This window comes from Chiloscyllium punctatum, chromosome 8 (assembly GCF_047496795.1).
Source record: "Chiloscyllium punctatum isolate Juve2018m chromosome 8, sChiPun1.3, whole genome shotgun sequence".
Taxonomy (NCBI): Eukaryota; Metazoa; Chordata; class Chondrichthyes; order Orectolobiformes; family Hemiscylliidae; genus Chiloscyllium; species Chiloscyllium punctatum.
In genome coordinates this window covers 40,024,176-40,096,264 of record NC_092746.1, presented here as the reverse complement: position 1 = coordinate 40,096,264, position 72,089 = coordinate 40,024,176, and positions in this window count along the sequence as shown.

Genomic DNA, 72,089 nt, shown 5'->3' with positions numbered 1-72,089 from the left:
AATTCCTTAGCCTCATCTTGTAAGATAGCAACTTTTACATTTAGCTGCTCTTTTCTGATTCATATACTTGTAGAAGCTGTTACTATATCCTTGTGTATCTTGTTAGTTTACTCTCATTGTAATTTCTGCCTCAATATTAATTTTCATACAGCCATGGAATGTAGTGCAGAAGGAGGCCATTTGACGTGTGTGTGTATGTGTGTGTGTGTGTGTGTGTGTGTTGGCTCTCTGAAGGAGCAATTCACCAAATGTCTTTTTCTCAATGCTCTGATTTTTTTTTTCCTTTGCAGCTAATGATCTAAACTTTCTTCATTAGCCTCAATTAATCCAGTCTCCACCACAGATTCTGGCTATGGGTACTAACTACACACTGCACAAAAAACATTTTTTTTCATGTTTCCATTGCTTCCTTTCCTTAAATCTGCATAAATCTTAAATCTGCTTTTCTTCATCTACTCTATTCTGTGTCCTTATGTCTTTTGACTCATCAATTAAATCTTTTCTCAATCTTCTCTAAGGGGAACTATCCTCCCATCTTTTCTGCATAACAGAAGTTCCTTGTCCTTGAAATCACTCTTGTGAACCTTTTCTGCATCCTGTAATGTGTTCATATTCTTTGAATTCACCGACTCCCTAAATTTCCAAGTTAAGCACTTCATTAAATGTGTAGTCAATTTGGCCTCAGTGCTTCTTATTCCAATAAAGTCTGAAAAGTCCATGAGTAATTCGGTGTGTAATAATGGTAAGCATCTTTCACTTGAGGCTGACTAGAAAATCCAGGTTAATGTGTGACTTAGCTGCAAATATTAAATGAAAAAACCAAACATTCTTACAGTGTTACTACTATACACGTCAGCTCTGCTAAAACATTCACATGGAACTGGAATATTTTTATGATTGAGAGTAGAAGGTTGTTGATTTGTAGCAGGCTAGGGATGAAAGATCATCAGTGCTAGATGTAAATATTTATAAACAATGAGGCAGGTCAAAAAAGCTAAATTACCTTCCCTCATTGAACAACTTCTAATTTTCTTAACTGCATGGAAGTGTTCTAATTAATCATAAAAAAAGAGCACTTCCTTGAATCTGCATAGAAAGTTTATATATTTGCTCATGAAAAGAATGATACTACTCTCCCTTGTTTTGATAAAACATGAAAAATTATCTTCCTATTTCATTAACATGTGGCACGCCATTAATCATCAAAATATGTTTTAATTATTCAACAGGCACACCAACGAAGTTGTAAAAAATTATTTTCAAAATCAGTCTTATTTTATAGCCATGAAGAAATTAATAATGATAATTTGCACGTGCATTATCTTTATGTGTCTGTCGTCTATTGTGAAGATGAATGTACAACATTTAAAACCAGCTCATTATCGCAAGTGATTGGATTTTAATTTCTTGAAGCTGTGGTCGGTTGAGCCTTTTGCTATTAGGTAAATTTGTTGCATGCTGAGAATAATTTACGTAAAGCAAGAAAAACAGAAGACAAATGATTATTGATATGCAATATTGAAGAATGTGTCAGCATGTGCTGGAAATCACACACTTCATTGATTTTTTAAAGTGCACCTTCTCTCTGCAACACTTTACAGAAATATCTCTATACTGCTGTGAGTAATATGTTATGAGGGAGTTCAACTAATAGGCAAAACCATATTGCAAAATGAATCTACTCATTTGGACGAGTATGTTTTATTTAGTTTGTTTAGTTTTGCAAATGGCACTAAACAAAAGGCTCCTTATTGACAATGCGTCATAAAGTCAGAAATCTGTCATTCTCAATGTATGATTACTATATTCCAAAATAAACATGTAGCGGTCCCAAAAGATTCTAATGAATATCACAATAATGCTTGCCCACTCAATGTGTCAGTGACAAGAATGGCATTTAGTGTTTGATAATCTAATTTAACATGCAACACTCTTAAATTCAGGAAACAAAAAAAAAACACAGCAAAAGAGAAAAATGAAAATATGTTAGATAAACAAGTCTGCTCTGAGGAGAGCAGGGTACAACTGTCATGTTAAAAACATCAAGTTGATTTATTGCTGCCTTGGCTATTGAATTAGGGTAAGGTGGAATCTATAAGTCATCACTGCAATATTGCTCCAGTTATTCTACTGTGTGTGTGTAAAATCATTTAATAGGACAAATGAAACCCTGGATGCACACTGCAACTCACATTTACCACTTAACCCCATTTATAAGACTGGAGTTCTGACAAACTAGCTCATGATCAGCATTTTAGCCAGAGGGAATCAATCTGCAGGTTACTTCCCACATGCAACCACATTGGAAATAAAATCAAAAGACATAACTGGAATTTTACTTTGCTAAAAACATTCTTTGTATTCCTTTCACTCCATTTTGAAAAGTGGATCTAATACGTACAGTTCATGCTCCTATTGGAGATGATATTATGTGTTGCAGTTTGATAAGAAATGTATTGTTTCTCCAATCAAAGGTCAATGTAATTAATGAGGCTTTACTGTTAAAGCCAGAAAGTTGGCTGCAGAATGAGACAATAGTCTCTCTTATGGAATCACTCCCATGGAGAGTATGGCACCTCCTAGTGAGATCTGCAGAACACCCACTGAACGGAGCTACCTTAGAATTTAGAATTCATCAATGTTGAAGTCGCATCCATTATCATAAGGATGGCTAGAAAAGGTTCAAGAAACCAAGCAACTAACTTTACTTAGCAGTATGATAGTATAGGAACAGACATTTCTAGCAAAGGAGACAGGGGCGTGAAAGTTCACGATATGACAATGAATGAGTAAACCCATTTTTGACACCTTCGACTTAGATGAGCAAAAATGGGAACTGCACGCAGGGAATTACTTGGGTGGGAGAGCATAATGCTTTTGTTGGGGACATTATTAACAAATTCAGATAATAGAAGTGATTCAGACAATATAGGAAATTTCTTTGAGCCATTAATGTCCTTGGAATCAAGCACATGCTCACTCAGTTGCCTGACCTGCAATGTTCTATCAAAAATTCTTGGTTCTTTTTAAAATTTCGAGTACCTGCAGAGAACTGCTTTTTAGTTCAAGCAAAATAAGATGGTGCACATGTTTAAAAAGACATTAATCAAATACCAAATATGCACACATACTTTAAGAAAAGGAAACATTGAACACTGTAATGTTTATACTCACATCTTTATTACGTAAAGTTAGCTTAAAATGTTCTTGCTATAACAAAACCAAACAATGGAACATTACATTTGGTCCTAACATGTAATAAACACTCTCAGTTGAACTTCATTAAAATCTTAGCGATCTTTGAGAAGAAAGTCTTGTAGGAGCTGAGTGTAGTAGCCATTCAGTTTTACTGACAGTGTCAGTCAATGATGTCCAGTGACATTAAGTATGATTCAATGAACTATCCTTGGTATATATGACTCCACCAATGGATACAATAAATCACATGTATAACCTTGTCATGATTCAGGTGGTCAAGGCATCAAGAGTACTCATGCAACATAAGCAGAAGAAAATCCTAAAAAGACCTGAAATCCAAGGCCATAACTTTTCTGGGCTATAATCTCTTCGTTGCTGATCCATTTCCAAAGTTTTAACATTGACTGATTAGATGCAACTGGTTTACTGTAGACTTCACAGCAGGACTTTTAATCTCCTGCTTTGCTCTTGAAATCTGGCAGCTCTCTCTGATTTTGTGTGTTCTTATTTATTTTCTGCTGACCTGTAGCTATACATGTTTCATTTGCTTATTTCAGATGAGTGCTATAAAAAGTCCTATGTTTTCAGCACTTTATTAGAGTTAATAACATAAATTTAACTCTCAAATAAAAATTGACCTTTGCCTGTTTTGACCTGTGTTCCTGTATTCTGCTAATATTTTGCATAATGGTGTGGCAGCATATAAAATATTATTCATTTCATTTGCTGAAGCATGCCCAGTGAGCCAGGTAGTATTTTTGATGCTTCAGAATTTGTTTTTGTAAGATGTGGTGACACTGTTGCAGCAGAAACCCAAATGTGAAATTACAATTTTAGTGCCATTATTCATAAATATAAAAATGTAATCTGGTCCCATAATGAGAGACATTGCAATTATACCTGCATGCAATATCAAACTAGTGCTGCTCACATCAGAAGGTTAATAACTGGATGTTAACTATTCAAGTAACTTCACAAAATGATTAGTGTCCATGATGGACATTTGAGAACAGGTCACTCCCCAGGAGCGAGTATGACATTTTAGACAAGAATGGTAGATAAAAGACTGAGTTGTTCTAACATAAAACATATTCTGAAATAAGACTGAAAGCAAACATCTGGCACATGATGCTACTTGTCTAAATAGTTGAGCACTCAAGTGCTGTGTGTCAAAATGGTAGCATCATGTAGTTTTGTTATTTGATTTTAATCTCCTTACAAATCACTACTCCACAGTTCAAATCCAGACAAAACACTCCTTGAATCCAAATTTACAGAAAATCTAAAGAATTAAAAATTGACCTTTGCCTGTTTTGACCTGTGTTCCTGTATTCAGGAAACAAAGCAAGCTAATCTTGAAGTCTTCATGAATTTGCAGTATTGAGATTTTTTCCTTTGTTGTACACATGGTGAGATTTTGAACTATTTGGTTTGTAAGTAGAAGAGTGAAATCGAGAGAGATGAACAGAACATGATTTGTCTTTTCTACCTCTAGCCCAGAGCATATGTTGCATTTGTCTGTATACATGTTGTTTGTTGCTGTTATTACAATGTTTAGCTCTGGCCTTTATGTTATCAAAAGAATATCGAGGCATTAGAGAGAGGAGATGATTTCAGTACAGTCAAAGTACGAGTCCAAGTTGGAAGAGTTACAATGAGTAACCAAAGCCTCATTCAATGGAATGAAAAATAGTGGCTGGGATTTTTTCATTTTGTGTTGAGAAAGCATTTTTTTGGGGAAGTTGTTCCTGAGATTGGGAGTCATTTGGAGAGAGATATCAAATAAATGTATATTGATAGCAATTGTTTGTGCCCCTCAGGGATAATTTTAAGCTCCAAAATAGCTGTGTTTGGTTCAAGTGATGAGTTAAAACTTGTAAAATTTCAAACAATTATCTCAACTGCCGATACCCTCAACTCCAAATCCACAGACCCGAAGATATTGATGTCCTTACCTCATAAAAATTTTAAAGCATTTTTTTCTTATTATTTACAATGAGAGTTAAGCCAAGAGTTAAGGCTGTTATGATGTTAAAATCAGAATGAATGGTGGAAAAACAGAATAATCTCGGATAGGTGTGAACGATCCATCCAGAAGGGGGAAATTACTAAGGTGGGTGAAGTATGGAGAGATGAGAAAAATAAGGATGAAAATTTTAAGAGTAAGTTCACAATGACACATGATCCAAAATAACTTGAAAAATAAGACAGTGTAGAAGATTGCATGATTGAAGACATTGACATAAGGAATTCAGTGTGGAGTTGAAGGAGTGAATAGGGATGGAAGGAGGAGCTTGTGTTAAGATGCATACTAAGGCCTCATTTCTTGGACTGGGCATGATTTGACAATCAGACAAGTAATGGATTTGAAGTTAGAGGCACCCAGCTGCAGACAGGAGCCAAACAGGACTCCAATACAGACTGAGCAATTAACAGGTTGAAGCATCCTTTGCTCGTTCTTTTTATTAAGTGCACTTTCATCTTGGATAGTGTCCAGATCTTGCCTTTTACTCACTTCTGCATTCATTTGTTTTGAAATTACTTGAGCTATTTTTCCATCATTAAAGTGATTTTATTTTGCAGGTGCAAATAGAATTTATTATGCATTAAGGGCATCACATTTCTATCTGTGCAGTTTCTCTTCCTGAAGTTTATTTCATCATTGAAGACTTTCCATTTTAGTCTGGCCAAACGTAGCTGGCACATGTTGGTTTTAAATGCTATTTTCATGATTATTGAAACGACTGCTGTATGGACACGAGCCATTTTAGACACCTGCATTTTTCATCAATTTAACTAAAATTCCGGTGAAATTCTTTTAAATATTGCCTTCTAGGAAACTTAAAGGACAGAATGTTGTGATATAAACCATAAAGTGTAATTTTAGAATGCAACATGTTTTCTGTCTTATGATCGACCTTGGCTAAATGATCACAATGATTTTCTGAAAATAGCAAAATTCAGATTGAGCTAGCCCATGGCATTGACTCATTTATACTTATAGCTGGGCTGAATTTTCTAATGGAAGTTTCTTAATGTAATTTGAACTGCTTGTCCACATAGGACTTTTGCTGAAAAATTGCAATGTTAGTTTTGAGTTGAAAGCTCTTTTCATCACTACGGGTTGATACTAATTTAATACTATACAGTTTATTATGTTACTGTCATTTACTTCATGGGACTAAAATTGAGCCTTGTTGTACTTATTTCATCGGCATAAATGAGAGCAGCAAGAGCCAATTTGGAGAACCAATGCCAGTTGGTCCAGGAGCACCTTAAATTGGATTCTTCCATTTCTCCATGTCCCGAGTTTTACCTTAAACTGGCATTAAATTCCTTCCATATGTAAATAAGAGGGCTGATGTATAGTTTCAGGCCTGTAACAGAAATTGATTTGTCATGAGTGGCAAAGGTACTTGTCCAAAATGTTGCTGTAGAGGGAAGAGGAATGGAATGTCTTCCAACACCACCAATATTAGTGGTTGTTCCCCTACTATTGTCCCACCCAACATTCAGATCTTACGTTATAGCATCTTCCATAAGTCAATTAGCAAAATATTCATGCATGCAACTGGGTAGAGTGCATGTGGAGATTTGCCAGCTCCCTAAATTAAGCAACTGAGATCTAAGGCTTAATGTTGATGCCCTTCAGCAAATGGAAGGGGCACCCAATCTTACAGGCTGCGACTTATTGCTTCTAAGATGGAGTATGAGAAATTTCTACCCCATATTTTTCTGTGAATAAATGGAAGCAAATAGGAAAACAGGAACAAGAATTAACCATTCAGCTCTCTCTACTTTGTAACTCCCAATGAATTCAACTATACCCATATCACAGTTATATCTCCAATTCTATGTACATCTTTGTGATCAATTTATTTTTGTCAAATATTTTGGTTACAGGCAACATTCATGGACACTTCCTTATCCATCATAATGGGGATAGCCTCACAACAATTCAACCAAATTAGTCCATCATGAACTATGCTTTTTAAAAATATTGGACTACATAGAACCAAATCAATTATTAATCGCGTATTAATTACATGAACAGCTTAAGCACTATTATTAAATTAAATATTTGAGCATATTTACTAATGAAAACTATTAAAGGTGCTCATTATCTTTACGCAGATGAACACTGAAAGTGTATGATTCAGGTATTGGACAGCAAATCTACACCTACCAGATTGAGGGCACAGCCAGATTTGATGCATCCAACACAATCTGATTGATTGTTGCATTGCCTAAGTGACTCCCAAACTGCTATTCTCCTCTAACTCCTAATATTGCAGGTAGCATTTGTACTCTCCACAGGATAGGAAGGATAGAGCAGACAGCATATTATATTGACAAACAAGCCTTCCTTCCCCATTAAAGGAAACTGTACTGCTGAAGTGAAGTTGCTGGTCAATCAAAAGAGAAGATTGCAGGATGTAAAAAGATGCAATATATGAGTGTATGTCAAGGAGAAATGGCACCATTCAAGGTCTAGGAGGGGGCTAATAAGATGGATTTTTGTGGAGTTTGGAAGATTCCATTGACATTTAAAGATAGCAGGTAAGACCAGAATGTGACAGTCCCACTATTATTTCTGACTGATCTTAGGGCCTAGTGGGGGAGTGCAGAGTCTGAAACACAGAAGAGAATAACCCAGGAGGGCCATTTCAACATCATGCTGAGTTAAAAAAAAACTTTTTGATTGTTGTAAGAGCTTTCACCAGCAGTTGACAGTGTTGATATAATTAATAGTGAAAGGTTGGTGGTGGACTTCTGATCAACTGTTATAATCTTTAACTTTAACTCTTTAACTTTCAAGAAGAAAACTTTCAGCTGTCAGTCATTTTTTTTTATAAAACACATCTGCTAGACTGCATTATTGACATGTCATGTGATGTAGCATTCTGTGCAAGGGCTTTCATTAAAGTTATTTGTTTTCATAATGATTTCTAATATGAATGTTTGAGTGAGTTTCAAAAGCTAAAATTATCTAAACCAGGGTTCTAACTTTATGGTTTAATAGACATTTTAAGTGGACTATGAAAGTGGACAGAAGATTGTTTTTATCAATTTTTTTTTAAATTGATGTTTTTCTGAATCTGAGGTTTTTGAAAATTGCTAAGTCTGTACAGTGAGAACTATGTCAGATTTTTAGGCATTTTTCCAACACCACATGTTTGTTGTGATCAGCCATGATCGATACTGGGTGAATTAACATGGCTGGAAAAAAGGGCTGTTGATAATGGATATGGCCATGAATTGAGATACTTTGGCCATGAATTGAAATGCTTTGGAATGGGCACAGGAAGTCAATGGAGTGACGGAAGTTGTGATGGGTGAGGGCTGGGGGCCTAATACCTTCTACAACAAACAGGATCACGTCTCAAGACTTTTGTGCTGAACCTTCTAACTAGCCTGTCTTGGCACTCACTTGTCCATGCTTCCTCCCAACAGTTGCTTTCAGAACTGGTGGGTTCAACTTCATTCTTTATCCATTCCCTGTCCCATCCCTAAAATGGATTGAAAAACACATGACTCAAAGCACTTGTTACTGAGGCAGGTGCAGGGATTCAGCAAGCTCCATTTGCTTCCAGAGGTCAACTGTGCATTGGGCAAGTTGAAAAGCTTCTTGCACCAACTTAAGGTGGGAATAATAGCATGTCCCAGACAGAAAGATGGAAAGACCTATGATGTGACAGAAATCCTGAAAAAAATAGAATGACCTCACAAGGGTGCTCAAGGTGAGGGAAAGCATCCTCCCAGTACATCTTGTACCCACCACAACACCAACTTCTCATGCTGCTCAATGCACTCCATATTACTCACTTACTGAAAATCATTCACTGGCACTCAGGGTCTCATCTAACATTCAAATACTGCACTTTACTCACACTTGCTTTTCAAGGCTACCAGCTTTGTTTCAGCCACAGACTTCCAGATATTCATTTGTGTTCGACTCATCTCAACAGGCTTTCCTCTCTATTATAGGGGAAACTTGCACACAATCGTCATAAAATGTGACGCTGGAAAAGCACACCATGTCGGGCAGCATCCAAGGAGTAGGAGAATTGATGTTTTTGACTATGATCTCTAGCATCTATGGTCCTCACTTTCTCTCAAGCTTGCACACAATACAGAAGAGCATCAGAGAACCTGCACAACATGAAGAGGTGGTGCTCTTGATCACAAGTCTGCAAGTGGCACAGTGTGTTATCGTGCCAATGTAGAGACTATCCAAGATCACAGTAAATGATTGCCATCATTATTAAAATCCAAAGAACACTGATAGACAAATGTTCTGGACTTTTGATCTTTAGTATTTTATTTTCCTTTATATATATTTCCTTTGTATGTAAAACCTCAGTCTTTTATTTGTCTCATTCATACATGAATGTGTGTATATTTGGTGTTTTATCCCATCATAACAGATTAAGAATCCTTTCTTTTGAATCTGTCATTTGTTAAAGAGTAAGCATTTTTCCAATAAAGAGAATTATTTTCCTGTGAATAACGAAGACCAACGTAAATTGCTTTTGTCCTCAATAGCAGTCAGTCAGACAAATTGATCATCATTTTTCTCAGGGTGATTAGGTAACAAAATTCTTTCTTTCACACAAGAAAACGTCATCATTAGTTCCTTCGTTTTGATCTCGTTAACAATATCTTTATTCGCATGTGAAATGGCTGCACAATAAATAAAAAGATTTGTTGTGGCCGGATTGAGATTGATTAAAGCAAAAGGAGCTCATTCCCTGGCTCTCCTGGCCATGACATTAGATTAGATTAGATTAGATTACTTACAGCGTGGAAACATGCCCTTCGGCCCGACAAGTCCACACCGACCCGCCGAAGCGCAACCCACCCAGACCCATTCCCCTGCATTTACCCCCTTCACCTAACACTATGGGCAATTTAACATGGCCAATTCACCTAACCTGCACGTTTTTGGACTGTGGGAGGAAACCGGAGCACCCGGAGAAAACCTGCACAGACACGGGTGAAAATTGATAGCTAGAATATATTGGAACAGTAAATTATGCTTACAGCAGATGAGTCACCTAGCCTAGATGGCTTGCATCCTTGTTTATTAAGGGAAGTGGTGGTGAAAATACTTGAACGGCATGCCATCATCTTCCAATCTTCTCTCGGTCACAGAGTCATGAAGTCATAGAGTCATTAAACACCAAAACAGACCCTCTGGTCCAACTTATCTATGCTAACTAAGTTTTCCAAGCTAAACTAGTCCCATTTTCCTGCATTTGGCCCATATCCCTCTAAACCTTTCCTATTCATGTATCCATCTAAATGTATTTTTAATGTTGTCACTGTACCTGCATCCATCACTTCCTGTGACTGTTCATTCCATATATGAACCATTCTCTATGTGAAAAGGTTGCTCCTTGGGTCCTTTTTAAATCTTTCATCTCTCACCTTAAAATTATGTCCTCCAGTTTTGAACTCCCTGACCCCATAGATAAGACCTTTGCTATTCACCTTATCAGTGCCCCTCATGATTTTATAAACCTCTATAAGGTTACCTTTCAAGTTCCTATGCTCCAGTGAAAATAGTCTTTATAAGCCTCTTTTTATAACTCAAACCCTCCAATCCCAATAACATTCTTGCAAGTCTTTTCTGAACTCTCTCTAATTTAATTGTATCCCTTCAACAGCAGCATGACCAGATATGTACACAGTACACCAAAAGTGACCTTACCAATATCCTGTATGGGCAGTTACATTCCAGCAAAACCACGCTTAATAGAAAATTGCTTCATAGTAATAATGGAGCCTGTGGGAAGAGTGGAATTAGGGCCAGACCAGCAAAAAATATTACTCACAATTGCTCAAAAATCACCCAAAAGATTAGCGCAAAGTATAGCACAGCCTGAATGAAATTTGAAATCATATTTATTAATGAAATAAAAGTAAATTTAGCACGGTATATATTAAAAACATAAGAAAGCTGCTGTCTGTACGTGACCTCTCACAGAAAGCTGCTCTGTCGGCAGCTGACATTGGCCCATGCACAGAACCACTCGGACATCAGTGTGTGCACAGAATGGTGTGGAGGTTTCAGCACAGACATCGGCATACGCGCTGAACGGTGTGGATATTTCAGCGTAGACATCGGTGTATACGCAGAACAGTGTAGAGATTTCAGCAGAAACATCAAGGAATGCGCAGAACAGGGTAGAGATTTCAGCACAGATATCGACGTATATGCAGAACGGTGTGGAGATTTCAGCACAGACATCGGCCTATACGCAGAACAGTGTGGAGATTTTAGTGCAGACATCAGCGTATGTGCAGGACGGTGTGGAGGTTTCAGTGCAGACATTGGCGTATACGCAGAACGGTGTGGAGGTTTCAGTGCAGACATCGGCGTATACGCAGAACGGTGTGGAGATTTTAGTGCAGACATCAGCGTATGTGCAGAACGGTGTGGAGGTTTCAGTCCAGACATTGGCGTATACGCAGAACGGTGTGGAGGTTTCAGTGCAGACATCGGCATATACGCAGAACGGTGTGGAGATTTCAGTGCAGACATCGGCGTATACGTAGAATAGTGTGGAGATTTCAGCACAGACATCGGCGTATGTGCAGAACTGTGTGGAGATTTCAGCGCAGATATCGACATATGTGCAGAATGGTGTGGAGATTTCAGCACAGACATTGGCGTATATGCAGAACGGTGTGGTGATTTCAGCGCAGATATCGGCATATGTGTAGAACGGTGTGGAGGTTTCAGCGCAGACAGTGGCGTATGTGCAGAACGGTGTGGAGATTTCAGTGCAGACATCGGCGTATACGCAGAACGGTGTGGCGTTTCAGTGCAGACATCGGCATATGTGTAGAACAGTGTGGAGGTTTCAGCGCAGACATCGGCATATGTGCAGAACGGTGTGGAGGTTTCAGCACGGACTTCGGTGTTTGTGCAGAATGGTGTGGAGACTTCAGTGCAGACATCGGCATATACGCAGAACGGTGTGGAGGTTTCAGCACGGACATTGGCGTATACGCAGAACTGTGTGGAGATTTCAGTGCAGACATCAGCATATGTGCAGAATGGTGTGGAGGTTTCAGCGCAGACATTGGCATATACACAGAACGGTGTGGAGATTTCAGCGCAGACATCGACGTATACGCAGAACGGTGTGGAGATTTCAGCGCAGACATCGACGTATACGCAGAACGGTGTGGAGGTTTCAGCGCAGACATCAGCGGTTGTGCAGAACAGTGTGGAAATTTCAGCACAGACATCGGGGTATACTCAGAACAGTGTAGAGATTTCAGCGCAGACATCGGCATACATGCAGAACAATGTAGAGATTTCAGGGCAGACATTGGCGTAGCACAGAACGGTGTCAAGATTTCAGCACAGACATTGGCCATGTGCAGAATGGTGTGGAGGTTTCAGCGCAGACATTGGCGTATACGCAGAACTGTGTGGAGGTTTCAGCGCAGACATTAGCGTATACGCAGAACGGTGTGGAGAGTTCAGTGCAGACATCGACGTATACGCAGAACGGTGTGGAGATTTCGGCACAGACATCGGCGTATACGCAGAATGGTGTGGAGATTTTAGTGCAGACATCAACGTATATGCAGAACAGTGTGGAGGTTTCAGCACAGACATCAGTGTTTGTGCAGGACAGTATGGAGATTTCAGCGCAGACATCGGCATATGTGCAGAATGGTGTGGAAATTTCGGCACAGACATCGGCATATACACAGAACGGTGTGGATGTTTCAGCGCAGACATCAGCGTTTGTGCAGAACGGTGTGGAGATTTCAGTGCAGACATCGGCATATCGGCGTATGTACAGAACGGTGTGGAGATTTCAGCTCAGACATCGGCGTATGTGCAGAACGGTGTGGAGGTTTTGGTGCAGACATCGGTGCATACGCAGCATAAAATGCGCAAACTGATCCCCACTGGAATCACACTATTGCCCAATAGAGATAATCGTTCTCCAAAATACTATTCCCTAATTCTTAAGCCACATTATAGCTAAATCGCGCTGATGAATCATGTGTTATCCCAGAAATACCTGTACAATAAAAATATGACATCCCAACTCCTGTACCCAATGTTATTTCGGAGATAGTGGAGGATAGAAAAGAGACATTCTTGGTCAAGAATGGATCTAAGGAATTCCCTAACAATTATGGGCCATACCATTTAGCATCATTGGTCAGATTTTAAATACATTAAGAAGAGAAAAAATCAGCAGATATTTGGAGAGAACTGGAAATAACAAATGCTGGAGTTCACAAGCAGGTGAGACAATATTCATGGAGCGAGAACAAGCTAACGTTTCGATGCAGCTGTGATGAAGAATCATCTAGACTTGAAGTATTAGCTTGCTGTCTCTCCATGGATGATTTCCAGCATTTTCTGTTTTCAGTACAGATTCTAGCGTCTGCAGTGATTTGCTCCTACATGATATTTTGAGAGGTTTGAATTAATTAAAAAGAGTAGCATGGATTTGTAAAAGACAGATCGCATTTGATTAATCTAATTGCATGTTTTGATAAAATAAATGGGTCAGGATTTGGCTGACTCTGGTAGCCTTTATAAATGGCAAGTGAGACTAATTTATAGGATTTCCAACCCTATTCCTAATGCAGCAATTTTCGTCAGAATAGGATTTTTATTGAAACCATTGCCAAATGAATTCTGTATGGTGGCTTGGCTGAATTGTGTGATGAATAATGTATCATTTGGTTAACATGGGTTGGAGTACTAACTTTCATTATATGATATCCTTTATGAAGTTGTAATACGTTATCCTTTCTTTTCTTTGGTATGGATATTTATTGGGCAAGACTAAGAGGTGTGAAGTGGGGCATAACTTTGATTGTTGCATCAACTTTAAAAGGCAATGTCTGATTGTGACTTTCAAAAGACCGAAAGAATAGTAATTTTCCAATGTGGATTCCTGAATGAATGTTTTTAATGAGGATTACAAGGTTGGCATTGTTATTGTATGGATCACTGGTTCCACAAAGCATGGGCAAGTGATCATTGAATACCCAGGTGCGTGAGATATATGAGGAGACATGAAGGAGCATGTAGGGTGCTTGAAAAGTGAGTGGAACTTATTTGGGGTGAGAACTGGAGTGCCTAACAGCCTTTAATACAATTGGGCCAAAATCCCAGAGAATAAAGGTAGACCTAATAACTAACATCACTATACAGTACTCACACACCTTCCTGCCACCTCCAAATTGCTTCTGCTAGCCATGGATGCTCCTCACTCCCTTCCCACCTCCCTGGAACAAAAAGGTAAACTAACAAGAGATTGGTCTGCTCAGAGAAGATTGGTGAAGGGGAAATTCTGGCTATTGTTTATTTAAATTTTAAGCAAATGTTTGACAATGTACTATAAAAATGCATGTTGACAAAACTGAGATGCATGGAATAGGAAGATCAGGGACAGCTTGAATAAAAATGGCTTAAGGATAGAAAGTAGCAATCCTAATAGTGACTATTATTTCAACTACAAGGTGATAAACTGTGATCCAGCATTAGTGCAAGGACCACTGGTGTTTTGGTACATATAAATGACCTGGATATTGAAATGCACAGTAGAATTTCAAAACTTGTTAATGATATCATGCTCAAAGGTGTGGAAAACAGTGAAAATGCTGGTTCTGATCAAGAGAGGAATGTGAAGGCCCACAGGAGAGGATTTAACAGAGAGTGCAGGGACGAGAGAATTCAAATACATGATTGAGTCTAAAAAGCTGGAAGAATCTACAAGACAACTGTGAGATTATTGTTGTATTCTGTAGAAGCTTGGACAACATTTAGAAGAGAGAAACAACAACTGAATACAAATGAGATCCGGATGCTGAAATGTTAGTGTGCAGTGATAAGAAAGGACAAGATGAGGAGACACTACAATAAGTAGTCAGTGAAGATTGTGGTTACACCAAAGAAAGAAGCTCAGCTGAGATTGAAATGGTGTGGCCTTCTGTTTTAGAGTGAATGAGAACGTGGAGTGATACCATTGATGCAAATGGGACTGCCAAGAAGAAAGAACAGAGTGTGGCTTAAGATTAGAGCGAAAACAAAATGGAAGTAACCAAAAGGAGAATAATTTGGATTAAAGAGCTACAATTGTTTGCTTTGGGGATGGCACAGTAGCTCAGTGGTTAGCACTGCTGCCTCACGGTGCTGGGGAGCTAGGTTCAATTCCAATCTTGGGTGCCTGGAGTTTGCATGTTCTAAAAGTGTCTGTGTAGGCTTTTTTTCAATGCTCTAGTTTCCTCCCACAGTCCAAAGATGTGCAGGTTAGGTGGATTGGCTATGCAAAATTGTCCATAGTAGTCAGGGATGTGTTAGCTGGGTCGATTAGCCACAGGAAAGGCAGGGTTATAGACACAGAGTGGGGCATGTGGGATACCCTTAAGAATGTCAGTGCAGACTCAATGAGCTGAATAGCTTCTATCTGCACTGTAGCGATTCTAGGATGGGTGGCTTGGCGGCTCAGCGGTTATCACTGCTGCCTCACAGCGCCAGGGACCTGGGCTCGATTCCACCCTCAGGTGACTGGAGTTTGCACATTCTACCTGTGTCTGCGTGGGTTTCCTGTGGGTGCTTCAATTTCCTCTCACAGTCTAAAGATGTGCAGGTTAGGAGGACTGGCTATGCTAAATTGTCCATAGTGTCCAGGGATGGTCTAGATTAGGTGGATTAGCCATGGGAAATGTAGGGTTACAGATTTAGGGTCAGGGCTGGTCTTGGTGGGAAGAGTTTGAGTAGAGGTTTGACAAAGTTGTACAAGATCATGACATGTTTAGTAACTCTACAAAATCATATAATCAGGAATGTGAGAGGAATGTATAAAGGAATGTAATAGCCCAATAGCAAACAAATAAACTTTCTTCAAATCAAGATAGGGATAACCATCAAGCAAGTGGATGTGGATGAAACGTTATCTTGAACTCTTTGCAACAGTGAATGTTGTCATTAAAGAAGCCCTTGGCATCACTCCAAACCGTTTTGTCATGGAGGTGCTGGACTACAAGCCTACCATAATAGACCTCCACCATTGACTATCTTGCTGCTGCTAAAGACCTGTGAAATGTTGGTGTTCTACCTGAAATTAAAAGTGGGATATTGGCATTGCTGTGGTATCTCCATAAGCTTTTATGGATTTTGAAGTAAATACCGGTGCCTCAGGATATATATGATGCAAACAGATAGTCAACTTGTACAAAAACGATGTGGATCCCAGTGACTGCAATAATTAAAAAGTCATCTCCTTGCTGCATATTGTGGGGAATAGCTTTGTTTGAATTGTTCTGATAAGAATGCAGACCTTGCCGCTACATATCTGCTGGGTCCCAGTTTGACGCCTATATGGCAGATCAACAGCTGACGTGATGTTTCCACTTTGGCAGATACAGGAAAAAACACTTGTCATTTCCTTCATAGAATTCATCAAAGCCTTTGGTGTTTAAATACAGTGGAAAATAAGTTGCTTGGCTGGACTACCTAGTGTCATTTCTTCTTCCTGTGTGAACATACATAGTTCTATTAGTTACTTTGGAGAAATATCAGACACTTATACCAATGTAGTAAAATAGGGCTGTACCCTGGTGTTAACTCTCTTCTATGCTTGTATGCTTTTAACAACATCAATAAGGGCATCTACCTCCATACCAAAGCTGACAGCAAGCTGTTCAACTGCACCATCCGCACGGCAAGGACAAAGTGCATAATGTCTTTGCCCATGAGTTACTGTTTGTTGATGATGCTATGCTGGGATCCCATACTGAAGTTCATTTGTAACAGTTTGTAGGTCAATTCTCCTGGGCCCTTCAAGGAGTTTGGTCTGACAATCAGAATCAGGAAGACCAAAGTTGAAGGCCAAGAGACTTCAACTTCTATCAACGTTGGCAGTCTGACTCTGGAAGTTGCTAACAGTTTCACACACCTTAGGATGAACCACTGACTGCAACCTAACACTTGATGCCAAAGCCAACACCAGGATTGCCAAGGCGGCAGTTGTTATGGTAAAATTGAGAAGGTAAATTTGTTCATCAGTAAAGAAACCAAAACTAAAATGTTTCACGTGGATCACTTTGTGTTCTCAGCATCCACATTTATAGCAGCAAAGCGTGGACAATTATACAAACCAAGAAGAGGGATTGAGTAGTTTCCATTTCTGTCTGAGACAAATATCGAGGATCTCCAGGCAGGAGGAAGTTCAACATATGAAAGTACACCAGAGTGCAATGATCCCCAGCATATTTGCTTTCTTGAGTCAGCAGCAATTTCATTGAAATGATGCCAGCTGCATTAATAAATCCTTTAGCAATCTTGCAATTGGCTTGAGACCAGCAAGTCATCAATATCTATGATAAAAGGATGACTGCAAAGGAGTCTTCAGATTGATTAAGTTGATGATCTGGAGATCCTCATCACAGATCAGATTGCCTGAGAATAAGTGGTCAGGCCTTGAGGATGCAAAAGGAAAAATAAATTATCCAAGAACAGATAAGAGAGTCCAGCAGAGGAAAAAATATTCATTGATCTCAGGCCAATGCTATTTACCTGTGCAGTTGAGGAAGGAACTGTCAGTCCTGAAGCAAAAGTGAGGACTGCGGATGCTGGAGATCAGAGTCTAGACTAGAGTGGCACTGGAAAAGCACAGCAGGTCAGGCAGCATCTAAGGAGCAGGAAAATTGATGTTTTGGGTAAAAACCCTTCATCAGGACTGAAGGCAGGGAGCCTCCAGGGCGGAGAGATGTCAGTCCGGGGTCAGCCACAAAAAGGAATGCCCAATCTCAAAATGCCATACACAATGTCCAATGTATTGCCTCCAAGATGGATGAATGGCAACTAGATAAGGCAGACAAAATAAAACCATATGTATTATCTTATAGGACAAATCTGAGGTTTAGAAATCTATTGGAAATTTGGGCAAGACGTATCAGGGGAATGTGAGGAAGACCTTGTTTTATAAAGCAAATGGTACTTACCACCTATGAGGTTGGTACAAGTGAAGTAACTCATTAATTTTAAAAGAAATTGAATGCACATTTGAAGTAAATACATTTATGTGACTACAGGGATGATGCAGTAGAACTAATGTAGTGCATTGATATACAGAGAGTTGACATTGCTGCTTCTCAGATGCTGCCTGAATTGCTGTGCTTTTCCAGCACCACTCTAATCATGAATTCAATATGTTGAATAGCCTCCTCTGTGCTGTAATAATGATTGACAGGCCTACAAGACAGTCTCCTGGCACTGTCTAGAAACTTGGCAAGGACAATGTGCAGAGCTGGAAACCCATCTTTTTTTAGTGTGCAACTATGGGCAAACTCCATGGCAACACTGATTCACCTAATATGGATGAATTGTCTGATCACCTCTAAGTCAGCTTCCACTGTAGAATAAATAGAATCTTCCAAATATCTTAGTACTGTGCTGGAATCTCTGACAGAGGCCATGGGATTCCTACTGTTGCCATGTGCACTCAGACTGTTGCCATTGTGGGTGCAGATGTCAGTTCACAAAGGGACATCCTTATCACAATCATCCATAAAGATATATTCAAGCAGATTGTTAGGACTGCTGATGTGTTGCCTTTTGGTCAATTCCTCACGGAGGGCAAATTTGCTGTCATCTCTTCTGATGACAATATTCATTCCCCCACTACTGCCTTTCTGCCAGTTCCCATGTGATTGTTTCTCAGCCAGCTAGCTACTGTGATCAGTAGCCAAAAAGGGTGCAAACTGAAGATGAGCTTCTCAGCTTAGAGTTGCTCACAGTTGGTCTACCAATGCCATCTGCAGTCTCAATTGTAAAAATGTAATCAGCCTTCCACTAGTCACACTGCAGCCACTAGGGTAGTACTTCATGTTAGCAATAGAACAAGAAAAGGCTCATTGCAAGACTTGCACTAATGAAATACACAGGGATGAATAGTTCATTGTTGTTTATGCAATTGGATATGTTTCCTTATCAAATGTTTTATGGAGGTTTTTGTAGCTTTAATTGTTGGATGTTGGACAAGAAGATATTCTGTGAAAGAATAGAAAAAAAGGATGTGACCATTGATTCCTATTGGAATGGGAAAGTTGTTAAGTGTAAGCATAGCCTCTCATACACTGTCCACCTCCAGGATGCCTTGTCCCTATCTCCTCCTGCATCTCCTGCACTCCCTTCTGCTCTATTTACAGAGTCCTCTGCTCCCTCCATTCCAGGAATTAGTGCAAAAGTACTCTCCATAGCTGGGTTAGTTAGAACTCCCTCCTGTTTGACTATAATCAGAAACTGCCATGTCTGCCCATATAATTGGTACATGTGAAAACAGCACTGGCAATTTGTGGAGAAATTCTGTAGATCCAGGTCCCACCCTGGCAGGATCTTCATTGAGTGATACACAAAATTATGTCCTGGATGTGTGTGGTCCAAGTTTTTAGTACATCATCATTGTATCGACCAGCTGGGCTTTGGGAAGTCAGGATTATGTGATTCAAGGTTTTCCAGAGCATGTAGTGGAACTCACCTACATTTGCATTACTGAGATACCCCCTGTAGCCTGTGCAAAGAAACTGCCTGGGAATTAGTGGCAGGACTCCATAATGACACTTGAGGAGATGCTGTGTGAACAAATCTTAGCTCTATATGTCTGGAGTAGTCTAGTGATTTGTGAAAGAATTTCTGTTTGAGCCACCTGCAGGCTATTTTAGGCACAGGACAATAGGAAAAGCTACTCAAGCTGATCCAATTTAGATATGCAAATAGTATTCAGTTGCTTGAAAGGCATTCCATGGTGCTGTATCATTCATAGTAGTTGAGTTTCTGGAAAATAATGAACTTTATCTAATGAGAGCATGTGCTAATTGTTAGGTTTCCTCTTTGACTGGTCCAATTAGCATTTATTCAGATTGAATTTAGGTTAAATAATTATGTCAAAGAATGGGCTCAACAAAGAATAAATAAAGTGGTTTCTAGCAAACACTCGGTTATAAAAATGTAGGTGATCTCATATTTCAGACTCAAATTCTCTCCAGGGAGTAAAAGGAACAATTTCACAACAGGATTCTGAAATAGGGTTTGGGTAAAGGGAGCCTGTGTTTCTCAGAGGGGACAAAACCTATTAGTTGCACAGCTGGTTTTTTCAATTGCTAATATACTTTTATGGAAACTGCCGATGGTTGTTCATTTCAAATCAGTGGAATTGAAAAGAAGATTCCTGTTGAAGAATGAATGCTTCTGGCCAGTCAATGCAGTCCCAAATTATTAAACAGTACTGCACATCTAAATTGGTATTAGAAATGAACACTGAGTCTCAAGTAATAATTTAGAATAGTCTAATTTGTATATAGGTATTCAGAGGATCTGAATTTTCTCATTTCTGTCAGTTTGAATTTAAATGTGATATATGCGTTTTTCGTCAAGAGTAAACCAGTGTAACAGGAACATTAGCATGTAAAGTACAAACGGTAAGTGGTTATTATATCATTGCTGTACTACAGGTATTGCACATCGAATGTTGTTATATGAGAAGCTTATTGCTCTGGGAAAGTGAAACTACATGTACTGTCATATTGCACTCAAGTACCTATTAGAAAACAATGCAATTGCTGGAAATATTTAGCAGATCTATCAGCATTTACAAAGAGAAATGGCATGTTAATGTTATGCATGCTGCTGTCTGTTACGGCAATATGGGTTTGATTTCCAGCTCCTGACATTGCATGTAATAGTGAAATAATATGCAGCAAGTTGGTTTTTCTAAGAGATATTGTACACAGTCAAAAACAATGCTCCTGCAGTGCTGTTAAAAGACATGATATGTCCATGAAGCATTTCCACAGTTTATATCAACCAAAATATTATGAAAAACGTCATGTAGAAAGCAAGATTAGAAAGCGACTTTCATCAGGTGGATCATGGATGAACCTTGTAGTGTACCTGTTCAAAAACATCAGGGCAGAACCCCTTGACCACAGTTGAAGTTTAGTTCCATGAATACAGTAAAGTGGCAGAGCAAACCACACTTCACACAGGAAGCTTGCTGATCAGGAGACAGAAAATTTGGAGATCCAGAAGTCAAAACATTGAGATTGAAAGGATTGACAAGTCTTGACAAAGAGGTGTAGTTATGGCAGGATTTTTAATAACAAGGTCAGTAATGATGGAAGTCTTTATGCTTTAAAGTTGTGGAAGTCTTCATGCCACAAGCCATTGCTAAATGAAAGGTGTTCCAAGCCTACCCCCACTTCCTCATGGTAGTAGGACCCCTGTTAATGCCCATTCCAAATGTTTTCAAAATCTTTCAACTCGAACAACAAATGATTTGCTGTGGAAACGAACTAGCTAGCAATTCAATTAATCTTCCATTGCCACTGGAACATATACTTTTTTTCAATAACCACCTTCAATTTCTTCAATTTAGACATGAGGGCCTATTTAAATCTAACAAACTTATCAATGTTGGATACCACATAAATTTATGTCCCTTCCACCTCATTCAGAACCTGCATGAGACTACTCTCTAATGATCCCTGCTTAGATGTTTGTCTGAATTAGGATTGTTGCTCTGCTTTTGACAATTCTGTCCTCCTCCCCATTGCCATTCTCTCCTCCAATGCCTCTTTCTCACTAAGTTAAAAATCACACAACACCAGGTTATAGTCCAACAGGTTTAATTGGAAGCACACTAGCTTTCAGAGCGACGCTCCTTCATCACTATCACTTGATGAAGGAGCATCGCTCAGAAAGCTAGTGTGCTTCCAATTAAACCTGTTGAACTATAACCTGGTGTTGTGTGATTTTTAACTTTGTACACCCCAGTCCAACACCGGCATCTCCAAATCAATCTTTCTAACTATGTGATCATGTTGCTCTGTCACTGAAATGTCACTGAAATCTCTGACTAGAAGCTGCAATTGCATTCTCTTCTATTTCCCTGTTGTCATTCTTCCATTTTTCAACATCACATACAGTTTTATTTCCTGTATCTTCTCCCACAATCCATCACCTCCCAACCTTTTCAACTCTCTCCTCCCTACCTTTCAACCTCCTTCCTTTCTCTTTCACCCTCCATTTTTATCTGTCCCCCACCTCACATCCTCTCCTTACTTCCTTTCATTCTTTTACCCTCTTACTTCTTTACTCCATATTTTCAGTTCTCTTGATTCAGTCACCCCTGTGCTCTTTAAGCATGAATACTGGTCTAGATTTTCAATTCTGCTTTAGGAATCTAGGGCCAGCACAATTCCATGCCCGAACCCCAAATGACGTGTCCCAGTTACTCCCATCCGGAGTCTTAAGGGACCAGGCTCATTAATGATAGTGAATGGGCATTCCATCCAATTATGGACAGTGCTCAGGTTTCTGAGTCTAGAGGACAGTGGAAAGCCATCCAGCTTGGACAAGCCATCAACTCTATTGGCTGAGTGGGTGCTGTAGATCCATAATGGAGAGAGAGAGAGGTGCCTTGATTTGGAGGCCCCTCTGAAGAAGAGGCCAATTACTTTTTAAAACAAAATGATCACAGCTTCCTCGACATGATCATGGAAAAATAATTGCCCACACTGTGGCCCAGCATCCATGATCAGTCAGGTGATGGGTTGCCCCTTGTATGATCCATTGTCCCGCTCCTGAGGTTTCTACTCTAAGCCCACCGTATTGGCCTGACTACCGCAGAGGTCCAGGCCACTCTGAGTCACCCACACTGAAAATGACATCAGTCCTGGATTGAGGCACTGTGGCTCAGTGGTTATCACTGCTACCTCACAGCACTAGGGATCTAGGTTTGATTCCACCCTCAGGCAACAATCTGCGTGGAGTATGCACATTCTCCCTGTGTCTGTGTGGGTTCCCTCTGGGTGGTCCGGTTTCCTCCCACAGTCCAAAGATGTGAAGTTTAGGTGGATTGAACATGCTAAATTGCCCATAGTGTCCAGAGAGGTGTGGGCTAGGATTAACCATGTCTGGGAAATGCAGGATTACAGGGATAAAGTAGGGGTTGGATCCGGGCGGGATATTCATTGGAGGGCCAGTATAGACTCAATGGGCTGAATGGCCTGCTATCATACTGTAGGGATTCTATGATTTTATGTTCTGACATGGCTGCCTTCTAGGAATTAGTGGATAGTCAATCCAATCCCAAAATTCATTCATTGAAAATTACTGAGGATTGGACTGGTGGCAGGGAACCAGAAAAAAAAAATTATGGCAAATGTCCCTGGGCCCTGAATGATATGGCCCATAGTGAGAAATTTGGAACAATGATGTTAGAAGGTGAGCAAGGTTTTTTGACATCATGACCCACAAGTTGATTTTAGAACCCAAGTCCTGCTCATTGAGACAGGATTCTCACCTAGTGAGAGATCTAGGAACTGGGATTATTGCTCATTACCACCCTCATTACTATCTTAACCTTGTCTGATTAATGTGTAAATTCCCACTCTGCCACCTGCCTGAATTCCAAGTGTGACATTCCATGTGGATACCTGGCAACTGTAGTTCACCGCTTGTTCCTCGAGACCAGCATGTCTGCTCCATGGGCAGCGACTGTCTACTAGGTGAAAGCAAGGACTGCAGATGCTGGAGATCAGAGTCTTTATTAGAGTGGTGCTGGAAAAGCACAGCACGTCAGGCAGCATCCGAGGAGCAGGAAAATCGATGTTTTGGGCAGGAGCCCTTTATCAGGAACTGTCTATTGCCCATGTCCATGTGTGTTTGCACATGCCAGCGTCTCTGAGTCATCATGACACATGTCCAATCTAGCTACAGAGGGCTTTTGCACTTTAATAATACACTTTGCAGAGGATTGGCACCTTTCATTGCAATGCTGTTGCAAGAACACTTTGTGTGCAGGGACAGGCACTCAGCCCATGGACTGAGCCAGGCTACATCTCAACATCCTTAGCTCGCTTTCCTAGTGCTCACTCACTTTGCACCTACCTGGATATTCACAGCATCTCTGCCTTGCTTTGCTTTTCAGCATTTTACCCTATTAGCCACACTTTAAGGGCTCACAGTCTTGGCCTTGCTATTTAGCACAGACTCAAAGCAAGGCAGCTTGTCAGGCTGGACCACAGTCATGAGTCAATGGGTTGGAGATTTTATCACAGTGCTACGTCAATCTCTTTGCTTCACCATGTGCCAGCTGTGCATGGGCCAAAAACCCTGCACATGCACAAACACCACCCATATCCCAAACTCATGGGGAAATAGTCCTCAGTCAAGATGAGGGACATTGTCTTCAGTCAGGGTATCCCAGCAAAGTGACTCATGAGCAACATCTGCTATCAGGCCAGGGGTTTGACCACAAGTCAGCCACATGGTCAGGATTGCCTCTCTCAAGAGGTGAGAAACTGAATGCAGGGCACACCACGCCCTGCCTGGGGTTTCTGCCCTAACGGGAGCTCATTTTCTCCTGTCTCGTGTGAAAGGGAGGGATAGATTCAGGTGAAAGTGACTGGCACAGCTGTTAGTGCTGGTGCTGGTGAGGGTCAGTGGTCAAGTGCCTGCAGTGAGTATGAGGAGGCCATTTCAGAGTTCTAGGTCTGGGAGGTTAGGGTTGGTGAGCGTGACTGGGGGAAGATGCTGCAAGCATTTGTGAGAGTGGCAGAGCATGAGCCTTGGTTGGAAGTTGGGTATAATACTAGAAGTAGACTGAGTGTGAGGTAGCTGACAGAAAATGGTGAAAATTGTCCTGGCAGAGTGCAGAAGGTCCTGCAGCATTGCTTTGAGTTCCTCTGGGCTTTTGAGACCACGCTGACCCAGTTGCCACCATCAGACCAGGCTGGTAGGGTCCAGTGTTATATTGCCATAGATGCATAGAAATCTATAACAGAGAACAGTGCCCTTCCGCCCATTACATCAATAATGGTCAAAAACAACTGTCTAATTATTCTAATCTCATTGTCCAGTACTTGGTCCATAGCCCTGTGTGCCTTGGTATCGCAAGTGCACAACTAAATACTCCTTAAATATTATGATAGTTTCTGCCTCTCCCACCCTTACAGGTACTGAGTTCCAGATTCCCCAGCACCCTTTGATGTGGTCTCTTTTGACAGTTCTGGGGAAAATGGATGACATTTCTCAGTTGCACACCATCAGGTCCCTGTCTACAAAGTGGCACATCAGTCTCCCTTATCTGCCATGTCTAGGACAAATGCCATGAAATGTGCAGGGCAGCTCCAGATGACAGTGTTTGACTGGGCGCATATTGGCCTTTTAGCAATTGTGCTGGTAGCAGGGGTCTGGGGCATCCTGAGAGTGGGATATTCAGACTTGCTTCAGATGAAAGGGGCACCATAGGGGCGAAGCTGGTAGTTACTGAGGTGAGTCTGGGAAAGTCATATGAGGAAACCTTCTCAGCCTCCTGTATTAAAAATGATAATCTACTGTCAGTAGTGAGAGCAACATTATCTTAATTTCTTATGATCCTATCCAATCAACTGGAAAATAAAACCTTTAATTCTTAATTTAATAATAAGATATTGCCAGCTTCACAATGGTCTGCTAATCCTTTTAAAGACTGGCTTTAAATAATCAATTTGCCCTTGACAATGTTATTGACTTCTGAATCAATTTTACATTAAAACTGTAGTCACTCCTTTTAAATGACCCTTTTCCTCCATTTCAAGCAATGGGTAATCAATCATCCAGTAAATTTACAACCAGTCCACTCAAATAACATGGGCAATGTTACAAGTGATGTGTTTAATGGCTCCCGCAGTCTGCACACAAAGGCACTTCTAACAGAGGTAGAGGTCATATGACCATGGCAATGGACAATGTTACAAATGATTTGTGTAAAGGCTCTCATGCCCTTCAAAGGTAGTGATAAGATGACTACAATAAGTCAACCAGCAAGCTAAATATTACTCCATTTCTTCAAACATCCCCCGTTCATAAAACAAAAATAGCGTGTACCATTGTTGCAGTCAGAAATTAGGCAGGTTACCCAATATCCTGAGCATGACAAGTACTTCTGGCTACAGTGAGTGGAAAAATTGGGTTTGTATCGGATGAAAGGGGCACCAGTGGGGCATGACTGGTAGTTAATGAGGTGAGTTTGGGACAATCATGAGAGAAAACGTCACACAGACTGTTATCATTCATTTGCACAACAGTGTGTTAATTCTAGTTTGGAGCTAAACTAATAAGCAGAAAGTCTGAGGTGATCATCTAAGGAGTATTACCTGAAACACAGGTCAAATTAGCATAGGGTAAATAATATCAAGGAGTTAAATTTGTGACTTAAAAATGGCATGGGAGGCTAATTAATAGGTTAAGAGCCCATAGTTTTGGATGTGGTATATTAGTATGGATCGAGTACTGTCTAACTAATAGACAGAGAGTTGAGATGAAGAGGGTATTTTCAGGATGGCAACCAATAACTTGTGGAATGCCACAGAGTTCAATACTCAGACCACACTTAGTTACAACACATGTTATTGACTTGGATTATGGAAATGAATGTACTGTCACCAAGCTTGTATATAGTGCAAAAATAGGTGGGAAAGAAGTTGTGAGATTGACACAAGGAGTCTACAGATTACAGCCATACAATAAGTGAGTGGCAAAAATTTAGTAGATGGAACATATAATGTGAGATGTGAGTTTGACAGGAAGAATAGAAGAACTGCACACTATTTAAATGGGAAATACTGCAGAAATCTACAGCACAGAGCGATTTGGGAATCCTGGTTCATCAATCACTAACATAAACTCATCCAAATTCAGAGGGTAACAAGAAAAACAAATGGAATGTTCCTTTATTTCAATCAGAATGGAGCATAAAAATAGTAAAGTCTTGCTAAAACAATACAAGGCAAAATGTTACCACAGCTGGAATACCATGAACAGTTTGGGTACCCTTTTTAAAGGACATTTATACTGATATTAAAGACCGTCCAGAGAAGATTACCTTGGTGATCCTAGGTTTGGAGGAATTTGTGTACATGGAGAGGTTCAGTAGGACAGGGCTGTGCTTACTGGAGTTTAGAAGTAAGAGAAGAAACCTTATGGAAAATTGAAAGATTTTTAGGGGCTTGATAGGATAGATACTGAGAGGTCTTGTGGGGAGATCTAGGACCAGCGGGTTTCATCTCAGGATAAGGGGTCATCCATTTAAGACAGAGAAGAGGGGGATATTTTTCCCACAGATTGCAGTGAATATGTGGAGTTCTGGATGTAATTCTCATAAAAGAGCCAAAAGGTAATAGAAGGATTGCTGTGCAAATGGATCAATATTAGCAGTAGTTTTCTGCTTCTACTATGAGGAAAGTTTGGAACATTGGGACAAAATGAGCCCACGCTTATCAGTGGGTGGGCCAGGAGAGATCATCTCCAGGGACTGTCTCCAAGCTTGGCAGGTGAGTGGCGGGTGATTTCCTGGTGCTGCTGGCCCTAAGGGCAGAAAACACAGACCCACCTCGAGTGGGAGGCACTGCTCTAGGAGAAATGAGGCTGCTCTCAGACTGGAGGACCCGCAGAGAGGTGGGAATAATTAATCCTCTAGAGAAGCCAGCCTCCTCTGATCAGAGGGAAGTCCGTGCAATGGTAACCTATGGGTGCATAGTGTGGCCATCACTGCTCTTTAGGGGATGAAGTCTTTGACTCTGAATCCGATTTCAGGGAAATTGTTGAGTGCCCACTCTGCTGCCGGCAAAACCTTCATGTGTACTGGAAATGGTACCTAATTGGAACTCTAAATATGCAGATCCACAATCCTGCCTGCCCCTCGGAAAATTCTTGGAGAGTCCTCCTGATGCCACCTGGTGGAGCTGGGAAAGGTCCACCACAAAATTATATAATTCTTTCAATCACTGGCAAAACTGATGACCACTCACTGCCTCTGACACATCCTAATTCCTAGTCTCAACAGCCACGGACAGCCATTCAAAAGGGTACAGATACATTTCTTAAGGAATGGACACATGGTGAAATACAAAGTCCAATAAAGTCAACGAATTTACATGTCAATGTAAAGTTGGAGGCATTAAATATGTTGCTAGCTGGATAATGTTCTCCTAAACCAACTTCAAACAGAAAGCTACCAGCAGAACATATGCAGGGTTTACAAGGCTTCTACCACAGTGTGTAAAACATGGTTAGAGTTGCTAAATCAGTTTTGAGTATCTCACCATTGGTAAGGTCAACTGCCTTGCACAACCCCAAGGTACCTTCTCTGTTCTCAGACAATATTTATCTATTCTTCTCTCTTATAACTCCCATTGAGATCCCATAGACCCCTTAAATGAGAATCTAAGCCTCAATTAGTTATTTAATTGGGGAAACATTGCCATGTAATGTGCAGAAGCAATCTAGCTCCAACAGAGCATTCCCCAATTTCAGAGTCCAGCTACAAGAAGCATTATACCTTGGCCATCCTCATCAGAAACAGTGGTCCTGTACATATGACATTATAGTCAGTGGAAAATTGCTAGTGCCAGGCATATACCTTAAGATGCTCAATCTCAGTTTGGCATAAATTCTATTAAGATACTCATTTACCTCAGAAAGAGGTGGAAATCTGACAAACAGTGGGGCAGGGGGTTTTGGACAAGCATATTCACTTTGACATACCTCCTAACTGCCTTTCCTAAAGAGGCACCATAGCTGGCAAGTGCTTCTAGTGGCTTAAACGGATTCTAAGGATGAGAGGAGACAAAAAAAGAGTGCACTTTTAGCAATGGTGCAAGAAAAGCTGTCTGGTGGCCTCTGAATGAGGAAGCAGAGAATGAAAGCAGAGAGCACAGCAGGTGCCAGCAGACTGAGTCTAGTCAAAGACTAGTGAGAGGCTTTATCTATAGAAAAGCAGAAATCAACTTCTAGACCATAACCAATGCATTTGTGCAACACAGTGTAATCCAGTATATCTTCTGCCAGTTATCAACTGCACAGACACTTGAGTGTAAATATTGAATCTCCTATAACCCTTGTGTATCTGATTTATACTCTAACTTCTGGTTTCCTATGCCAGAATTCAAATATTTCTGTACCAATAGCAGAAAATTTTATTGCCCTTGTAAATATAGTATCCTGTGGTTCATATTGTGTAGTTCCCTTAGGTTGACTACAGGCAGGTATATTTCTGTCCAGTATTCCTGATGCAACAAAATGATGATGATCATACCATTGATCTTGGTATGATCAATGATCACATAGTTAAATGTTTAATAATCCTTCAGCCCTGACTGAGCAATCATTAAGCCAAGGAGCATCTGATGCCCCTTGCTCCAGAAGGAAAGCATCTCATCTTTGGAAAGTAACCACTCCTGAGCAATTATCGAGCAAACAAGGATCAATATATCATCTGGAATCTGTACTCTAAAAATCAATCCCTAATGTTAGGTGACACAACACTTAATTTTCTCCATTTAACCTTCTGGTCATAGGTTCCAAAAAAAGCCAAGGTGATACTTTCTCAGTGACTATTATTGATAATGTGGCCAAAAATTATAAATCCAACATCACTTTTTATATTAGAGTCAGGATAAAAAGGAGAATGAAGGAAGGGTAGATTGTGAATCAAAGGGACCACCATGAACAACCCCAAGCTAAATATAACTTTGGTTTAGGGCTTTAAAAACTAGTTTTGTGAGCGATAGGCAAAGTCAGCCTGAGGGCTACTTACAGGGCTTGGAGGAGGAGCACTCCTGTTTCTTGGCTGAGAAACATTTCATGGATAAGTAATTTTTAAAAACACTTACATTAGCCTTGCCTGGTCACTCCAAGGCTCTCGCTATGATTCCAATGTTGGAGTTTGGACATGTATGAGCCACCAAAGTCAAAAAGTTAAACTGCTGTTGGGTTGTCTAAGATACTATTGTGTCAGGCATTCCCACACATATTTGACCCAGTCCACCATAGGCACATAGCTCTGGCACAGGTAAGCAAAGATGATGGGGGAATAAGACTTCAGGAATGTTTATGGACAAAAAAAAATCAAACTCTTATTACCTTTGTTTTGAAAAATAATAAAAATAATTGTTCACTATTATATTGTATCAAATGTATATTTATTTAAATAAGTATTAGATATAATTTTCTTTACTATTAATTATTTGCTACTTCTCCTGAATTGTGTAAATATTGCTGACATGGTACTCATCGATTTTACACATTATATGTGTACATGTGTTACGTTAACAGTAGTTCTTGAGTACCAACACTTGCATTGTGCAAAGATTGCAAAAAGAAGAATCAGCAAGCAGAATATAAACGTTTTTAAAATGGAATTGGATAGTTGGCTGAAAAATAATTATTTTCCCAACAAACAAAGTAAAGGAATTGGATTAGAGTATTAGAATAATTAAAATTACTGGCACAGATTTTATTGATCAAATGTTAGTTTTCCGTGGTGAAGCGTTCTGATTTAATACAGAATTGTCTTGAGAAAGCTTGCAATTTAACATGTCTACATTTACAACTATTCTTCATGATCAGCCATTGACAGACCAACTCATACTCAATTGAGAAACATCATTGTCTCTTTGAGCCCACTATATCAGTTACACCAAGCTGACAAGTAGTGGTATGAATCTATAAAACTAATCATTTATCAAAGTGAACATTTCAGAAATATATATTCCTCAGAAAAATTGCAAGAAATGTTTCATATTATCTTCAGTTTTGAATTATCATTAAAAATGTAAAAGTTATCGGAGCTGACTCCAACTGCATAAAAAGGGAATATTTCAATAACTCTGAATATCTGTGAAGCCTCAATGCACCTCTAGCTAATGATATTATGCTGCATCAGTAGCTTTTCCCTGGAACAGATGACAGAATGATTTCCTAACTGAACATTAGCCTTTGTTGTAGTTCTCTTCCCTTAAGCTGTGCACGTGATCTTATTTAAACCTGTGCCACATACCATATCAAAGAAATATTAAAATTTGCTGAAGATACTGTTTGAACAAATGTATTTTAAACAGCCTACCCAAAGGAATTTAATAGTATCCTCCCTCATGTTTATGTGCTGCCAGATGTTGAGTCAAAATAGTGTTTTTCCTGTCTCGATTAAGGTCTTTGACAGATGGGCCAGATTATCCCTCTGTAAACATGATCTACAGAGAGCCCAAGCTGAATTTGGCACAAACTGATTAAATAACAATGTATGCATTTTCGTGAGTGTGTATGTATGTCATCATTTCAGAGATGCTAGGAAAGATTTGCAACATTCTGACCTGTTTAGCAAAGATGGTCTGAGAGTTATAATGATCAATAAAGGTTTGGGTTCGGTCGTGAGATCCTGAATGATGAAGCTAGTCATTGCTTCAGAGATGGATGATTTTATTTAAGGCTTGAGAGCCATAGAGCCATTTATTTCATAATCTACGAGGGAATGGGATGCTGAAACTGCCAATTTTCTTATACATATCCAGTACATGTATTTTCTCTAGAAAGCTTATAGCTGAAAAGCCAACCCCATTCCTTCAGTGCTTAAAGTGAAATTTATCTGCATCAGCAGATAAAACCGAAAGCTGCCTTTGATAGAGGGTATCCTCTTTAAGGATGCAGCACAGGGATTAGGCAAGATTATAGGCTTTAATTTCAATCAGTATAGCTTGGCACTGATATTCCCAGGGATGGGCCTCTTTACCAGGAACTTAAATAAAATGTATTGGTGCACCACTCCTGATAACAAACACAGTAAATGCTGATTACGAAAGTCTTGTAGAGACTGCCAGCTGCTGATCAGGCTACTACCTCCAAGGGTGCACAGACACAGCTGTCAAAAACCAAAGCAGAACACGTATTATATTTTGGTGATTTATTAATTTGCTATTGACTGGTGATGTTTGAACAAAGGTTAACAAGATAACGTAACAGTAATATTACCAGTGTAATTCCTGGGTATCAACTGTTAGGTTTCCATGTTTAAAAATTTAGTTCACATCTCAATGTCATAAAAACCTATACAACAAAGACAACTGAAATACTTCATCATACCCATGGAACTTTATATATCCGAATGGTTGGTGAAATTTATTGGCTACAAGATTAAACTACCTAACACTAATCGCATAGATGTTGGGTGCGTGCGCTGGAAGTATGCAGAATAAACAGATTGTGTTGTCAGTCAGTGTCTACAGCTAATTTGACCCCAGATCTGCCATTTTGTACTTCACACCTCTAGTGTCTCTTAAATATACATAGCTGAACATGTACTCAATAACACGAATAACTCACCCCAGTGTTGCATGTAGGGTTCATGAAGAACTGCTGGCTAGCTGCTGATTGCTGTCTAATGGCTCTGTTTGAGCTTCAGAAAGTGATGGATGTTTGGAAGAATTGCTTACTGTTGGTAGACTGTATGGAAACATATGGAGAACCCAGAGGGGAAAAAAAATTAAAAACAACAATACTTGGAAATGAATACATCAAGTATATTTTGAACTAATCAAGACAGGTTGAACTAGTAAGTGTCCTTCACAAGTTATACTGTTTTCTCCTTTTGGGAAGGCTTTGCTTATGTCGGAAATAACTTTCAGCATGGCACCAGTTACGAAGGCCATTACAGCTCTTCCACTTGGGCTAAAGCATGAAAAGAAGATAATGCAGAGGCAGAAAAGAAGACAATCTGCTGACAGAAGGAGGAAGGGGTAGGGGGAATGTTCTGAACAAGATTCATTATTATTTGGAGTTTTCCAGAAGGGCCTGTCATAACTTCATCGAAGTATGGAACTGAAATATGTTCAATGTCTATGATTCGCCTGGAAGGTGAACACACCATTTGTTCACCTTTTCAACCGAAACTTTCTGTCTTCAAACACATTTCTGATCAAACAACCAGTCACTGAGAAGTTGACTGTGATTCTCAATTTCTTCACTGACATACTGTCCAGATTGGAAAAGGGGAGCTTTCCCAAATTCTAGCATCTCCCAGTTCCCTTTCCAGTGCTGCACCAGAGAGGTAAGCTTGCACTTTTCTCACCAAACATGGAACACACATGGTTTTGCCAGGATGGTGCAATACATGATGCGCAGTGTCATTGACTCTAATCATGTGGCTTTCATAATGGTGAGACATTCCTTGCAACCACAGAGATTACCATTCATTCAGAGTGCTGACCATCCTTAATACCCCATGAAGGTGAATACCTGCTAATTTGGTAGCAGAAACAACCATTCTATGTCATACCAGAAGGTAGCTGCTAGGTGTCAAGAGCTATCCCTTCTGAACATGGTAAGTGACTTATCTCCACAACCCAACAGTATGTGGTCAATATGCATGTATGGTGAGCTAAGCTGTTAACAGAAATATCAACCAGCAAACAACTGGGATACTGAATCAACAGCTCTGCTACCTCAATGATTCTGGAAGAGTTCTTCAATACTTGGAAGAATGGGTGTCTCAAGACATAGTTATCTGTTGCATCCTCCATAACTTATCCATTATGAGGACAAAGCTTTTGCTACCAGGTATTCAGTTAGGAATCCAATTCCCATGAATAAATTCCTAAATCCCATCTGTGCAATGGTTCCACACCACCTTTAATGAATTCTGTATGATGGTGGAGCCACATTTTTTATGTTCCTGAACATTGATGGCATGCTTGTGTTATCAAGTGTATCAAAGCACTGAGGACTATGTATGTATATAAATTAGCCTCCAGACAATGGTCCATTGAAATCCTTGGCAGCAGAATTTCTATCCAACCTTAGCTTTGGAAAACTGTCATCCATGTGATTTTCTCCGTCTTGTCTGATTGCAGCCAACCCTACCTGATAACTAACTCATCATATACCTATTAGTACCTGCAAAAGATAAAAAATATCATTGAGTATATTACCATCTGGCTGGCTTATGTGACTTTAACAGTTGAATAACTAGCAGTGTATCCAAATTGTGAGGTTCATGTGTGACTTGTGGCCATACTAAATGCACAAGGATGAAATGAGGAAATTAATTTGAGGCATAATTTGTGACTGACAGTTTTTTTGTGGATGAGTTAAAAGGTATAGTTAATGGATCAGTGAGTGGCTAATAGTGCAGTCGATAGGATAAGACATATGAAGGTGCATTCACTGACTTTGACCACTCTTGTGAAATCATTAAATTTATTTCAGCACTGCATCCCAATTCTCAGGACTAGACCATTTGCATTGATTGCAATGTCTACCCAATACTGTTCAGTATCTGCGTTTAGGGCCTACTGACCCTTTGAGGAAACAGAACCTCTCTTCTCCAGGGCACCTCCTACAAGAAGGGCACCAGAACAGCATATGAGAAACGTGAGCCCACTTTTTAGCCTGTTGTATTTTTTATGTAGGTTTCCCTGGTTTCCTACCTTTCCTTCACTTGTTTCAGCCCCTGCTGCAACCGTTAGTGCAACTATTGAAGAGGCATAATCTAGCATTAGATTTTTTAAGTTAACTTTAAGTGGTGCTGCTCTTTCAAGAATTTGGGCACTTGCTAAGGCAAGAGCCTCACAATTGCACATTCAATGCTAGACTGCAAACCATAACCATTACAATTTACAGGCAACTGATGCCAGTATCATCTGTAAAGGGGTGTGGATTAACCATGCAATATTAACTCAATATCAGGACCCATCCAATTTCTCCCCCATTTTGTTCAACATCACCTTTGTGGACTGGTTCCTCATTATCAGGTTTTTAATCCTCCAAAGGATATAAACAATTGATATGGTTTCAAAATCGTGTTTGGCTTACTTTTTGTAAATGGAGATGGATATCTTGTGCAGGATTTTCCAATAAGAGGCAATCTCTCGCAGATTGCCACCCCACTTATCATTTATGCCATGAAAGAGCTCCACAATTCTAATAGGAAATTCCAATCAGGACTTCTTCAGAAATGCCACAGCCCTACTTTCCATACTGACAGGTCCCTCATACTGCAGAACAGTATTTGAGGACAAAGCACCACCCTCTGTCTCAAAGACTTTCACAGCAGCTCAAACAGTAAGTAAAAAAGGTAAGTGTGAGGTTAGTTCATCAGGAGGGTAGTGTGTCGGGGTGGGATGGGAGGAGTATAGAGGGTAAGGTGCCAGGTAGTTAAGGTGCCAGGTAAGTAGGGGTAGTGTACTACGTAAGTAGGCTAGGAAAAAACAATGACTGCAGATGCTGGAAACCAGATTCTGGATTAGTGGTGCTGGAAGAGCACAGCAGTTCAGGCAGCATCCGAGGAGCAGTAAAATCGATGTTTCGGGCAAAAGCCCTTCATCAGGAATACAGGCAGAGAGCCTGAAAGGTGGAGAGATAAATGAGAGGAGGGTGGGGTTGGGGGGAAAGTAGCATAGAGTACAATAGGATGAGTGGGGGAGGGGATGAAGGTGATAAGTCAGGGGAGAGGGTGGAGTGGATAGGTGGAAAAGATCGGCAGGCAGGACAAGTCATGGGGACAGTGCTGAGCTGGAAGTTTGGAACTAGGGTGAGTTGGGCGAAGAGGAAATGAGAAAACTGTTGAAGTCCACATTGATGCCCTGGCGTTGAAGTGTTCCGAGGTGGAAGATGAGGCCTTCTTCCTCCAGGCGTCTGGTGGTGAGGGAGCGGTGGTAAAGGGGGCCCAGGACCTTCATGTCCTCGGCAGAGTGGGAGGGGGAGTTGAAATGTTGGGCCACGGGGCGGTGTGGTTGATTGGTGCGGGTGTCCCAGAGATGTTCCCTAAAGCGCTCTGCTAGGAGGCATCCAGTCTCCCCAATGTAGAGGAGACCACATCGGGAGCAACAGATACAATAAATGATATTCCGTTGCTCCTCAGTTTCCTCATTTCCCCTTCCCCCACCTCACCCCAATTCCAAACTTCCAGCTCAGCACTGTCCCCATGACTTGTCCTACCTGCCTATCTTCTTTTCCACCTATCCACTCCACCCTCCTCTCTGACCTATCACCTTCATCCCCTCCCCCACTCACCTATTGTACTCTATGCTACTTTCTCCCCACCCCCCACCCTCCTCTCATTTATCTCTCCACCCTTTAGGCACTCTGCCTGTATTCCTGATGAAGGGTTTTTGCATGAAGCGTCGATTTTACTGCTACATAAGTAGGCTGCCTGTGGTCGGTAGGCTGGCAGGATAGGATGCTAAATGGTAAGGATAAAATGCCAGGTGGTTAGGGTGCAAGATTAGCAAGGTGCTGGGGGTAAGGCAGCGCAGGGGGCAGGCAAGTGATGGGAAGTTCAGGGTATGCCTAAGGGGGTGGAATACATTAGACCTGGTAGGATAGGAGTGCAGGGCAATGGCATTGAGTCACAGGGAGGGCCAGGTCATTCAGGGGATCAAATCTAGTGGCTGAGTAAGGTGGAGGCATGGGGTGTGGCAGCAGGGTGGGGTGGCAGTTCTCAGGGAAGGCAAGGAGGGTTTTTGAGCAAAGTCTTCCAGGGTGCCTTGGCAGCCAATCTCCAGGCACCATCCAACAACTCATCTGCTTCATCCTTGACCTTTGACAACCAGTTCTTCATTTAGAACATCCATAGGGAACAAATTTGCACTCCAATATGCTTACATTTTCATGCACAAGTTCGACAACATTTCTTTGCTGCACAGAACCTCCGACCAACATTATACACCAGATATATTGACAACATTTTCTTCCTCTGGACCCATGGTGAGGAGTCACTGAAACGACTGCACAGTGATATCAACTAGTTTCATCCCACCATCACTACCATACACTACTGTTTAGAATCTGTCTCATTCTTGGACACATGCGTCTCCATCAAGGTCGGGCACCTCAGTACCTCAATCTACCGTGAGCCCACAGAGAACCTCATGACACTACTCTTCTCTAGCTTCCACCCTAAACATATTAGATCAGCTATCCCCTGTGGACAAGTCCTACACATACAGAGGATCTGTTCAGATGAGGAGGGATGCAACGGACACCTGAAGGTGCTGAAGGATGCTCTCATAAGAAGACGTTACGATGCTCAACTCATCAATCGCCAGTTCCAATGTAACAGCAAGAAACTGTAATGACAACCTCAGGAGACAGACACAGAATACGACTGACAGGGTACTCTTCATTGTCCAGTACTTCCCAGGAGAGGAGAAACTATGCCATGTTCTTCACAGCCTTCAACACATTATCAATGAGATGAGCAGCTCGCCAAGACCTTCCCTATGCCTCCACATCTCGCCTTTAAATAACCACCAAACCTTCAACAGACCATTGTTTACAACAAATTGCCCAGCCTTCAGGGCAACATCGATCACAACACTGTGCAACCCTGTCATGGCAATCACTGCAAGACGTGTCATTACGCATGGGGACATCACCCACCATGTAAGCAGCAGATATTCATGTGACTCAGTCAACGTTGTCTATCTCATATGCTGCAGGCAAAGTTGCCCTGGCATAGCATATCGGCAAGACCATGCAGACACGGCATCAATGGATGAATGGACAGCATGCAACAATCACCAGACAGATACTCCTTCCCAGCATTCGGCCACAGATCTATGGGTGAACATCCTCTGATGTGGACTTCAGGATACGCACCAATGCAGAGTCGCCGAGCAGAGGAAGATAACCAGGTTCGGTACCCATAAAGATGACCTCAACTGAGAACTTGGGTTCATATCACACTACAGGTGACTGCACTACACTATACACTCTCACACACTCACACACAACCAGACATACACACACATTCTTACATACTCATGCACTAACCCACTCACACAGACCCTCTCTTATACACATACTCTCTCTCAGATACACACACACTCACACCTTCTCACAAGCAGATACCCTGTCACACTTGCGCTCTCACGCAAACACACACACACATACACACACTCATTCTCTCTCTCCCTTACATGCACACATTCACGAACCTTGCATTTGCAGATTTGTATTTGTACAAACATGCTATTTTGTCCAAAAAGCACACAATCTGTGATAATGTGACATTTTATAAATTCATACTTTGAAAATAGAACCAGTCTGACTCAAGGTCAGGATACAGACAGATTATAACCTCACACCTTTACTGCATTGTCTGAGCAGAGATGTCACCTATTTTCCACAAAGCCTTAAATTATCTCAGGAATGTGACTTGAAAGAAGTTCTGGGATTTACATATTAATCAATTGAAACCTGTAACCCATTCTAAATGATTAAAGACTTAACAGCAATCTAGTTTTGTTCAATACCTCTGCATCAGTTGTATGACACTTCGATCTTTTACTATAAGTGTTGTGTCCTATGATCCTGTCCCACTAGCTACCTGATGAAGGAGCTGTGCTCCTAAAGCTTGTACTTCCAAATAAACCTGTTGGAATATAGCCTGATTTTGTGTGATTTTTAACTTTGTCCACCCCAGTCCAACACTGGCATCTCCACATCATGTGTGCTTCAGGTCATGGCCTTTCTCCTTTGCTGTCATTATTAACCATTGCTCTTACTGGATGCAAGGCATCCCTGCTCCTGCTTTTCCAGAACCAACAGAACTGATTAAGACCAGGGGTTGTGATCTTGGTGGGTTTCTTGTGTGTCTGGAAGGTCAGGCCATGATTGTTCATTCTCGGAGACAAGTTTTTCATGCATGTATTTATAGGTTTGATACTTGTGGAATAATGGATTGTCACAGTGGAACTTCCATTCGTTCCATGTGCTTAAACCCTATGTTACAAGTAAAACATGATTTTCTATTGTATCTTTGGTCTTATTCTAATGACCATAAATATTTAGCAGGCAAGCATGTAAGGCAAAGGGATATGGGAATTTCTTACAGTCTGTGCTTGTAACTGAAGTTACTCTTCCCTGAGTCCATTCTCATGATTCTTTTCGGTACAGTATCTAGTGTCTTCATATTGCTTGGAAAGTATGTTGTCCATTACTGGATACAGTGCTACCTTTGTGGGCTAGCCACATTATTTTATATGTGCATCATAACTTACTTGCTTTTTTACTCTGTGTGTCCTTATTAAGAATTAATTTGACAGACACCAACACATGATATCCCTCTGTGATTATTGCTGGAGGCCAGCTTTTCACTTTATAGGGTTGGTTTTGCGAAACCCCCAAATCAGATACAGAGCCATACCCATCAGGAACTCATAATGGGATTTGCTGTGCAAGATCCAAACTAGTGGCATCCTAATTGTTGATCACGTATTATAATATAAATAGCAGTAGTCCTAATGTTAGTCAACAGTAAGATGCAAAAAGCAAAGTCATGTTGTAATCAAATGGAGACAGATTTAGCATTCTATTACATCAAAACATTGCAGAGACATTCACTAAGCTTTCACTGGGAGCAGGTTTTGTAACAGGATGTTCCAAAAAAATGGATCAACATGAAAGTTGTTCAGAACAGTGAAACTCTATCTTAAAATATTTAAAAGTATCTTGCTAGGTTGCAAGGCTGAGATGAAATGTTAAATCTACTGAACAGTAGAATGTTATTCAACTGAACATTAGGCAGTTTCATTGTCCTTTAAAATTTGTCACCCATCAGATGCAAAGTCATTAGTTATTGAAGAAAAGAAAGCACAAGAAGGATTGGGCTTATTTTTGCTTTTTTTTGGAAGTTTAAGTAAGATATGGGAATCTAAAAGTATTTCCATGAATGCAAAAATAAGAGTTTATGAAACATTCAATGTTGCTGTATTATTATATGGATCTGAGTTTTGGACATTAAAGGAATTGGCAGCGGCTGAGATCAGCATTAACTCCAATTCAGTAGAATTGAAAGTGTGTTACTGGAAAAGTACAGCAGGTCAGGCAGCATCCGAGGAGCAGGAACATTGACGTTTCGGGCTAGAGTCCTTCATCAGGAATCATCGGTTTCCTGATGAAGGGCTCCAGCCCAAAATGTCGATTTTCCTGCTCCTCAGATTCTACCTGACCTGCTGTGCTTTTCCAGCAACATACTCTCGACTCTGATCTCCAGCATCTGCAGACTTCATTGTTTCCAACTCAATAGAACCTTGCTAGACACAGTATCTATGCTTAACACAGAGAATTTGGTAAGCAGGTATTTAAAGGGCTGATGTTTTCTAAAATGTAGTCAAGTTTGTATTTAGTATTTAACTTTAAAATTAACTTGGAGTTTTATTTAGTCTGAATGAGTAATGAACACACTGCCTGTTACTAGCAATTGCCCAGTTGGTGGACTGGGTGACTAGTAAGAACCAATTCCTTAGCTTACATGACAAAAATTGGAAGAACTGCAGATGCCAGAAATCAGAAACAAAAACAGAAATTGCTGGAAATCTCAGCTGATCTGGCAGCATCTGTGGAGATAGAGTTAACTTTTCAGGTCCAGTGACCCTTCTTCAGAACACCTGTTCTTTCTGTTTTTCTCTCTATCTTCCATGGTCTGCAAAGTTTGCGCGTTTCAGCTAGTGCACGTATCGGTGGTTTGGCAACACTTGAAGTATGTAGCATGACATCCAGCTTGACTCTTAACTGCCCTCTGGGCAATGCCCATGTCCCATAAATGAATTTTTAAAAATACTAGTGTGATCTAGCAATCATATCTGAAGTAAGTGTCTGCTCCCCAAGTTCAGAGTTCATGAGGTTTTGAACACTGCAATGTATTGGTGAGGGGCCTGGTTCCCTGAACACATTGTTCAAGGATGCAGTCACACACTTTGGGTTGTGTAGTTCAGACTTGGACCATGCTTATTGAATGCCAATGTGTGACTACTGGTGACGCAGGTATTATGATCCAAAAGTGAGATAGAGTCGTGAATGGTCTACTGTTTTGAGTTTCTTACAATTTCTATGGATGAAAGCAGTGACCAGAGGGTGAAAAAGGCCCTTGTGCAGGGGGTTACTCAAGTACTGGGAGTAAAAAAGAATGTAATACTTGTAACAGACCATATAATTCAGGGATAGACATAGTTCTCTGCAGCTCAGATGCATAAGGTTGCATTGCTTGTCTGGTTCTAAGTCAACAATGTTTCCGTTAGACTGGAGAGGCTGGAAAGTGTGAGGGGAAGAATTCAGATGCAGTAGTCTACATGGATACCAATGGCAAAGGTTGAACCAAAAAAAAAGATGGGATCATTTCATGTGAATGCAGATTTAGAAAAATAGGTGTTCCTATCTCAGGTGGATAGCAGTGCTTCAAGAAGGTAACTTACTACCAGGTTTTCAATTGCTGCTTGGCAAACAGCACATGGATTTGTGAAAAATGATGTAAAAGTTAATTCAGTCCCATTGCCACTGCTGAACAGAGGAATGGGAAATTAGTCAATTAGCAACTGCTCATCAAAACAATTATTCTGTTTATTCTCTAATGATATTCCTCTCCAGGGTGTTGTAATTAGATTAGATTAGATTACTTACAGTGTGGAAACAGGCCCTTCGGCCCAACAAGTCCACACCGCCCCGCCGAAGCGTAACCCACCCATACCCCTACATTTATATCTACATCTACCCCTTACCTAACACTACGGGCAATTTAGCATGGCCAATTCACCTGACCTGCACATCTTTGGACTGTGGGAGGAAACCGGAGCACCCGGAGGAAACCCACGCAGACACGGGGAGAATGTGCAAACTCCACACAGTCAGTCGCCTGAGGCGGGAATTGAACCCGGGTCTCCGGCGCTGCGAGGCAGCAGTGCTAACCACTGTGCCACCGTGCCGCCCATAAATGCTGTGATATAGTTCCCTGAAAAAAGTAGTTAGTATGTTACTCTCTTGGTTGTGTTTGACATGTGATTCTAGAAAGGAATGTTATCAGATAATTCTACTGCTACCTTTTCTTTGATCACCCTTAACAGAAGAGTACAAGGATGAATCCCCTAACTGTTTTCAGTGTTTTAATCATTAAAATAAGGTATTTTTTGCAAAATTATCTAATTTACGAATGCAATTAAAATTGTGGAAAATCTGACATAAAATAAACATTTGCAAAATTACTATCATTTTAAATAGATGTAGATTCTTATAAATAATGGTATCAGTTACTGAAGCAATATAAGGAAGAGCTAAATAAATCTGATCAATGGACGCATGATTTATGTGACTGATGGCTTCAGTTGATAGGTCAATTTGCTAAAGGTTCTATAACCACACAAATCTATTCCAAAATCAAAAGTACTTTTTGTGAAGTTAAATGAAATTTTCAAGCTTTACCTGACCCCGAGACCTCTCTAGTTTTACTCGTAAATTGACCCTCCTCAAAGTAAAATGGCTCCAAAATAAATGCATCCCTGTTACAATTCTAAGTGGCCCCTGCCTAGTTCTTCTGACACTTGCTGTGATGTAATTTGTAAGGTTACTGTTACTTGTTGTCACCTCAGCAAGATATTAGGTCTCAAACGAGTCAAATGAAAACCTTCAACATTTAAGGCAGAGCTGGTAAAACCCTTTTCTGCACCTAAATTACCCAATATATCACCTTCTGTATGTACAGCAGACTTTGTGCAGTAGACTAAAAGACTGGCTTTCTGAATCCACAATTTCAGCATGGACTTTTATCTTGTGCAAGTACATATCAGGAAATGGGCATCACATTTTTGCATTCATTTCGAGGATGGAACTTTGCAGGCTATACCAGTCTGATTTTTCATATACTTCCCAACACTAAAAGCTTGTTGAAAGGAGTGTTTAATCTGAAACACAGGGTGGAGTCTTATAGGGGTGTGAGTGGCTTGAGCTATGGTGAGATTTGTGGCAGAAGTTTGCTGAGGCTTATTTCATTCTTGGGATGTGAGCATCAGTGCTGGGACATGACTTATTGCCCATTCTCAGTTATCCTTGAGAAGAGGAAGGTAAGCTGCACCTCCTATCTTACCAATGTGCCAAACAAAGTAGATACTGAGAAATCTCAGCATGGAAATCAGAATGGGAACCGGGCAATTTTAGGTCGCCATTTGCTCCAAAGACCTCCCTGCTTGATACTGAGCACCAATATTCAGGACAAACTCCATGAGCACTTGCATGGGCACATGTAATCCACACACACATGTACATTGGTATCCAACATGCACCAGCTTCTAAGAAACCCTCATGTCACATCTCCAGTAAACTTATTGGACAATTCTAGACTTCAATGCTGCACACTGATCTGTGCCAACAACTATTATAGCAATGCTGTTTCAAGTGTACTGTATACTCAGAGACAAGCAGCCAGCTCATGACTGGACCAGGCTGCATCTACAGCCTATTTGCTTGCTGTCATAACGTGCACTAACTCTGAATCTACTAGGATTGCTCACAGTGTCCCTGCCTTGCACTGTCTTGCTTTGTCTTGTCCCTTTGTGCTATGCTCCTTTCAGTCAGAAACACTGGGTTCACAATACTGATATATTACTGTGCCAGTTAACCCTAACACAAAGCCAGGAAGCTTGTTGTGGTTTATCAGCAGTCCTCAGTCATGTCAGGGAAGATACGCTTTAGTTAAGGTGTCCTGGCACAGTAAGGCAAGATCAGACTCTGATACTTGTTTAGTGATGTGGGCACAACCAGCCAACCACTTGGGGTGGTCAGAATCTAGATCCAGTCCTCATAAGAAGCGAGGAGGTTTATGTGGGCAGCCTACCACTCATTTTGACTCTTTGAAGTGTTGTAGAGAAGATGATGGCCCATATACTGGTGAAATGGAGGATGTCATTGACTTTCTTCCTACATTAGTATTCACTCCTTCAGATGACTGAGACTGCACTAACATGGCACCAGGGATATTGATCAATACGGAAACATTTCAACAGTGGCAATTTGTTCTGGGAATGACACATGCGAGATGGGGTTGGAATCAGATGGGCAGGGATTAACCAGAGGGAAGTACAACATGAATTTGTTAACACACAATAAGGGATCTCACTAGAGCCTCATTGCAAAAAAACCCTCCAAAAAATACAATGAAAATGAAAGTTAGCCAATGAAACATAAGATTTAGCCCATTGCCTTTCCTTCGATTGACCATACGCTGAACTCTCCACATTCACTATCTCCTTGTAATAGTGATACCTGAAAACTATTTAGATAGTGATTCCTTGTTAGAATCTTGTTAAAAAGACAATAATATAACAAGAATGGGATTAAACATCAACAAAGGAAGCTGTAGTAGACCAACCTAAATTCAACATAAAATTAAGCATGCATTAACAGACAGATGATATTTCAACAGAAATATTGCCGTTCATTATAAATAGCTGAAACAACAAAGATAATTCTCAATGTCACTGCCCACACAAATGTGGCACCAATGTGCAATCTCATAGTCTTATTAACACTGCCTCAGTTCAGTAGGATCTCACATGTGAGTTAACATTTCCAAGACATCAGTGTCTATTAATAATTTCCTTCATGATATGGGCCCAATAATTTTCCTTCTCTGATGTAGAGCATTCCAAAGACTCACATTCCTTTGATTGAACAAATTGTAGTGATGCTAACAAGGTGAGCCAGGTAGACTTCTCAGAATTTGAGTTCCCTGATTGGGGCTGTTAATCTGGTCCAATCAGGGAACCTTGGCTGACAGATTAAAAAGGGGAGTGTCAGACTTGCTGACAATCTGGCAGTTGACTCAGAATGAAGCAGAACTAAAGTGAATAACTATCGTGTATAAATAAAGAGTGACTTGGTGACAGATACCCAGCCTCTGTAGAGTCATTTCACAAATGGTTCTGGTCTCAATCTATTCTTTATCCTGAGTTTGTCACCCTTGTTTCTAGTTTCCTCTTCCTGAGGAAACAGCTTCTCAGTGTTTCTATTGTCAAGCGCTTCTTCAGAAACTTGCATGCTTTAAATGAATCAAACATGGTTTCTCATTAATAAAACCAAGTCAGATAATGCCTACTTTCATAAAGATTTTCTAATTTCCCAGCTATAACTTCCTTAATTATAGATCCTTGCATTTTCCATATGACAAATGTTTGACCAACTAGCCCATAGATTTCTGCTTCTGCCCCTTTATCTTCATGCATACAAAAGCTACATTTGCTACTTTCCAATCAAGGGAACTTTAAAACTTGCATTTACCAACGCCACCGCCAATTCTTTTAGGACCTCAGGAAGTCTATCAAATTCAAGTGACTTGTCAGCCTTCAGTTCAATTTTTTTCCTCAGTTACCTTTTTCTGCTGGTTGTAATCATTTTAAATTTCTCCCTCCCTTTCACCTGATTTTCATATATTTTTCTGCAATGTTATATGTATTTTCTACAGTGAAGAATAGAGGTGCAGTGATTATATGTCCCTACCTTTGAGACAAAAGATCATGATTCAAGTCTCTCTCAGAACTTGTTGGCCATGTTAGATGTGTCATATTGTGGGCACCCAGGTTAATCATCAGTCTGTAAATCCTTCTGATGGGCTCTTGGTGGGTGGCAAGAATGGAAGAGTTTCCTTGTTAGCCAGAACTGAATGGGAGCTGCATTGTAATTGCCTCCTTGTGTTAAAAGACTATACATGCAGGATCATGCCATGACCAAGGATCATCCGCATTCCAAGGGGCTACCAAATACATGGCAGTGAAGATAGACATAAAATGTTTTGAGCATCTTGTATAACCTCTGTACCATAGTAATTAATAGAAATCATTTCTATGTGTTGAATCTTCCCAGACTTTGTACAAGAGGGACAATGGTGAGAATTTTGGGAGAAATGTGTGAGATGGCTTGCTGATGTCAAGAGCAAAATATCTCCTTTTTTAACCATGTGTTAAACAGTGAGGTGCAATCCTTGCAAGTGAGCAGCGGGAGGATGTATTTACAACCTCATTATGATGTCACCTCACCTCACTGATACGTAAGTTCCCATTCTCCCACCAATGATTAGAAACTGGAAGGCAACATGGAAGTCAGAGCGGTTACCTTGCAACTCCAGCTCAACACTTGCTCTTCTAGCCCTCCACCACTCACCATTATCACATGGCATGGTGCATGGACAGTGACCACCTGCACAAACTCTGTGTCCCCATGACATGGGGATCTCCAAGTCTCTGCTGGCAAAACGGGATGCCACTTGTGTTTTTTTAATTCATTTTTGTGGGATGTGGGCATCACTGGCTGGTCAGCATTTATTGCCCATCCCTAGTTGCCCTGGAGAAGGTGGTAGTAAGCTGTCTTCTTGAACTGCTGGAGGCTACCTTCTGTGGGTTGACATATTAGGGACTTCCAGGATTATGACGCAGCAGCAGTGAAGGAACAGCAATATACTTCTAAGTCAGGATGGTGGGTTGTTTGGAGAAGAGCTTGAAGGTGACAGTGTTCCCATGTATCTTCTCCATTTTCAGATGGAAATGGTTGTGCATTTGGAAGGTGTAGTCAAACGATCTTTGGTGAATTTCTGCAGTGCATCTTCTGGATAGTACACACTGCTACTACTGAGCATCAGTAGTGGAGGGAATGGATGCTTGTGGATGTAGTGCCAATCAAACAGACTGCTTTATCCTAGATAGTGTCAAGCTGCTTAAGAGTTGTTGGAGCAAGTCGGGGGGTATTCCATCACACATCCAGGTAGGTGGGGATATTCCATCACACTCCTGATATGGTAGTGGATGGGCTTTGGAGTGTCAGGAAGTGAGTTTCTCATCACAGCATTCCAAACCTATGACCCGCTCTTATAGCCACTATGTTTATGTGGTGAGTCCAGTTGAACTGACAGTGGGAGATTCAGTGTTAGTAACACCAATGAGTGCCAAGGAGCAATGATACTTATAGAATCCATACAGTGTGAAAACAGACCCTTCGGCTCAGCACGTCCACAGCGACTCTCCGAAAAGTAACCTACCCAGACCTATTCCCCTATTACTCTACCCCAATGGTTATATTGTTTCTGATTGGTGATGGTCAGAGCCTGGCTTTTGTGTGACATGAATGTTACTTGCCAATTGTCAATCCAAGTTGAAACTTGTCCTGATCTTGTTGCATTTGAACATGGATTGCTTCAGTATTTGAGGAGTTGTAAATGGTGCTGAACATTGTGCAATCATTGGTGAACATCCCCACACCTGATCTTATGATGGAGGGAAGATCAGCTTGACGTGTCTTGGTCATTTGACAGGAACTATGCAGCTACAGACTGTCATTACTCTACCAGGTACATTGCTGAGCTTCAAAAATAGCACTAAGTGTTGGAATTTCCAGGAGTTCTCTGCAGTGGCCAGGACTTCTGCCTGCAGCGAATGGGAGAATATGATGAAAAGGGAAATATACAGCATGGAAAAAGGTTGGATAGATTGTGGGAGAAAACTCTAATGCTCATGAAGAAACTATGAGACTAGCCAAAATTGACACTTAACCAATTTCAAGTAAAAATCTGCCCTATGTTTTTTCAAGCATAAAGTTTTAATCAGTTCTGCATTAGTCTCCAATCCTAGAAACTACTAGTTAATAGAAAGAAATAGTCAAAACATTTTTAACAATATCATGAGGATATAGAATATGGTTGATTGATTTTCAAATTCCATTATACAGTTGAATACCTGGGACTTTCATGAATGAATACAGTCTTAAAGGAAAATGGCCACCAGTATATCTAAACAAAAGTGAAAATTTTCAAGATGGATTGGACTGCAGACAGCCGAGTTGAAGTTAATACTCGATCTTAAAACAAGGAAACAGTTGACTTTCCCAAGGCAGGCATGAAAAGATCTTCATTTCCAATTTTTACTTTACACCTTAATGCAAAGGCTGGCATGTTGGGGATGAAAACATTCCCTACAATGATCAACACTGAGGACAATGACCACAGATATGGAAGTACACAAATAAGTTTGTATTTGAAGAAGATGCTTTTTGCAGAGATCGAAAAGAAACTGCAGAACTGAAAGACTTGGAAATTCTCTCTCAACACAAAAAAAATGACATGACAGTTTAAAGAAATTTCAGTATTCCGGGAAGTCAAATAATATCTGCAATATGCACTGCTGTTCATGATCCAGTACAATAATTAAGCCACCGTGGTCTCAGGTTAAATCCTACACTTTAAAATTTCTAACCTTTGTGCCTCTCTGAGTTTGTAAGTGTTTGAGAGAGGGAGTGTGAGAGCAACAGTAAGAGAGAAAGTCCACATGATTCCACAGAGATAAAGTGCTTGATATTGTACCGTTGTTATTTTTCTCAGGGTCAGCAAATAGTAATTGCTTTTTTCACTTAAGAATACATTGTAATTACTGCATCAGTGGAAATCCATTAGCTACATTTTAATTAGGAAGAGATAGAGCCTTGTACTAAAAAAGAATAATCCTGTGTCACAATATATCCTACTTTTGAAGATTAGCCAATCTAAAACTGATAGGGAAATAGAGAGTACTGAAGTAAGATGATAGTGAATGAGGAAAACTATTGAAATCTTAGTCCATTGATATCAATTGTTATAAATTTTAATCAGTCTCTTATTGAGTTGTACATTGTCAGAGGCTTAGGAGCAAGTCTTCATTTTGCCTTTATGCTACAGAAGATGCTTGACGTGAGGAGACTTTAGAAAAGGGAAAGAATAAGTTACCTTCAAAACAAATAGAAGTATAACTTTTTTGTGAATTTCTGGGACTACTATATATAATCTTTGCATATAAGAAAAAGCTTTTTGTTCTCTGTATACTGGTGCATTGTTCACCTCCTGATTAGTGTATATGCCAGCTTTTGTCAAGCGTTAAAATGTTGTTATGCACAATAGAATCCTTTGATGCTGCCTTCGTGTCCTACATTACAGAAGTATACAATCAGACTGATTCACTATACTAATCAGCCTTGGGCTGTCACTTTGATTTATTCCTTTACTCTCACACTGGTAAAAGATTCCTCCTAAATGGTTGTTTTATTCACAAGCCATCTTGTGGAAGCAAAAGTGTACCTAGAGCAAGGAAGAAGATCTCATTTACCTACAAAGCAAAGCCAGACTTGCCTGACAGATTCAGAGATGCTAGAGATTAACTCACAGCTTGAACTTTACCAGCTGGCCAACCTGAGTGGCAATGGTCCACAGGGAGATTGTGCTGAGAGTAGATATTGCATCAAGATCCAGCAGTGGGGCCTGTCATTGTTCATGTGCTCATTTTAAAGTGAACATTATGTTAATATGCATGGACAAAGTCAGCTTAATCCTGACTGCTATGAGCTGATGTGACAGCTGCTTTCTATACCTGCTAGAGAGAACCATATTGATAAATTTCTTTTGCTATAATTTCATTATTATTTCACAGCATGTTATTAAGTAGTTAGATAGTTGAATAAATTTGATATTGTTTGTGGGGCTATGTTTACAAGAGATCGTGTTTATGACAGAAGGCATTTGGCACGCTTGCTTTTATTGGTCAGTCCATTGAGTATAGAACATAGGAGATCATGTTGTGGCTATATAGGACATTGGCTAGGCTACTTATGGAATACTGCATGCAATTCTGGTCTCCCTGTTGTATGAACAACTGGAACTTGGAAGGGTTCAGAAAAGATTTACTCCCAAGGATGTTGCCAGGGTTGGAGGGTTTGAGCTTTCGGGAGAGGCTGAATAGACTGTGACTATTTTCCCTGGAGCGTCGGAGGGTGAGGGATCACCTTTTAGAAATTTATAAAATCATGAGGGGCACGGATAGGGTGAATAGTCAAGGTCTTTGCACCAGGATAGGGAAGTCCAGAACTAGAAAGCAAAGTATAAGGTGAGAAGAAAAGATTTAAAAGGGACCTAAGGGGCAACTTTTTCATGCAGAAGATGGTACGTGTATGGAATGAATTAGTGGTGGAAGTTGGCATATGAATTGGAAGGGTTTAGAGGGATGTGGGCCAAATGCTGACAAATGAGTCTAGATTAATTTAGAATATCTGGTTAGCATGGACGAGTTCGACTGAAGGGTCTTTTCCATGCTGTACATCTTCTTGACTTCATGATTAGATTTTCCTGAATCATTCAAACTCAATAAAATCCATCCTGTTGAAAGAGTTAGTGATTGGGGAAGACTATGTTATAGTAAGTATTAGAATTTGCTGACATTGACAATATTTAATGTAATGTAGATATTAGCAGGACTTATACACTTACGGTTACGGTCATAGGGAGTGTTGCTGAACAAAGAGATCTTGGAGTGTAGGTTCATAGCTCCTTGAAAGTGGAGTCGCAGGTGGATAGGACAGTGAAGAAGGCAATTGGTATTTTTCCTTTATTGATCTGAGTACTGACTACTGGAGTTGGGAGGTCACATTACAACTGTACAGGACATTGGTTAGGCTACTGTTGGAATATTGCATGCAATTCTTGTCTCCTTCCTATTGTGAATGATGTTGTGAAACTTGAAAGAGTTCAGAAAATATTTACAAGAATGATGCCAGGGTTCGAGGATTTGAGCTATAGGGAAACATTGAATAGGCTGGGGCTGTTTTCCCTGGAGCTTTGGAGGCTGAGGGGTAACCTTATAGAGGTTTATAAAATCATGAGGTGCATGGATAGGATAAATAGATAAGGTATTTTCCCTGGGGTTGTGAGTCCAGAACAAGAGGGCATAGGTTTAGGGTGAGAGGGGAAACTTATAAAAGGGACATAAGGGGCAACTTTTTCATGTAAAGTGTGGTGCATGTGTGGAATGGGCTGCCAGATGAAGTGGTGGAGGTTAGTACAATTGCAACATTTATAAGGGGTCTATGAATAGGAAGAGTTTGGAGGGATATGGACCGGGTGTTGGCAGGTGGGACTAGATTGGGTTGGGATATCTGGTCAGCATGGACAAGTTGGACCAAAGGGGCTGCTTCTGTGCTGTACACCTCTATGACTTTATATAGTTAGGGGGACAGATAGAAGGTTCTGTGGGAACGAGAGAGACTCACAGTTGGTGTGTTGCCTCCCAGTGCCAAGGTTTGTGATGTTCTGATTGTGTTTTCAGAATCTTTGAGGGGAGGGGGAGCAGCCCCAAGTCATGGTCCGCAGAGGCACCAACAGCATTGGTAGGAATAAGGATGGGAATTTAAGGCAGAAATTCAGGGAGCTAGGGTGGGTGTTTAGAGCAAGAACAAACAATTATTATCTCTGGTTTATTACCAGTGCCATGTGCTAGCAAGGTGAAAAATAGGGAGAGGGGGGAGTTGAACGCATGGCTACAGGGGTGCAGGAGGGAGGGTTTTGGATTCCTTGATAATTGGGGCTCTTTCTGGGGTAGGTGGGACCTCTACAAAGAGGACAGTCTTCACCTGAACAAGAGGGGTGCCAATAATCTGGAGGGGAGTTTGCTAATGCTCTTGCAGTGGGTTTAAACTAATTCAGTAGGGGAAGGGAACCTAAATTGTAGTTCAAGTGTATGGGAGGTTGAGAGTAGTGAGGTCAGAAATAAGGTTTCAAGGTCACAAGAGGGCACCAGTAAGCAAGAAGTTGGTTTGAAGTGTGTCTATTTCAATGCCAGGAGCTTCCAGAATAAGGTGGGTGAACTTGATGCATGGGTTGGTACCTGGAATTTTGATGTTGTGGCCATTTTGGAGACATGGATAGGGAAGGGACAAGAATGGCTATTGCAGGTTCTGGAATTTAGATGTTTTCATAAGAACAGAGAAAATGGTAAAAGTTGGGGGTGGGTGCACAGTATTACAGTTGCAGAAAGGACATTTGAGGACTCATCTACTGAGGTAGTGTGGGCTGAAGTTAGAAACAGGAAAGGAGAGGTCACCCTGTAGAAAGTTTTCTATCAGCCTCCGAACAGTTCCAGAGATTAGGGGAAAGGGTATCAAAGATGATCCTCGATAGGAACGAGAGTGACAGTATAATTGTTGTGGGGTCTTTAACTTGCCAAATATTGACTGGGAAAAGTATAGTTCAAGTACTTTAGATGTGTCAATTTTTGTCCAATTTGTGCAGAACGGTTCCTGTCACAGTATGTGGACAGGCCAACAAGGGGTGAGGTGACATTAAATTTGGTACTGGGTAATGAACCCAGCCAGGTATTACATTTGGAGATAGGTAAACCCTTTGGTGATAGTGACCACAATTTGGTTATGTTTACTTTAGTGATGGAAAGGGATAGGTATCTATCGCAGGGCAAGAGTTACAGCTGGGGGAAAGTCAATTACGATGTGATTAGACAAGATTTAGGACGCATAGGATGGGGGAAGTAAACTGCAAGAGATGGGCACAATTGAAATGTGGAGCTTATTCAAGGAACACTACTGTATGTCCTTGATAGGTATGTACTTGTCAGGCAGGGAGGAAGTTGTCAAGCATGGGAGCCGTGGTTTACTGAGGATGTTGAATCTCTTGTCAAGAGAAAGAAGAAGCTTGTGTTAGGATGAAATGTGATGGCTCAGTTAGGGCATTTGAGAATTACAAGTTAGTCAGGAAAGACCTAAATAAAGAGTTAAGAAGAGCCAGGAGGGACATGAGAAGTATTTGGCAGATAGGATCAAAGAACACCCTAAAGCTCTCTATAGGTATATCAGGAATAAAAGAATGACGAGAGTAAGATTAGGGCCAATCAAGCATAGCAGTGGGAAGTTGTGTATGGAGTCAGAGGAGATAGGGGAAGCGCTAAATGAATACTTTTCATCAGTATTCACAATAGAAAATGACAATGTTGTTGAGGAGAATACTGAGATACAGGCTGTTAGATTAGATGGGATTGAGATTCACAAGAAGGAAGTGTAAACAATTTTGGAAAGTGTAAAAAAAGGATAAGTCCCCTGAGCCAGATAGGATTTATCCTTGGACTCTCTGGGAAGCCAGGGAGGAGATTGTTGTACCTTTGATTTTGATTGTTATGTAGTCATTGTCTATAGGAATAGTGCCAGAGTACTGAACAATAGCAAATGTTGACCCCTTGTTCAAGAAGCAGTACAGAGTCAAGCCTGGAAATTATAGACCAGTGAGCCTTACTTTGGTTGTGGGTAAAATATTGGAAAGGATTATAAGAGATAGGATTTATAATCATCCAGAAAGGAATAAATTGATTAAGGATAATCAACATGGTTTTTTGAAGGGTAGGTCATGCTTCACAAACTTTATTGAGTTCTTTGACGATGGATTTTGTAGGTTACAGAGGGACATAGATAAGCTGCAGAGCTGGGCTGAGGGGTGGCAAATGGAGTTTAATGTGGAAAAGTGTGACGTGATTCACTTTGGAAGGAGTTACAGGAATGCAGAGTGCTGGACTCATGGCAAGATTCTTGGTAGTGTAGAGAAGCAGAGAGATCTCAATGTCCATGTACATAGATCCTTGAAAGTTGCCACCCAGGTTGATAGAGTTGTTAAGAAGGCATACGGTGTGTTAGCTTTTATTGGTGGAGGGATTGAGTTTCAGAACCATAAGATCATGCTGCAGCTGTACAAAACTGATGTGGCCACACTTGGAGTATTGCATACAGTTTTGGTCACCACATTATAGGAAGGATTTGGAAGCTTTGGAAAAGGTTCAGAGGTGATTGATTTGAATGTTGCCTGGTATGGAGGGACTTGAGGCTGTTTTCGTTAGAGAGAAGAAGATTGACAGGTGACTTAACTGAGACATATAAGACAATCAGAGGATTGGAAAGGGTGGAAAGTGAGAGCCTTTTTCTTCGGATGGTGATGGTTAGCACGAGGGGGCTTGGCTTTAAATTGAGGGGTGATAGATATAGGACAGATGTCAGAGATAGTTTCTTTACTCAGACAGTAGTAGGGGTGTAGACCGCACTGCCTTCAACAGGAGTAGACTCACCAACTTTAAGGGCATTTAAATGGTCATTGGATAGACAGATGGATGAGAATGGAATAGTATAGGTCAGATGGGCTTCTGATTGGTTTCACAGGTCAGCACAACATCGAGGGCCATATCTAAAAAAAAATAGTAATAAATATGCTGAAAGACTTTAAATGATCTTATCAGAATTCCAAGCAAGATGAGCAGCAGGAGATATAGAAAAGTCCAGGAGTAGACCTACGGAAGAGTCAATGCAGCAATCTGGTTTTGGGAGATAAAAGCAGACCCAGGGACCGATCTGCAGCAGAGTGTGAGGAGCAAGCCTGTGTGGGGCGGTTCAAGAGATTCAAAATCAACAAATAATAAAAAAAATCAGTGAGTGTGGCCACAAAGCAGCATCTACCCGATTGATGAGTAATTACTGCAGAGCAATCAAGAAAATGAGAGAAAAAAAAGACGTCAAAACTGGTATTTCCAGAGTATGGCTATCAGATTGAAGACACAATAGACTTTGGAACATGAACTGGCTGGATGGACCCTTCTCAGAAAAAAATAAATAAATTTACAAAAAAATCTGCGGAAGGCACCAAACTGCAGAAGTAGTTCTTGAAACTTCAGGTTTCTGATTTCACCTTGAAATCTGTAGCCACATGAGAAACATCAGGTAAAAGACATATGTGTAGGTTCATCAGGTAGTGAACTCCAAAACTGAACCAAACTAGAAATGGAAATAGTACAGAGAAAGAGTTGCAGGTGTTAGTTGTAGGTGCTGTCTCAGTAAGTGATCCAGGAATGGTCTCATATAAGGCAGCAAACACAATCAGCAATACAATAGCAGTGGTTAATTAGGGATGACCTCTCATTAGAAATTGTTCTCTGCTGGTGAGATCCAGAATCGTTGTATCCAGAATAATGTAGAATGCCCTTCTCCAGAATATACATGAAGGTCAAATGAGATTGAAGAAGAATCGACTCAGAGATAGGTCATGCATATGGTGAATAGGTATCCACAGAAACATTAAATGAGTTATGTCTACATGCAATATATGCCAGAAATACAGCAGTACTTTAGATAGAAATTAGAATAAAGTACCACCCGGACAATGGCATACTGTCAGAGCTGATTTATTCACCAGAATTTCGCAATCATAAAAGTCCACAGTACAGAAGAGGAGCTGCTGGAGGTCTTAAAGAGCATAAAGGGAGACAGATTTCCAGGAGCTGATCAAATTATCCCAGGACATTGTGGGAAGCTAGGGAAGAAATTGGGTTGCCCCTGGCAGAAATATTTGAATTATCTACAGTTGTGGGTGATTTGCTGGAAGTCTGTCGTGCCTTAGTTTAAGAAAGGCATTTGACAAGTTTCCACATGGTAGATTGGTTAGTAAGGTTAAAACCAACGAGGTAAAAACAATGACTGCAGATGCTGGAAACCAGATTCTGGATTAGTGGTGCTGGAAGAGCACAGCAGTTCAGGCAGCATCCAAGGAGCAGCGAAAACGATGTTTCAGGCAAAAGCCCTTCATCAGGAATAAAGGCAGTGAGCCTGAAGCGTGGAGAGATAAGCTAGAGGAGGGTTGGGGTGGGGAGAGAGTAGCATAGAGTACAACGGGTGAGTGGGGGAGGAGATGAAGGTGATAGGTCAAGGAGGAGAGGGTGGGGTGGATAGGTGGAAAAGAAGATAGGCAGGTAGGACAAGTCCGGATGAGTCATGGGACAGTGCTGAGCTGTAAGTTTGGAACTAGGGTGAGGTGGGGGAAGGGAAAATGAGGAAACTGTTGAAGTCCACATTGATGCCAGTATGGTTAGATCACAGAGCCTGCTAATTGGATTCAAAATTGGCTTGACAGTAGGAGCTACAGAGTGGTGTTGGAGGATTTTTTGTGCACTGGAGGCCCATGACCAGCGGTTCTGTGCGGATCGGTGCTGAGTCTATTGTTGTTTGTAATTTACATAAATGATTTGAATGAGAATATAGGAAGCATGGTTAGTAAGTTTGTGGATGACACCAAACGTGTTGGCATATTGGACAGTGAAGAAAGTTATCCAAGAGTATAATGGGATCTTGACCACCTGGGCCAATTGACCGAAGAATGACAGATTAAGTTTAATTTCGAGGAATGCAAGGTGTTGCATTTTGATAAGGCAAACAAGGGCAGGACTCACACAGCCAGTGGAAGGGCCCCTAGAGGTTCAATGCATAGCTCCTTCAAAGCAACGTCACAGGTAGACAGAAGGCGTTTGGTGAAGAAGGTGTTTGGCACGCTTGCCTTCATTGTTTAGAGTATTGAATATAGGAGTTGGGATGTCATGTTGCGGCTGTACAGGATGTTGGTGAGGCCACTTTTGGACTACTGTGTTATGGTCATCCTGCTATAGGAAAGATATTATTAAACTGGAGAGGGTGCAGAAAAGTTTTACAAGGATATCACCGAGACTATAGGGTTTGAGGTTTAAGGAGACATTGGATATGCTGGGACGTTTTCCCTGGAGTATAGGAGGTTGAGGGGTGATCTTACAGATTTTGATAAAATCATGAGGAGCACAGATAAGATGAATAGCAAAGGTATCTTACCTAGTGTAGACAAGTTCAAAATTAGACGGCATAATTTTAAGATGAGAGGAGAAAAATTTAAAAGAGACCTGAGGGGCAACAGTTTCTCATAAAAGGTGGTTTGTACATGGAATGAATCGCCAAAGGAAGTAGTAAATGTAGGTACAGTTACAACATTTAAAAGACATTTGGACAGGTACATGAATAGGAAAGGTTTAAAGGGATATTGACCAAGTGCAGACAAATAGGATTAGTTTAGTTTGGGAAATCTGGTTGGCATGATCGAGTTGGACTGAAGAATCTGTTTCCATGCTGTAGGACTTTATGACATCTCATCGGAGTTCGATCGTTTTTGGAAATGTCATAGATATGAATACTGCAACAATCATCTCAACAGCTCTGAGTTCTGTTTGATGAACAAGGGATTTCTGAAAAAGTAACATGTAATAATGGAATCCAGTTCACTACCAGAGAGTTTAAGAAATGTGCTGAACAATCTGTGTTCAACCTCATCCCTCATAACCACATTTTACAAGGGGCATAGTATTATAGAAGCACACTTATAAACAAAGAGAATTCTAATGAAATGGAGAAGTACATAGGGAAACTCAACCTTGCCTTATTGTCTCTTCAAACTTTCAAGACTGACATGAAATTGCCTGGAGAGCAATCAATGTCAAAGCATACAAGGTAACATTGTCGAGCAAGTTACACCCTCCAGTTGATCAGGAAGAAGTAAGACAACAACTTAATATGTACGGTTGGGTGAAAGTTAACACTTTAACAAGAAAGCAAATCCTTGTCTGAGTTGTTGAAAGCAGAAACTGTACATATACAGAATTCAGTCATGAAAATCTGATAACCAGTAACCCCCGGGTGCAAAGGCAGTGCTGTAAAAAGCAACTATCATTTCCCCGAAGCTATCAACATTTTGCTTGAATTGTCATCTTATCTGAGGCTTAATAAACTTGATTAATCAGAGTTAAATCTCTTAGACAGGTTAAATGCAAGGCTTCAAATCTCATTATATTACTCAAGCCCAACCTGTTTCCTCAGATCACTAAACCTGAGTGTTGGAGGGTTGAAGTCAAATTGAGACTTTCATTTCTTTTCTATTTTTCTTGACCTCAATCCACTCACATTTGAAAGTATAAATTACTCCCATTACCTCTCAGATTTTCCCACTATTGATCTGAAATTGACTGCCCTGACTTTTTAGGTTAATCCCTTTCTATCATTTGATTTTTATTTGATTCTGAAAACAAAAAAATCAGGCTTCTGTTAAGTAGATTACAGTTGAGTTTATTCAATATTAGCATTCAGAAATTTCTGGTCAGATATAATTTTTCATGTTTTATCTTTGTATTTGAATGTAATTACTCATGCATTTGATTCCAGATAATCATATTCTGAAATACATGCATAAAATATGCATGGCTTTAAATAGACTGACTGAATGACATGGGTTACTCCAGTCATAAAAGTCAACCATGTTTTATTACTTTCATGATTTAAATAGTTTGAATACTGCAGTATCTAACAGGTAACATTGTCAAAATATATAGCTGACGTTTAAAATTCATTTTGTGCTGTTCTGTTTTGTAACATCTCCCAAAACAAACCCACTGCCTTTTATTCTTTTCATGTGATGTGAACATGATACCAACACCAGCATTTGTTGCCCATCGTTAATTGTCCTTGAGAAGGTGGGAGTGAGTTGCCTCATTAACCATTGTAATCCTTCTGATGCAGATACACCCAAATGCTGTTGGGAAGGAGTTCAATGGTTTTATTCCAATGAAGGAACAGTGATATAGCATGAAGTCAGATGGTCTTGGAGGTGAATGTTCGGGTGATGATGTTCCCTTGCATTTGCTGCCCTTGTTCCTTGAGGTGGTCAAGGTTAGAGACTGGGGTGTTATTGACAGAGCTATGGTGAGTTCCTGCATTATGTACATAATACACATTTCTGCCATTGTATCTGATCATAGATCTGATCAGTTAGTTGTGGAATGACTTAGCTCTGTCTATTGCATGCTGGATTGGCTGTTTATAATACAAGTAATCCTGTTTTGCAGCTTCATCTGAGTGACCTTTCATCTTTCGATATGCATGGTATTGTTCCCAGCATGCACAACTGCCCGCTTATTTGAACTGAGTTTGATATCTTAGCTTGACAATGAAGGTAGAGTTAAGGATATGCTTGAACATGCATTTTTGAAAAATATGTGTTTCTGCTAATGGCCTATTTCAGCTCAAGAATGCTGTTTTGAGTTGCCATCACCCTCCTTAACACTGCACCTCACTTCACTTCTTGAATTCGCAGGTTTATATTCTACCACCAGCCGCATGCTAACAAGAACTGAGAATTCCTGAATTGGTACTTGCTGATTCCAACTTGCCATTTTCTCCTTCAGACCCCCAACTTGGACACCCAGCACCAATGCCTCAGGGCACATTCCATGGGCAGTGGCTGCACATGCCCATGTTTACAAATGCTGGCATCTAACACATGCCAGACTTTTCATCATGGAACATTTCCAATTCACTTCCACTATGCTTCTGCACTGCCATCTTTCACCTTGGAGTGGGCTGGCACATATTATTGTAATACTGTTGCTAAGACGCCAAACTGGCAGGACAGACAACCAGCTCACAGATTGCACCAGGTTGAGATTCACAGCTGCTCACCTGCTCATTTAGCGTCACTCACTTGGGTAAAAACAATGACTGCAGATGCTGGAAACCAGATTTTGGATTAGTGGTGCTGGAAGAGCACAACAGTTCAGGCAGCATCCGAGGAGCAGCAAAATCGACGTTTCGGGCACAAGCCCTTTATCAGGAATAAAGGCAGAGAGCCTGAAGCATGAAGAGATCAGCTAGAGGAGGGAGGGGTGGGGAGGAAGTAGCATGGAGTACAATAGGTGAGTGGGGGAGGGGATGAAGGTGATAGGTCAGGGAGGAGGGTGGAGTGGATTGGTGGAAAAGAAGATAGGCAGGTGACTGTGGGGACAGTGCTGAGCTAAAAGTGTGGAACTAGGGTAAGAGGGGGGAAGGGGAAATGAGGAAACTGTTGAAGTCCACATTGATGTCCTTGGGTTGAAGCGTTCTGAGGCAGCAGATGAGGCGTTCTTCCTCCAGGCGTCTGGTGGTGAGGGAGCAGCGGTGAAGGAAGCCCAGGACCTCCATGTCCTCGGCAGAGTGGGAGGGGGAGTTGAAATGTTGGACCACAGGGCGGTGTGGTTGATTGATGCGGGTGTCCCAGAGATGTTCCCTAAAGCACTCTGCTAGGAGGCGTCCAGTCTCCCCAATGTAGAAGAGACCACAGCGGGAGCAACGGATGCAATAAATGATATTAGTGGATGTGCAGTCACTCACTTCTAGCCTACCTGGAAGTTCACAGCATCCCTACCTTGCTTTTTTTTTATAGCACAGACCACAATGCCAGGCAGCTTGTAATGATCAATCAAGCAAGTGGACGTATTACTTTATGGCACCTTGCTATATCAATCTCAAACTTACACCATGTTCCACCAGCCTTTGCAGCAACCGCATTGCATGTGCTACAACCTCATGAGCCGTTCTTAATGTCAAGGGGCACACTTCTCAATCACATCAAGGCAGACATCCTTCAGTCAAGAGATCCCAGCAAAGTAACCCAAGGGCAGCCTCCAATACCAGTCCAAGGGTTTGAGCATAACCAGTTGGTCGCTTGGACTGGTCAAGGTCAGGATCCTCTTTGACAGGGCAAGGAGCTGAATGCCTGGCACTCGATCACCTATCTTGGTTCTTTCTGCTACACCTTATGCCTGTTTTTCTCCTAGAATAAGAGAAAGGGAGGGGGTTGATTGAGATGGAAGTGGGTAGACAGATGTTGGTGCTGGAGTAACTTCTCAAACACTGAGTATGCCATCCCTAGTGCCAGTAACATCTTTAAAAGACCATTATGTACCCACTGCAAGCACTGGCAGTTTAGAGCTGCCCTTCACAATTCATGACTAATAGAGCAGAAGGAGATAGTATTGGAAAGCTGGTTTGAAAAAATGAAACAAATGGACACTTAATATGCATGCTTTTCAAGAAAGATAAATAAGGTTAATATGAAGGAGGAAAAGAGGGTGCTGGTGAGAAGTTACAGAGGAGGATTCTGGGAGAAGTCGCTCTGTCACCACAACTGAGAAAGGGATCGCAGACATAGGCTTGTCTGCTCAGGAACCAGGTTTGCAGTCTGAGTGATTAATGCCTGGACAGAGCTAAAACACTTACTTTCTGTAGTTGTCAAAAGCTATATTGCATATTTGCTTTCATTGGTTGGGGCATAGAGTATTAAAAATTGGCAAGTCATGTAGCAACTATATAGAATATTAGTTAGGCCACATTTGTAACATTGTATCCAGCTCTGGTCACCACATTACCAGGAGGTACAGAAACGCTTTACCATAATGTTGCCTGGCTTGGAAGGTATTAGCTATGAGAAGAGTTTAGACAAGCTTGTTTTGTTTTCACTTGAATGTCATGGGATGAGGGGCAACTTGATTCAGAATTATTAGAGGCATGGATAGAATGGATAGTTGGAGTCTTCCCAGGGTCAAGTCAATTACTAAGGGACTAAGGTTTAAGGGGGTAAGTTTAAAAGAGATGTGATAGGCAAGTTTTTTTTTACACAGTGGGTGATGAGTGCCTGGCATCTACTACCAGAGGAGGTGATGGAGGTAGATACAATAACAATATTTAAGAGGCATCTTGACACATACATGAATTGGCAGGGAATAGAGAGATATGGACCATATGGATGCAAAAGGTTTGTAATTTCAAAAGGCATAATTTGTCGGTGCTGTCTTGGTGGATTGAAAGACCTGCTTCTGTGCGTGCTGTTCTTTGTTCTTTGATAGCACTTTTAATTCAAGAAAGTATTATAGAGCTAGAAAGAGAGAACATTATTTTCAGGATGACAGGCTGTAACTAGTGGGGCACCACAAAGGCCAGTGCTTGGGATCCAAGTATTGACAATATATTTTTAGCAATGAATTGGATGTGGAGAGTATGTATACGACACACTACTGATGCCGATAATGCAAACAACCCAATGACTGCACATGCTCACCATCTACTATTTCCAAATATGTATGCACAATGTTTAATCAACTTTTGAAAATCCTTCTAAGTTTACCATTTATTTTAATTTTTTATCTTTTAGGTATTTACTATCACTTTTCACTTTTCATTTAAATACATTTGAGATATATCACTGCTAGTGGTGTCAGCAAGTGCAACCTTATATATAATATCTCCAAGTTTGTAGATGACTCGAATTGAGGTGACAGTGGGCGTTGTGAGGAGGATGCAAAAATCCTTTAATGAGATTTAGAGAGGCTACATTAGTTGGCAAAGAAAATATTGGCAGATGGAATACAGTGTGGAGGAATGTGAGGTCATCCACTTTAATAGAAAAATCAAAATACAGTGTTTTTCTTAAAGGATGAAAGAATGAGAAGTGTTGAGCTTCAAAGAGATGTTGGTGCCATGGGTCACTTAAAGTTAATATGCAAATACAGCAAAAAGTTCAGAAAACAAATTGAATATTGACTTATATTACAAAAGGATTTGAATAAAGGGGTAAATATAGATCCAAGATGGCGACAGAGTAGAACACTCCAGCCGGAGCTCATCTGTTCCATCCGTTCCTTTTTTTTCTCTTGTTTTCTCTGTTTCATTATCTTTCTCTTCTGTCTGTTTCCTTTTCTGCCAGTGACCTGGAGCAGAATGGGGGGCTGCCAGCAGAGCGGGACTGGTGGCCAATGGCACAGAGCAAGGGCAGTGGCCAACAGGACCAGTGTGCAGCGCGATGGCCAGCAGCCTGGAGTGAAATGAGGGTGGTCAGTGGCCTGGAGCAGAGTGGCAATGCCTAGTGGCCCAAAATAGAGCAGGGACAGCGGCCAAAGGGCCCGGAGCGATGATGATGGCTGGATGGCAACAGGTGGAGCCCATGGAAGCCCTTATAGAAAGACTACAATGTGTATCTTTTTAGCTTTATTTCTTATTTTCCTAACTTATGACTAGACAGTGTATTTCTGTAATGTAATGTATCATTTTTTCTTTATTTTCTCTTTTGTTTGTAACTAAGGTGGTGCCACGTGTTGTTGAGATTGCACACTTTTCACTGTACTCCTGCTCTTTTGTAATAATAATGATGAGATAATAAACATAAATTCCAATTCTAATTATTTGGAGCCTTCGTAAGACTATGAAAATATTGTTATGAGGAGGTGCCGGTGTTAGACTAGGGTGGACAAAGTTAAAATTCACACAACACCAGGTTATAGTTCAACAGATTTATTTCGAAATACTAGAATTTGGAGCGCTGCTCCTTCATCAGGTAACTAGTGGGGCAGGATCATAAGACACAGAATTTATAGTAAAAGATCAGAGTGCACATAATCTTCTTGGAGCTCCTCTCCGCTTGTGCTGTAAATTCTGTGTCTTATGATCCTACCCCACTAGTTACCTGATGAAGGAGCAGCGCTCCAAAAGCTCGTACTTCCAAATCAACCTGTTGGACTATAATCTGGTGTTGTGTGATTTTTAAGAATATTGTGAGCAGTTTTCGCCTTCCTAAGGAAATACATTCTCCCAATAAAGGAAATGTAATAAAGGTTTACAAAACTAATTCTGAGGGTACATTAAATGCTTTGGGTCTATATTCTCTGGAGATTAGAAGAATGAGAGGTAATGTCATTCAAATGTAATGGAAGTGGTTCAGAGAAGGTATAACAGAATAGTAACTACTATAAGCAGGCTATCTTATGAGGAAATGTTGGGCAGGCTTTATCTATTAGAGTTTGGAAGCGCAAGAGGCAAATTGATTGAAACATACAAATCCTGAGGAGGCTTGACAGTTTGGATATGGTGAGGATATTTCCTCTAATGGGAGAATCAAGAAGTAGGGGTCAAAGTTTTAAAAATAAAAGGCCGCCCATTGAAAGAGATGAGGGATTTGTTTTTCTCTGACGTTTGTCGATCCTTAGAATTCCCTTCTGAGAAAGGTGGTGGAAGCAGAGTCCTTGAACAGAGGGGGATAAATTCAAGTTGATCCAGGGGGTGAAAGGATATCAGGGTCATCAGGAATGTGGATTTGAGAACACCATCAGATCAGCCATGATCTTAGCAAATGGCCTAGCAAGCTTGAGGGGCTGAATGGCTTAACCGCATATGTATCTTTAAGTAGGACCATGCAACATTCTTACAAGGATTGACAGGGCAGATTCAGGAGGATATTTCCATTGGCTCAGTCTAGAACCAGGGGACACTGTCTCAGAAAAAGGGACAGGCCATTTTTGCTAGCGACAAGGAAGGGTTGCATCACACTCAGGATAATAAATATTTGGAAATCTCTGCTCCAAAGGGGGCTTATGTTCAAGATTGAGACTGATAAATTTATGCATCCTGAAAATATCAAGAGGTATGGGAATAGTGCAGGAAAATGGTGTTGAAGTAGAAGATCACCCATAATCTAACTGAATGATGAATCGGGCTTGAAGGGCTGAGTGGCCTTCTCCTGTTCCTGTGACATATGTTATATTCTTATATAACTGAGTGCATCAAATTCAGAGTGCTGAAAGTTTGCAAATTTTTTGGGGCACTGAGATCATGATGTGCAGTTAATCTGTGAAACAGTATGGTGTTACTATCAATACACCAGGATAACGCTGTGTGGACAGGAGTTCAATCTCACCAAAATTTACATTCAATCAATAGTAACTGGAATTAAAAACTTATTGTATGAACCTATCAGTGATTATCAATAAAATGCATTTGTTTCCTTCATGTGTTTTTTGGGAAGGAAATCTACCACACTTACCTGACTCTACTCTTTAAGAAGCTCCATACACACAGCAATGTGGTTCACTTCTTAGGTGCTCTCTGAAATGGTTTAGTTCGTCTTTCAGTTCATGGATAATTAGGGATAGGTAGAAAAATGGGCCAATGATCACTTAAATCCCTTGAAGTAATAAAAAATATCCGGTGTTATGTGCAAATTTTGTGCTGTGTACTCATCATGATTGTAATGGTTACATAATTTACATTTGTTGCACTTTGCAAATGCTGTGATCTCTTTATCTATATTCAAGAAGAGGAATTAATTTCAGGCTTTTAACACTATCCTAGACTTTTGCTTTTATATCCAAGTGTTGTTACACACAGCTAAATGGTTTTATTTTCCCTACCAAATCACCTGTAGTTTTTTTTCATCTATTAACCATCACCAGTAATGAAGAGTCATCTAGCCTTGAAACATTAGCTTGTTCTTCCTCCATGGATGCAGTCTGACCTGCTGTGTTCTCCAGCAATTGTTGTTTTCAATGCAGATTCCAGCATCTGTATTAATTTGCTCCTATCAGTAAATCATTTATGTTTTTTGGGCGGCACGGTGGCACAGTGGTTAGCACTGCTGTCTCACAGCGCCAGGGACCCGTGTTCAATTCCCGACTTAGGCAACTGACTGTGTGGAGTTTGCACATTCTCCCCGTGTCTGCGTGGGTTTCCTCCGGGTGCTCTGGTTTCCTCCCACAGTCCAAAGACGTGCAGGTCAGGTGAATTGGCCATGCTAAATTGCCCGTAGTGTTAGGTAAAGGGGTAAATATAGGGGAATGGGTGGGTTGCGCTTCGGTGGGTCGGTGTGGACTTGTTGGGCCGAAGGGCCTGTTTCCACACTGTAATCTAATCTAATTTTCCAATAGTTTCTCCTAACCTTCCTTCATAGAAATCATCACTGAAAATACCTGAATTTTGTCTTTTGAGGCAACTTATAGATATTTTCTAATCCACCTGTTCAGATACGTTACGACACACCTCTGGAGCAGATAGGACTTGAATCTGTTCTCCTAGTCCAGATGTCTGGATGTTACCAATGTTTGGCGCAATTTACATGCTTTAACCCTGATGCGTAATGGTTGGGTTTGAAAATCTTTCTCTGTTCTCTTAAGCTTGTTAGCAAGAAATGATTTCATTTTTCTGAGTCACTAACAATGAACACCCTGCCAAGATTTCAGACATGAAAATTCTGCATGATCTATTAAAAATGAGCTGAAATCATATTTGGTTCTTGTTTGTATTGTCAATCATGTTCAAAGTAACAGTTAATGAGCGTTATCTTCTTGTTACCACTGTTATAAATTTGGTGAATTATGCTGTGAAGTATTTTCATTTCTATGGATGTTGAACGATAAATGTGTAGGTAATAATTTCTCTGAAGCACATTAATTTTTTTCTTCCTACTTTCATTATAGAGGACAATGAGTTATTAATTGTTTGTTTATTTACGACAGTCTAGGTCCCTCCTAAGGATCAATAAACTTCTCAGTTAACTATTAAAAATATTAATTACTTTTCTAAATTAATTAGATTTGTGATGCTCAACTGTTTGGATTGTCTTTGATCCAAAACAAACTGAGCTTTTTTATGTAATGTGGAAAATGACTTTTTCCATCAATAACTGTGTTAGAACATATAGAATTTTGCAAAATCAGTGAAAAGAAAGATGACTATCTATCAACTAACAACATCAAAGGCAAGATTTCAACATCAAAGATCATCTTGAGAAAAACCCATCTATTTCAAATTTGATTTGCACATGAAACAGACATCTAGATATTGCAGTTTGGGATTATTTATTAAGATTATATAAATATATTTTATCTGCCTTGTTCACCCATTTGAATTGTAATGTTAAGTCCCCTAATGAAATAGCAGCCAAAGTAATTGTGTATTTTTTTTAAAATTTTGTTTGCTAACTCTGCACAGAGTAATTGCAAAGCTTTTTTTTTACAAAAAATGCACCTGGAATGTCCCTGGTGAATTTTCCAATCATCCACCGTAACATAGTTGAAACTCTGGAGAAATAGCATCAATAGCCATTTCATGGTTTCTCTCAGGGGATTTCCACTGATTTGCCACTGAGGTGAGGTGAAAAATCAAGGTACGGAGTTGAAAATTTTGTTGCTATGGTGTCAGAGCTCTATTTATCCATTTTACAAAAGAAAACCATACCATTATCCTTAATCTTCCAGTCAGCTAATGATCAGGGTTTACTCTTTCTTTGATTTACCAGTTTGATTACTTGGATGATGGGATTTTCATATAAAGGAAGATTGGGGCGAATGAACCTTTTTGCTCCTGGAGTTTAGAATGGGATGAGATCTCATAGAAACAAGGGGCAGAATTTTACACCCTCCCCACCAGTGAGTTTAGAGATGGCAGAGGCTGTTTCTGAATTTCCTTAGTCAGCCTTTCTATTGCCCTCCTTCATTGATCTCTATTCAGTCAGCTCATCTATCCTTGCATCAATTGAAGCCTGAAGATGGGCAATTAATGGCACTTAAGGTGCACTTTCCATCCATCTTCAAGTTTTTTTAGGTTGGCAAGAGAAGGTCACCAGCAGAGGGGAGTGTCCAAAAAGTCAGCCATCCCATGGCACAGGCAGGAGAGTTGGGAGAGCCTTCATCCGTGGCACTGTTGTTGGGTGGGAACTCAAGAAAGTCTTACCTCCACCACCACCCCTTGCCCCACAATTGGAGTGGCCTCCCCTGCATTGTGACACCTCTCCACCAACACCCCCACCCATCCCTGATGCCTGTCCCCCCTACACACTCTGCGACCCCCACATTTACTTTCTGTTGGAGCCTGGGACTTGGGCTCTGGGGACTGCTTGGCATTGCAGTCTCAGCCACTGCAGTTTATGTCACTGCTGGGACTAGAGCACTGCTGGCCAGTCAGATTGTTTACTTAGTGAATTTACATTTTGGAACTTGTATTCAGATTTTGCATTTCTGGGTCTTTGGGCAGGAATTTGTCTCAGGGCATCAGGACATTGAAACCATTTCTAAGTCCTAACTTTACTCTGGAGTTGAGGTGGGAGAGCAGTCACTATGTGCCATTTTTCTTGGTGTCAGCTACTAATTGGCTGGAAGGCTGATTTAACAGACAACAGTAGCAGCAGCTGGGAGATGGAGATGGGACCAGAGAGGTGGCTGTCTGTACCCAGGCTTCTCAAATGCAGTTTTGTGGTGCTGCTAAATGCACTGAGAGAAAGGTATAAAGCTTTGAGGGATTGATAGGACAAACAAACAAGCAGAACTGAGGTAGCAGGTTTATGAACACAGAAGTGTTTTGTGGCATATCATGGTTTCTTGGGACAACCATCACTGCCAGTAAGATATGGACTGAGTGTTATCCTTTATGTTAAGTCACATATGACATACCTAGAAGTGTATTAACAATATTAAGTATCTACTTGCTTAAATATCACACTTACATATAACTTGGAGTTCCATGTTTAATGATGTTATTGTATGTACAAAGAAAAACAGACTAAAAAAGATTAATTGGCTCCATTGCATTGAGATTCTGCCTGAGGTGGTTTTTTAATATTTAACCGTCACACATCATGTTGTCATGTAAAAGTCTTAAAAGTACATTGCTTGCCTGGTCTCAAATCTGTATAATAATGCAAGATGGAGGAACTGCATGTGGTCCATAAAAAGAAAGCATAATATCAAATGGCGAGGATTCTGAGATACCGAAGAATCTGGGTGTCATTGTGTATGGATCACAAAAGGCTGATGTGCAGGTAGAGGAAGTAATTAGGAACGTTAATGGATTGTTGGTGAGGGGAATTGAATACAAATGTCAGGATGCTATGTTTCAGAGATGCGGAGAGGGTATGCAGGATACTGATTATATCACATCTGGAAAATTGTGTCCAGAATTGGTATCCTTATTTAAGGAAGGATGTAAATGCATTGGAAGAAGTTGAGAGAAGGCTCACCTAGAATACTTCCTGGAACAGACAGGTTGTCTGTCTTCTGAGAAAGATCGGACAGGCTGGGCTTCTATCTGTGGGAGTTTATAAGAGTGAGAGTTGATAAGAAACATATAAAATCCAGGATGAGCTTGGCTTGGAGTAAGTGGAGGTATCTAGAACTGCAGGTCACTGTTTACAAAATTAAGGACTGCCCATTTAAGGCAGATATGATGAGATATCTTCTTAATGTTGTGAATTGTTCAAACTCTGTGTCAAAAAGTGTTGGAAATAGAGGCCTTGTATATTTTTAGCCAAAGATAAATAGATGATTGAAAAGTAAAAGGGATCACAGGTTTTTGGGAATAGGTAGGAGAATATGGAGCCGACTGGAGGAGCCAAGTGGCCTATTTCTGTTCCTTATTTGCAAGTTCTCATGAGAACTTTAATGATCTTTGCCATTCTGGCAACATATGTGTAAGTATAGCACAACAATTGGATGACAGGCTTCCAGATTTGCAGACATTAGCACCCCAACGCAGCGGGGAAACACTGCTTTTGAACATAGGAGATGTGTGTGGCCAGGATAATTACGGCACAGTCAGCTATTCCAAGATCGCGTGATAGCACTGATACATCTCATTTTGAATGTAAATGGGCTGCTGACATTGGTCAGAGAGACCAGTAATACCGTAGCTCGCTCTATTATCCTTGCAGCAGGAGGTAACATAATTTGCAGGAAAGGTCTTAAACAGGAGAGGATTGCAATGGAAACCAGTAGCTTAGCTTCACAGAATCAACTGGTTGATAGAGAGATGGAACTACTTAATGGAGACATTGAAAAAGCTGAGATCTGCAAATGGAACTGCATTCCTTCTCACTCAAAAGCACTCCAAAGAATCCTTACATGGAAAGTTTAAACACTATAGTCTTGAACGGCCATGCTTACTTCTCATGATCTCCTCTTAACTCTCTTACAGTGTTAGACATAACATGGAACATGGAACGTTCGACATGGAAATAGTTCCTTTGGTCTGAATAGTCCACACCAACCATGCTCCCAAACTAAACCACCTGCCTGTGTTTGGCTCATATCCCTCCAAACCTTACATATTTATGTACTTATCCAATATCCTTTAAATATTGTAACTGTGACATCATCCAATACTTCCTCTGGCAATTCATTTCACACACAAACCACACTCTTGTGTAAAAAGGTTGAACATCACACCCTTCTCGGTAAAAACAAGGACTGCAGATGCTGGAAACCAGATTCTAGATTAGAGTGGTGCTGGAAAAGCACAGCAGGTCAGGCAGCATCCGAGGAGCAGGAAAATTGACATTTCGGGCAAAAGCCCTTATGCCCTTCTTAAAACTTTCTCTTCTCACCTTAAAAATATGCCCCTTAGTCATGGAAATAAAACATAAGTATTCCCAGAAGTAGTGAAATAGCAGACCCATCACTGTCATGTCAATCTCCACCAACACAGCTCGAGTTACTTGTATGCAATTTGAAAGGATGATTTCAGTGTGAAAAACACAATGATAGTGAGTTGAAGGAGGTGAGAGAGGCAGATACAGCAATGGGCAGATGCTCTTTCATGATGAGGGAGACAACACAGCCATACAGACTTGAATGCAGAACCCTATGAGTCACAATAAATAGAGTCAGCTTTTACCAACAGTAGCAGACATAATGCCAAATGGTACAATCAGCAGAGAGGCAATAGGGTCTTAAGATGAGAATGGAGGAGTCCATCTAGCTAATTGGGCATCATCGTGGCTCAGAATGTGAACAGTTGAGCTCAGGAAAGTGTCCAAATTACATGTGCAAAAGCTCTGAGAGGATGCACAAACAATACACTTATACTGAAATACGTGTACTGGTCAGTGGTGCAGGTAGTATGGAGGTAGGGAACAGAGGCCAGTTCTGTCCCATCTGGTCCGTTCTAGTGATCAAGCATGTCCTCTAAGACAGTCACTGCAGAACAGAAAAAACCTTCAAGAATACGTAGTGTCCAGCTGTGACAATAGAATGCTACAGCTATAAAACTATATGTAACTTCAAGAAGATGTGCAGAAGTCAGATGTAGTTTCAGAACAGCAAATTGTCAAGTGCTTATTCATCAAAGGATATTTATGCAATAAAATCAATTGTATTAGAAGATATTCCAATGCATTCTGAGGGGAAATTGGTGATACAAATGACTCAAGTTTGAAGAAGTTGTTATGTTAATAGACATCACATTAATTTTAAGCATGATATAAAAGCACAATGCCAAGGTACAACGTCATTGTCTTACGAAATCCAATATCATGGCTGAAGAAGCAAAAGTTAGCCTTTCAATGATGAAACTACATGGTCCTAGTGGCATAATTATGAAAATTAAAAGGTATACTACAAGCAACTTTGCAACCCCAGTGGCTTAAGAGAAGATATGAGATTATACAAGTTCCTAGACCCATGACAGTGTCCCAAAACAAGGAGGAATCTATTGAGATCAACTGTGTTGCCATAAGAACATTATTTCAGGCTGTCGTCAGGAAGCAATATTTTTACTGTACAGGAGTAATGGAAATGTCTTCCATTCTTTCAACCACCGAAAAGCCTTCATAAAACAGCAAAGTTTATGAGCAGAAGCAAATCCTGATAATTAGAATGAAAAGTGCAACCCCTGAGCTTGATGAGGAAATTTTAACTGGAGTTGATCAAACAACAAACCATCCACAGAACAAATTGTTCTAGCAAATTTGAATTTGTTATCTGATGATGAGACGACACAGTTGTTGAATATAATGCTTTTATCTGCCTTTCTTCCTTTCTCCACAGGTAAAGGGTTTTGCATATCAATTCATAACTTTCAAATTTAAATCAGCCTTAAACTCTTCATGAATAAAAAATCACAGAGAGAGAGTTTTAGCAGCTCTTGATTAGGCTGTTGGGGAAAGCACTTTGCAGTTGCAGAACACTCCAGCGTCAAGGGAAGGGAAGCAATGTAGGTGAACCAGCCGGCCAGCATGATGGGCATGTCTAATCCATCAGTCACAGACTACGTAAATGTTGGCTGCTAAGCTCCATAACATAAAGTCTGTCTGTTCTGCAAGAGGAGGAAGCACACAAATAAAATACACTTTGACTTGTGCAGATGCAAAAGGAAAGTAAGAACATTTTAAAAACATGCTTAAATGTTGAATTATTCCGAAAGAACAGATAATCCATTTTGGCATCGTGACATATGTTGTAAAATGGTTCCATGCACCCTGCGGAATATCTGCTGTAGGCTTCAGCATCAGTCGCTGGTGCAGCTGGGCAGCCTACTGTTCTCTTGCAGTGGGAGCCACTGCCTCTGATTATAACTGTCACTACGTCTCTGCACCCTACTGATTTGACTGATCCCTTGATATCATATGACCTAAAGTTGTCAGTCAAACTAAATTTGAATATAAAGGACACAATAATGAATCATTGTTCAATAGATATTCCTATTAATCTTTCTTATGTGTTTTTAACATCTTACCCTGGAAACCCTTTAATTTTGCATTATATAAAATTTTCATGTGCTTTATTTCCATTTGCTTTTGTGATTCTCTTTTTATTCTTTTACAGGATACATTGCCATTCACAGCCCAGCAATTATAAATTTTGATAAAACATTATGACATCACTATTTGGTGTTGGAAATGTGTGCAAATGTGATGATGTTTTAACTCTGTTAATATTGCATGTAATACATTTTGTTTTCTAAATTGTTACTTGTTTTTGTCTCAACAATTGTAAATGGTTTCCTGTATTGTGTAACAATCAATATCACACAACACTGGGTTCACTTTAGAATATAATGCTACAAGATTCATCCAGTATAAACACCAAAGTTTGAAACTATCAAAATGATTACACTATGCTTAATACAGTTGTCATACCTTAAAAGCAATAGGTACATGCAGCCAATCCTACCATCAGCAGCACTTAAAAATATTATTTTTCTACAAAACCCTGAAAATTATTTTTAGATTTGGAAT